The following is a 72,089-nucleotide window of genomic DNA, read 5'->3' on the forward strand; positions in this document are numbered from 1 at the left end:
ATACAATCATCCTTACATAGATTCGAGACGTTTAACCAAGCATTCAAAGAAGTGTAGATGTTAGAACTTCTCTCAAGTTTGTGGTGGTGGAGGTGCCCTCTCCATTGATATTGGATCTGATTCAATGCCCGCAAATGGCTTTTTTGCTTTCCTTCCTACCAACACTTGCAATCATGAGATCTACAAGCATGCTTACATAGATTTGAGGCCACTAATCAAAGCATTCAAAACAACGATGTTACGTTGCAAGGGACAAGGGCTCATGGGAGAACGATCACAACAATTTAAGAACTTATCCCTCGTTGTCGACGGCAAACCCTAGGTTAGCTAAGAATGTAGATGTTACCACCATTATGAAACAACCACTATGGCCCTGCTTTTGACGAAGTAACAATTTTGTTGAGTTACTACTTTAATGCTTAAAAATGATCAACAAAATATTCATTAACCACTTTTCCAGCATTTTCAATGTAATTCTTGCCTTTCTCTCACAAAAATGTTGCAGCAATACTCGCCAACACCCTTGCCACCACAAAACACTGCAAGCTCCTCTTTGTTGCATCACCTCAAAAACTGCATGCTTCCCTGCCATGAATCAAATGCATGATATTAGGCACTACATCCAATCTTTTGTCAGTATATCCCTATTCTGCATCTGCCTCCATCTCTTGGACTATATAGCTTCCTTGGTTCACCTAAAGAAAATTGAGGTGCATTATTATTATGCAAGTATGAGACAGAATAAGATCGATGAAATTTCTGTCGATGTTAATTTGTCACTAGAAGGGCATCAACAATGGAAAAGCCACCCCACTGATTTACCATCAGAATTGCCTCTATCAACACGTAGTCGTGTGCATTAGTGACCTTGCATTTCCCCTTTCTTGTACCATTGAGAGTTCCAAAGAGCTTGTCGAAGCCGCTCCCATAACTCCCGCTGCTCTGCATGTTGCATATGCTTGTTCTAGAACTCATTAGATGGGTAGTTAACATGGCAAAAGATAACCACTTGATATCTATGATGTTCAAGCTAGAAAGCACATGCAACTCTGCAATCGGCAATGACATCTTGGTGTTCACCTTTGTAAGCAATCTTTTGCCGACTCAGCCCCATCGTCATGGTCTTCTTGTTCATTTTCAACAACTTCAAAACCATCTGCATCGGGTTGTTGATTGCGGCTTGGTTGACAATTATTGCATGCCATATCAATTGCACCTCTTTCATTATCGCCACTGCACCTCTTGGTATGTTGTAGTATCATCTTCGGATCAAGGACTGGCTTTGCAACTGCACCTCTTTCATTATCGCTGCTTACATGAAGCACACCATCATCAACGGCTCTTGGACTTGAAAGCAGAGACTCAGTGCAGAGCTTCAATGCATCGAGACACAGAGTAGCACGCATCAACTTTGTAAAACTTCATCCCACATCACACCATAGGCCTTTGAAATAGAATACCGAAACCAATGAAACTACTCCCCGCAACCCCCCCGACTTCTGCACTAGACTAAACCTCTCCGTGTATCTACCTTTTCGCAACCGCAATGCATGACACCACAATAAATTCTGCCTCTTTGGGTCTAGTCCGCAGCTACAAAACCACATCCACAATTATGTCCACACGTTCACTCCCCCACAACCACAAGAGGCCTTGCTCTCTGATTTCCTTACGGCCACAACTAGGAGCTGCCATGAGTTTCAAAAGACCTCCATGCAGTCATATTGTCCTCAACTACCATTTGAGGCCTTGAATGCCCCATAGAGAGGGGCATCTCCTCTCTTCATCTTTGACTAGATCACCACAGGCCACTCGAGGGCCTCTCTTGATCATCACCAACTATGGTGTAGAGAAATCACTAAAACAATTCCTCTACCATGAAACTCTTGACGTCGATTCTGGGTGAGATCATCCACGGTAGCCTAGCACGTCCATAAGGATAGAAGATATATCCATTTCTTTGCAAGATAGAGTAGGTCCCTAGAAATCTTTGAGCTCATCATGTGCCACACAAGTTGTTCTTGATTGACCGATGTCATCTTCTTGTGAGTCATCAACTTGATCATCCGTTGCTACATAAGTTGCATCTACATGATCAGCATCTTGGTCTTGTTTAGCATCCTCATGTTGATCTCCTTTAGTACGGGTAGGTGCGTCGCGTTTCTATTTGAATCCAAAGCTATGGAAATCTGGTGAATCATGATTACAAAAGTGTAGGGGCCAAAGGCCACTACGGGGTAAGAGAACCACTACAGGGTAAGAGATGCATAGGAGACTCTCAAAATAGCAGATGCGAGACAAGAGTGGAGAAGGAAGAAGATGAATAACTGATTCGTCATTGTATTGCATGAATCACATGCATGAGTTCCACGTTGTTTATCTCCTTGTGGCATAACCACAATGATGAGGTAGCTCTAACAGTATGACAATGCATATTGAAAGTAATCACATGGCATTAATTTTATGCGAGATCACGCAAGCTTGTTCGAGTAGATTGTTGGAGAAGCACCATAAGATATGAGGCAGGTGCTTGGGTGGGAAATAAAAACAACAAATTTTCTAAGATCATGAAATAATGCTCACTCTTGTGGGATGGAAATAAAAACAATAATTTTTCTAGCCTCATGAAATAATCCTTACTCTTATGGGCCTACTATAAATATGATTGGTTTTTTTGCCCTGCTATGGGGTCTTGGAAAGTGCCTGGTTTTTTATCAAGGAGGCTGCCCTCTTTTCCTTTGGTTTTAGTCCCTGGGGATTCATAGGGGGAAACTTATGATATCACGTGAGTGTACAATAGGGGGTTTTTTTGAAATGGGGCATAAGCTTATACATTAGGGGTGGGGGCCCTTTTTCTTTTTTCCCAATATGGAATTTAAGTTAGGGGGCCATGCCATATTTAAGAGAGGGGGACTTAGTATAGGCTACCTTGCGTAACCAGCCCGAACAAGTTTGGTTTTGTTTATGGTTTTAAATAGTCATAGGGAAAGTAATCAAAATTTGCTTTTTGTGTACTCTAAATGCCTGAGAAATAACGTAGATTTAAGGAAAGGGGGGGACATAATAGAATTTTGGTGGTATCTTATAAGCTTAAATAGGGGTGTTTTATCATCCTACATGGATCTTAAATAGGGGGTTTTCTTGAAGTTCATGCACGCAGGTGACGCCCCCCTTTAATGAAGAGTGAATCCCCCGAGGTTTTAGTCAAGATGACCCACTTAGAAATTTCTTAATGAATATTGACTTGATCATTTTTAAGGATTAAAGTGGTAACTCAACGACACTAATTTTCATCAAAAGCAAGAGCATAGTGGTTGTTTCATAATGGTAACATCTATGTTCTTAGCTAACCTAAGGTTTGTCGAGAATGTGAGATAAGTTCTTGAATTGTTGTGGTCGTCCTCCTATGAGCTCTTCTCCCTTGCAAGATAACATTGTTGTTTTGAATGCTTTGATTAGTGGACTCAAATCTATGTAAGGATGCTTGTATATCTCATGATTGCAAGTGTTGGTAGGAAGGAAAGAAAAAAGCCATCTGCGGGCATTGAAACAGATCCAATAAATCTTATTTTCAAACAAAATTTTCAAACTCCAAATGCATACATACACATCAATAGAATCTCTCCAAATAAAATTGGCACCTCACACAAACATTCCACAGGTAGAAAGACTAGGTTTCTTGAATTATGTCAAGCATCTCAGATTCAGTTTTTCGCTTGCTGAGCTTGTACCTAGAATTGATGTGGTTTCAAAGACCCCTTATTGAGGTCAAAAGAGAGAAGGAGCATGGAGCTACATAGTCAAATGCTCCTTCTCTCTTATAACTCGAGGGCAGGTGAGATCTTGACAATTTGGGTGTGAGGAACATTGTGTTTGAGGGAGGGATACCTTCCACCCAAAGAGAAGCTCTTATTACTAATGGACATGAGTGTTGCAGTTTGAGCAAATGACTCTTTGGGGAGCTAGTGCCTCTAAGATGTTGGTTTGTCTACTTTTTAGCTATATCTTAGCAGTCGATGTACGCCATGAGTAGAGTGCCCACCTCCACTTGGCCTTCAAATTTTTTGTAATGTGTTCTTTTTTGGGGGGTGACAATCCCATAATACAACCCCATAATTTATTTTTTATTTTCAAAAAAGGATAATCTATCTGTCAACGTGATGTTTGAAGTCGCATCAAACAACTTACTTCTCATGTTAGCTCACTTTGTGCAAGAAATGGAATTGTGTTGTTAGGTTTGTAACTAAAAGGACCCTTTTTTTCTATACAAACTTAGATTCTTTCAGTACCCCAATGAAAAAAACCCATAAATAAATACCTAATCAAAAAACCCTATTTATAAATGTATAAGTATATTGTGAATTTTGCTATTTAAAACCCCCTTGTGCTGGTTATATTTTAACTTACATAGGACCCTGTTCCCACTTACCGTTAGCTTATGTTAGTTTGTTTAACATAACCAATGTTGTTAAGTTAAAGATAACATTCACAAGGGAATTGCATTCCCATTTGTAGCCACTATGTTATGCACTAAATGATCTTAAGGTTTTTTTCATACAAAATGGTTTATTTCATCAATCCAAAGTCTGTTCTTTAAAGTTAAGGTCATAACGTATTCGTCTTTTCGAGACCTTTTACAAATGAGTACCCTTGTTGTTGTATAGTTCTGAGCTGATCTTGACCATGAAATTTTGTCAATAAGAATCTTACTTAAAGTGGCATTCCCAGTGTTCACCCTTAATTTAACCATTATATTTATCAACCGCTACACCAATCACAAGGTGGTGAAATAATGCAGCAACTTGATGACTGCGAGCCCAGGTGGTGTGAACCACGAGACACGGAAGCGATGCTCTAATGTGTGAACCCTCCCTCTCTAAACATGTAAGGAAAGGAGAGACTCCATGAAGAGCTTTTAACTAGTGCTGGCTAACTACAAGTGGGAGGAGTAAGTAACAAATGTAAAGCTTGGGAACAGTGTGCCGTTAAACTACAAAGTTCAAAGCTTTCAAATGAAGGTGCCCGCCATCTCTCCGTCTTTGTCTCTCTCAGAGCTCTCGATGCCTATGGCTATGGCGATGGCTCCCTCCCTCCTCTTGCCTCTCCCCTCTCCCTCACTTTTTTCTCCTTAGTTACCCTCCCCCCTCTTCCCTCGCCCCCTCTCCTCCCTCATTCTTATTGCACCTGACAATGTTGCAGAAATGGCCTCTGCTTCACATCACAAGCCCCCCCCCTTCTTGCCGGAGCGATTCATGAGTGGCGTGCCTAAGTTCAAGATCGACTTCAATTCGCTCAACGTTGAGCGCAGCAACAGGGTGTTGCCTACAGGTAAAGCTTGCTGTGGATTCGTTGATTGCGGATTTTTCTTCTCACAAATTGAGCGCTGTAACGGGACAGAGCTTGGCGGAGAGAGAGAGAGAGAGAGAGAGAGAGAGAGAGAGAGGGCATGTAGTTGAGGTGCATTGCATGCTCACCTTTGCAGGGCTGTTGCCTCGGCGAGTTCTGCGTGTTCCTTCTGATGATCAGAATGAAAGCAGCACTCCATCGGACGACTCGTACAGCAAAAAGGATTCGCCTATCATCTCGGAACCTTGTTCCCCAACACCAAGTACAAACGGGTCCCGTGGCAGAAGCCACAGCGCATTTGCGAAGGACGGGGTCTCTGCCGTGGATTCTGGAGACGCCAGAAAGAGGAGAGCGCGAGAATGGATTCCCTCGGAGCAGTTGGAAGGCCGATCCAACCCTAATTCAAGAGACCACCTCGACCTTGCCCCTGACTTGAGTAAAAGGAAGATAATCGAATCGGCCAAGGAGGTTTTTGGCATCCAGGACAAGGAGAACGTTAATCCAGCCAAGGATTACCGCAAACGGGACACGAGGAAGCAGGCATTTGACCGGAGTTCTGGAGAGAAACGGCGACTGCAAGTATCAAACAAGCTGCAAAACGCGCCCCCAAGCGGGAAAATTGGGTCCGCTCTGGTGAAACAGATCGAAGGGTTCTCAAAACAAAGGATTTCGACGCCTTCAGATGACGCATGCCGGTTTCCTTTGCTTGCACCTGAGAGAAATTGGGGCGCAGAAGTCTTCAATGATCTTCCGGCAAAGGGAACTCTCCAAGAGATTGGCTGCATCGACTCGAAAGCATCCTTGAAGGTCGCCGAAATGAGCACAGCGCAGTCCTTATCGTTCAGCACAGCGTCGTCTATCCAACACGCCAATAATGATATATCAAACACGAGCAATTCGATGGATGTTTCGCAACCGCTACAACTTGCCGCATTACACTGTGGTTCTGAGCCAAGACAACAAAATTTTCCAGAAGTGCAGATGGAGGTCGGATTGAAACCATCTATACCATCCGGTTTCCCAAGTGTGCGGGGAAGCGCAGTTCGTGTTGAGGCAATCCAGGTTGTGTCTGCATCTGTCAGAGAGTTGTCTTGCTCCATGAGCTCTCTTGCAATATCTAACGGCCACTGCCACGAGGATTTACATCTACCTTCTGCTGGGATGAAGGGAGAAATGTTACATGCAAACGATCATGTCCATGGACCTCCTTTTCAAGATGCCAAAGACAGTCCAATAGATGCCAGAGCTCCAGCAGTTGAGGAGGCGAGGTGTGTACTTTCCATTTCTGGGCCCACAGGTGAGTTGTGTCAAAAGCAACGATTGCCAGGTGTATCGGATCCAAGTCCTGTTTTAGGCTCTCCTGAGCAGCAAATCAGACAAACAAGGTCCCCTCAACCATCTAACGTCAATGTGCTACCTGCATCATTTGTCCCAGCTACATCCAGTACTGCCTGCTCCATTACTGTGAGGACTGCTTCGGCACCCCTTGCAACAACCCAACATTTCATAGGAGAGAGTGACTTGCCTGTCAATAAACTTGCCCCTAGCTCCCCTAATCAGATTTTGAAGTCGTCCCAAGTTAATCATGTTCCTTCAGCATCTTCTAAGGCACAGGCATGCTCCTTATTGGAGGAAAAAAGACAGTCTCCATTGAAAGCAGCTATGATGGAAGGTGGACAGTTGAAAACAGGGTGTGACAAAGGTTCTCAAGGAGAGGTTCCAATTCCTGAAGGGCATGTTTCTAAGCTGACAGGGGATTCTCAGAATAATTTACCAGAGAAAAAGGTACTCAATGGAGTTGATGTCACTTTGCAGCAAAGGAAACAGGGAGAAAACGATAACTTTGTCTGGGTGAATGGAAAAAGGTATCAAAAGCTGAAAAAAATAGGAAGTGGTGGGAGCAGTGAGGTGTATAAGGTAATTGATCGTGATTGCACCATATATGCACTCAAGCGCATCAAACTACAGAATCGTGACTATACTACTGCTCGTGGGTTTTATCAAGAAATTGAGTATCTTAACAAGCTGCGTGGCAAAACCTATATCATACGACTGATTGATCATGAGGTACCATGAAGCATTACGGCCAAATTATAAGTGCCCTCTTTTCTCTTGGAAAGCTTGAGGAGCATTATGGCCAAGTGCCCTCTTTTCTCTTGGGAAGGTTGAATCGTTATTGTCTGTGGGCAATTGAATCAAGTTTGCTGTCTGGCAGGTCACAGATAAAAGAATATTTTGTGATGGAGTAGACTCTTCCTATGTCATCAGAGATGATGTGTACATCTATATGGTCCTTGAGTATGGAGAAATCGACTTGGCACATATGCTCGCGGATAAATGGAAAGAAAGAACTGCAGGCAGCAATGAATTGGATGAGACTTGGCTACGATTTTACTGGCGGGTGAGTAAAAGGAACTACGATTGTGGAATTCAGATCTACAGATACATGGATTTTCAAGCTCATAAAATAGTGAAGTCTCGTTTCTTTCTGATCATCTTTTTTCTTTTTTCTAAAAGGGGACGGTTATACTGTTTTATTTTTTAGGATAAATGCGTTTCAGGGGGCTTAAATCCACACATAAAATATTGGAAAGGCTACCTTAAACTGTGCATTGAGACAGGACATTCTCTCCAGCACACTCATAGACCAGTGAGAGGAAAATCTATAATACAGAAAAAAAGGAAAACGAAACTGGACCAGTTTCCTTCAAGCTGTTGCACTGCCCAACTCAATGGCAGCTTGCATCATCTGCTGAGCAGTTTTTCTATGAGCTGTTGCCAAACTACCTCTTCCACTAAGAAGTCTCTTCTCCAACGACAAACTTAAGGTGTAACCTCCCACTTCACTTGAGCCACCAAACAAATTGTTATTCTCGATACTAGAAGTACCTTTCCAAAACAGTCCCTAATGCCATTGTCAGCATCATCTAACATATGAGGATCGCAAAGCTGTGTTTTAGATGGTCATCTATGAGCCAAAATAGGCAAATAAATCGACAAGCATAATTTTGAGGCTTCTGTCATAATAGCCAAAGATTTCCAACATAGATGAGGCCTATATTCCTGTGTAACTAGGATCCCAGCTCGTGGTCTGCTCTCCTTATGTTTAAGACTCCAATGTTGAATGTTATCATTATAACCTTTGACCAAATATTTATTGACAATTCAACTCAATACCTTAAGAGTGAAAGCAGTCCACCGACCTGCTGACTCCCTCACATCCACCAGTGTCAATAATGTTGGGAGTAGTGGTGCAATGAGCACAGATAAGTGAAGGTATGAAGGCAAGAGCATGCTACCACATGGCAAGGAAGCATTACCCACATTTGAGCAAGCAATGCAAGCATGTATCCACAAGGAAGGTCAATTTCATGCAATAACATAGTGCAAGCATTCAAGTCTCTTTAAGTACAAGTCTCAATCTTATAACCTCATTGAACTCCAGTTGTGCTCAATTAGCTTAGCCTTCCATCATCATTGTGCACTTTGGTTGCATACACCTTAGATTAGAGTTGGTATTAGTATTGGATCAATGTCCTTTTAGGCACCCTTCTCATTAGTAGGAGAGAGGAGGTACCTCAATGACTACCCCAACTAAGTCTCCAATGGTGGAGAGGAGCGGGTGTTAATCAAAATGGTATTGACCACCTAATCAAATATTTATGTTTTGATAAATATAGGGGCTGATCGCCTCTGTTGCTGAAGTAGGCAAGCTAGGGAGAGAAGTTACCTCAGTGACCACTCCAAATAAGGCTCCAATGGTGGGGAGGAGCTACTAGTAATTTGAGTGGTATTGTCTACTTAATCAAATATTTATGATTTGCTAAATAGAGGGATTGAAAACCTTTATCTCTCACTTGAAGCATATATCAAAATTACCTTGTTACACATGGCATGACAAGTGATAAGTTACTGATGTGGCACATATGTACATACTGATGTGGCGTGTTGATATGGAAGCCATGCGGATGTGGCAATATGTTGACATTGTATTGTGAGAAGTGTAGTGGAAATGAACGGAAGAGAGAAAAAGCATGCCTCACACACACACCACACTTAGAAGGAGAGGAGAGAAAGGCATAGGAGAATTGTGATCTTGAGAAAACCTCGCTACAACTAGGGGAAAACCTCGGAACCAACAGGCTGCTTGAGAGCTCAGACAAACAGCTCAACAGTCACAAGAGAGTGGATGAACTGCTCCACTACCCTGCTCCTCAAGTGCTACTCTGGGTTGGCTCTGCTCCTCTGCTAGGCACCGCAATGAAGCTATGAAAACACATGTGGGGGGTCCCTATATATAGCCCCCCAACCTCCTAGTCGGCCAGCAAAGGGCAGGGCCGACCCCTACAACCTCCTATATAGGGCTGTCCAAGCCCTAAGAGAGGGTACCCCCCCCAAACAAAGGCTATATCCAACCAGGGTGGATGACTTGCAGGCTGGCCCACCCACGGCTCTACAGCCCACAAAAGGGGCCCATAGGAGGCACCTAAGGGCAGCAAGGTGAGACACACCTGCTCACACAGCCTTGCACCCCTCTTGTGAACCTCCGTGCAAGGCCCTCTCTCTCTAGGTGACATCAGGAGATGTTGACCTCTAACACCCCCTCTCAGCTCTTGGATGGAACAGAGACGTCAGGGAGCTGGGTGTGCCGTTGGAACAACTAGAGGAATCCATCGTGTGATACTCAACTGCTGAAGGCTGCCACAGGTACTGTCGAAGAAGCCCCCTCATGGCACGAACCGCTCCAACACGATCACTAGATACTTGGAACTGTCGATCCCAGTCCACTCGTGCTAGGAACACTCCTCTAGTTTGGTACTGATACACTGGGTCATTACTATCCAACTGCTGGTCTTGGTACATGACTCCAACAGAGTATCCTGGAACAATAAGCCGACTGATACTGCCACGGGTGCAAGGTCTGCTTCCGTGCATGGGCACCTGTATCGTAGGGCTAGATAGCCCCCTCTGAAGTCCCCTCTAAGTCCAAACTGGTACACTGTTGCCAGATCATTGAACTTAAATGCTCCAATGAAAAACGGGCATATAACAGCTCACAAGGATCAATCAACTGTGTTTGGATTCCTGCAGTGGCGATCTGTTGACCCATCCAGATCTCTAGCAGCATCAGACACTAGCTGCAGCAGAACACTAGGAGACCTATGCCCTTCTGATCAGCTGTCAAAGCCTCAGGCTGATTGTCATAAGTACGATTGACGAAGCCCTCCTCTTGGTCAAGCACCATGGGGACCACTTCCTCCCAGGTCAACTCATTCACCCTACCACTGGTGATCAAGGATGAATAGAAGGCCCCGTATTGAGAGGATAACTGGGATAGAAGAGTTATGGCCATGTCCTCTGATGAAATTTGCTTCCCTGCCTGGAGGATCTCTTGCTGAAGTCCCTCATTGATGGAGGCTTCTTGGGATCCAACCACCACATTTGGACCTCTAGTGAAACCCTCTTCATGTGGAGAGGTTCGATTATACATGGACGCCAAATGCTCCCATATACTTTTGGCCACTATCATGTGCTTCACGTGATTAATCACCCGAGGAGTACAGTTAAGAAATATAAATGATCTTACCTTGGCATTAACACGGTCCCAGAGCTGAGACAGGGTCTCGGCCTCCTTTTGCTCCAGGATGCCAAGGTCCTTCGCCAGGGGATCTGGTCGGGCAACACCTATCAAGATGAGGTCATATGACTGTAACAGACTCCATCATCACCCGCCAGACGCTGTAATTGAGCCCATCCAACCACCGGTTAACCGGGAACGTGGGCAACACTGGAATTCTAGTCTTGTTCTCTCCCATCTCGGACAAAGTCGCCATGTCAGAGTGAAGAGGAAGCTGAATATATAGAGAAGGTGGATGGGATAGAAGGGAATAGAGGGTTAAAGAAAGGAGAGGGCTGGGGAAGAGGATGAAGGGGCTAACAGCCCAATGTACCTTCACACCTCACCATTCGTCCCTTGGGAACACCTCCTCTCTGATCTGAAAACACCCTTCCAAGTCACCCTTTTCTGGACACCCGAACAGTCCACTCGTCGCACACGCGCCTCCTCAAAGACACCTCCGAACAGCACCCTAATCCTCTTTGTGTGTTGGCTCAACACTCCCTCTGCTCCTCGGGTCTCAAGCCAACCGTGGCTCTGATACCATGTGAGAAGTGCAGTGGAAATGAACGGAAGAGAGACAGAAAGAGCACGCCTCACACACACACCACACTAAGAAAGAGAGAAAGGAGAGAAAGGCACAAGAGAACTGCAAGAGATCTCTGGAGAAAAGCCTGCTACAACTGGGGGAAAACCTCGGTACCAACAGGCTGCTTGAGAGCTCAGACAAACAGCTCAACAAGCACAATAATGGGAGCACAAGGGAGTGGATGAACTGCTCCACTACCCTGCTCCTCAAGTGCTACTCTGGGCTGGCTCTGCTTCTTTGCCCGGCACGGCAATGAAGTGATGAAAGCACATGTGGGGGGGGGGGGCTATATATAGGCCCCAGCCTCCTAGTCAGCCAGCAAAGGGCAGGGCGACCAGCCTGCTCATGAGGGCCGACCCTCAGCCCTAGGTACAGCCTCCCATATAGGGCTGTCCAGGCCCTAAGAGAGGGCACCCCCCCCCCCCCCCCCCCCCCCCCCCCCCCCCTTCCCCAAAAAAAAAGAAAAAAAAAGAAAAAAAAACAGGGGCTATATCCAGCCAGGGTGGCCGACCTGCAGGTCGGCCCACCCACTGCTCTTTAGCCGACAAAAGGGGTCCCATAGGAGGTGCCTAAGGGCAGCAAGGTGAGACACACCTGCTCACACAACCCTGTACTGAACCTCCGTGGCCTACGTGGCTGCTGGCACCACAAAAAGGGCCCATAGGAGGCGCCTAAGGGCGGCAAGGTGAGACACACCTGCTCACACAACCCTGCACCCCACCTGGGAACCTCCGTGGCCTACGTGGCACCACATGAGGCACTGGAAACCACACTTACTCTCACGGGGGGCGGGCACACCCTCAACACAGGCCCTCACTCTCTACCCTAGCCTCACTAGTTGGGCAGGCACACCCACAAGAAGGCCCTCTCTCTCTAGGTGACATCAGGAGATGTTGACCTCTAACAGGTACGCCACATCAGCATGTTGATAAGGTAGTGGCAGCCATGCTGAGGTGGTAGTCCCTTGACACGTGGCAGCCAAGATATAGTGAGGACATTTGGCAAGGCCACTCATTGCACATGGCACCACTTGTCACTCCATGGACCCAGTCTCCATGCAGGCCGCCACTGTTCAGGGGAATCTACCACTGTCCTCCACAGTTGGAAAGGCAACTTTCCTTCAGCCATAGCCCCCAAGACCTAGTTTACCCTGCCACATTGAGCACATCTAGAATCCACACTTTCTTTGGGCCCATGCCTCTAGATTTGGGAGGGGGGAGACACAGCCCACTCCATGGCCTACAAAAGGAGGGGGAGACCATTCCTTCGCGATTTACCTCCCCACCTTTTGGAACTGCCCTATTCCTTGGAGACCTAAGCTTGTGCCCTCTCCTTCCCCGTGGAGCCACCTTTTGCACCCATCTCTTGAGCAACGTGCAGCCCTCATCTACCCTTCTCTCTCCTACTTCTTGAGCACCAAAAGCAGCCAACTACATTCAGCTACATGCAGCATTCCTTACTCTGCCCTACATTCAGCTACATGCAGCCTTTCCATGCTCTGCCCTACAGCATGTAAAAGGCCTACTGCAGTGAGCCAGTGCCAGCCCCTTTTGCCTAGCCCTGAATTCAGCTAACTCTTCCACTTTTGTCCAAGCTATAGGCTGCAATAGCCATCCATTTTGCAGTTGTAGAAACTCTGCTGTAATGTCTGCAAATAGTCTGGCAGACATGCAGCCTTTTCTAGCTCTGCCCTACATTCAGTTACATGCAGCCTTTCCATGCTTTGCCCTATACCATGTAAAAAGCCTACTGCAGTGAGCCAGTGCCAGCCCCTTTTGCTTAGCCCTGCAGTCAGCTAACTCTTTCACTTTTGTCCAAGCTTAGCATTTACTGCAGCAGCACGTCAGGAGCTGATTGGAGCAGCACAGCAGCAGTATTTGGGCCTACAGTCAGGACGTCTAAAGGGAGCGAGGAGCTGCAGACATAGTTCCAGAGAGGGCTGCATCTTTGGCTGTCTTCAAGGGCAAGCAAGGAGCAGGGATCAAAGCACGGACTCAATGTCTACTGAAGCTTGGAGAGAAGCTCACAAGCTCAAGAATCTAGAAGGGCTACGGAGATAGTAGGACAACATCCTTTTGGTAAGGACACCGGACCACGATTTGGTGGGACTTTGGACTCTTTTGTATTGTTTCCTTGGGATGGAAATATATTGTTGGTTATATAGCATTGTCTATTTACTAGCTTGCACATGTTTGATGAGCACACAAAGTAAAGAAGTTTGTGATTCCACCCCCAACCCCACTATGTGAGCTCCTGAGCTATTCTATCAGTCTGCTGTGTGTTTACCACTGTTGTCTTTTGTAACACTGTATATAGAGGAGGGGCAGGTCTGACCCCCGCTTTCAGATCTAGCTACAAACCCATATGGTCTACAAACTGCCAACCAGACATGAAACCTCTCAATGGTCTCTTAAAAAGGGAGATGGAGAGCTCAAATTTCAATTTTAAAATGCAAAAAGTATTGCTTGCTTGAAACTTGAGATTAAGAAAAGTAGAGATTCAGTTGTACAATATTGCTTGGATAACGAGCACACAGTTACGGCAGAAAGCCAGCCCGCCCGTCGTTCCCCCCTCCCCCCCATCTTGTCTCCATCCTTTATTATTCAAGCAAAAATTATTCCAAAAGTGAGGACTTAGTTGTACAATATTGCTTGAACAATGAACACAAGACTAAGGGCCAAGATAGAGCCCCCCCCCCTTTTCGGCGGCCCCTGGCCCTCCAAGCACGTAAGGACTTAATTGTACGATATTGCTTGGATAATGAACACAAGAGACTTGTTGACTTAAATTTCTCTTTGTTTGAAGAATCAAATGATGAAGTAAAGAGCATTGATTGATTGTGTCTAGAAATAGTGACAATGTCCAAAGCACCTTCCCTCAGGACTGGATTGCCTTTGGAGTCTTCTGCAACCCAAGAATAGCCCCTCTCTTTTGGATATATATGAAGCTTTTCGTGCTCCGTACAGTTGCTGCAGTCCTCCAAATGGCCACATGGCAGTTCCATATTGTCTGGGGCCTCCAAAGGTACTCCGCCTTGCCAAGTAGGACCTGAGGTGTGCTGCTCACATGGCAGCTTGTGTGCTGCCCATGTGGCAGCCCCCTCTCTTCTCTTTTCCCTCTGAGTTTGCTACCCACATGACAGCCAATAAGCTGCCCATGTGCTAGCCATAACCCTAAGTCTACCTCCCTTGGGGCTCTCCTCCTATGGGGGCTTACAGATGGGGAGGTGACTCTTCCAACAAATAGCCTGAGTGGGGGCAATGCTGAGGCAATCACAGATCCATAAAGGGAATGTGCATCCCAATTGAGTGCAAGTCATGTCGTCAAAGTGTGCTTATGCAAAAGCACAATTTCCAGTTAAATTACTTAATAAACTTAGAACTTAAACCAGCCATTGTTTTGCGATGAACATTCACACACGTATCATTCAAATTTCACAGAAAGGATAAAAAAGAGAAGGGAAAAGAGTCCGGCGCCCAATGGGGTGTGAATGAGGTACACCCTCTACCTGGGCTAATCCCGCTCAGCTTCAATTACAATACTAATGCAGACCCTTGGACAGCACTCGAGGTAACCTAGAAATCCTAGGACATGAATAACCAGTCCAACATATATACAATGATCTTATCGATGAATGAAAAACGGGAGAACTCAACACAAAACTGTAGGAAACTATAGAAAAAGTAACCACTGGTAGCCCCTGATAAAAACCACGTGAATACTTGCCAATCTCAGCAAAAGATCTATGAAATCATTGAATTGGCACCAACCTGTCTTTCAATCTTTTGAAGCTTGTCCTGAGTGTGGGGAGTTATAAAAATGCAAGCTGAAGGAGAATTCTAGCAAATTGTCAAGTTGGACAGCAAAAGGAGATCATGGAGCTGTAGAAGAGTGAAGTGAAGATGCTAGAGGATAAGAGAACAGCAAGGAAGAGGGATTTGCTAGGAGAGTAGTAGGGAGAGGGTGCAAATTTGCAAGAGAGAGCAATTAGGACTGCTTAGAACTGATCTCAAACTTCTTATAGACCTAGGGTGAAAGCAAAAACCTACAGAAAGTTGAGAAAGCACAAAAAGCAGGCTGAAAAAGTTGTAAAAAAGCTGGAAATGATTTCTAATAACTTACTTTTTAATTGTAGTATATGATTGGTTATTCTAGGTTAGAATGGTTTTAAGGAACTATTTTAATCCTTTGATTAGGTCTCTTAAAAGATTTGCTCCATGACCCGTTCACCCATGCACTTAATTAATTAAATTACTAGGCCTAGGACAAACATGTCCTAGGTTTGCTAGGTTTATAACTTGACCTAGACAACTCCTAGGTTTATAACTTGCTAGGATCTCGACATGGTCTATGTAATACCCATGTGAGTGATCAAGGTGCTAAACCTAACACTCAAACATTAGGGGTTCTGAAGAGCACATCCACCTCATTAAACACTACATGATCTTGATTTGCCCTCATTAATCTAAGCATCATCGTCCAACACACTAAGGCTCACGCCCAAAGCTAGTTTGAAGGTGTTAGGAATAAACCATGGATATTGACGATTTATCAAGTGTTAGAAAACCCTTGTGAGAAAATCCTTCTCGTACGGCATGTTGATAGCTTAGTAATAGATCTAGTAGGAAATAGTCAAATGACTTGTAACTTCGCTGGTGTGAAGTCCACTTCATGCACTGGCTTCCGGCATCCTGTCCATAGATGTGACTATCATGGATCCATTACCATATTGTAGAAGGTGTAAACACGATCGTATTGATAGCAAAAGTAAACCGTACTTAAGATCGAATAATCATACTGAGATGACAAATCACACTGAAGGTGATAGATCACTTTGAAGGTGATGGAGTCACACTGGAGGTGACTTAGACACGCTGAAGGAGTCACGGACACAGTAAGCTGTCATGTGCTAGCACTGTAAATAATGTGGTGTGGTGGTCATGTTGAAGGTGATAGAAGCTATACTCAAGATAGCATACATGGTGATCAGCCATGGTAAGAGCTTTGAACTATGAATAGCCATTTGTAGAAGATAACCAGCCGGGTGTGATGTCCTATCACAAGAAGTCACACAAAGAAAACTCATATGTGTGGTCATTAAACATGTGATCATAATAAATGAAAATATGATATATAATAACGATCCAAAAATGTAGTAAAGAAATGTGCAGATATGTCATATTCCCTATGTTGTCCTCAACTTGACAACAAATATTCAATTGCAAGGCCTCTTGATAAAGTTGCAAGAGAAGAGGATATTCAGCCAAGTAATGGTGATGCACCCACTTTGCATCAGTGTTGGGATAATTTAAAAACTTGAGTAGATACTTGCGCTCATAGTGCCCTCCACGTGTACACTTGTTCGGATGATAAAGAATATGCTTAGGTATGACTACTTCATCTTCATCAATAACCTTGTTGTTCTTTATTCATGGCTGCCTTCATGGCCCTAGATGGTACAAATCCCTCATAATGCTTGCCATGAAATTTTTACAACCTCCCTTCAAGATAAGATCAATGAGACCCTCTGTAAGTGAATCATGCATGTTACTAGAGCTCCGAACACTTTGCAGGAATGGTTTCCAATCATGTCCCATAAAGGTGTCAACCCATTTGGACCTAGGCATTTGCCTTGTGAAGGGCAAGAAGTGCATTTATGAATTCCAGATTGGTGAAATGTGCATTAAGTGAGACTCTCATGTGTGGTTTTACTAAAGTTGGAATACATTGCCAACTCTATGTATGGCATCATCTCTAGCAGGTGTGTCAAGATCGACTAAAAGAAGGGAGGCACAAAATCTGTAGCTACACACAAGACAGCATCAAGATCTGTCTGCAAAACTCCATGAGAGTCAATAAGATGACGATGATGAGACTGGCAGAGCAACCTGGAAATGCCTTTATAGCTGGGACAATAGTCACGTTTGCAAACACACCGATAAGAAATGCAATCCCAACACAAAGTCAAATCACTGTAAACTGGAAACACTGAGAAAACACTAGATTCTAATATCGGAAACACAAAGATCACGAAAGCATATAGAAATCACAACCTCCTAGAAATCATGGACTCATAAGTAGAACCCCCTGTAGTATCAAAGAGAAGAACTTTGCTTCCAATATGACTGATTGGATGTCAAGAGCTTTGAATGGAACTTTGGACCTTGTGCTGAATCCACCACTCCTTACTTGTACTTGCAATTTCACTCCATGACCTTGAAACCTTATATCTTGCCATGCATCGAACAAATGCCAAAACAATTAGTGATGTCCTTCTACCACCTATGAGCAGAGCTATCAGCTTTGTAACTGATTTATATGCAGCTATCAACCTTCACTAGCAGACCGAGATTGCCATGATCCTTTCCAATCAATTGGATTGGAGCCAAAAATAGCGACGACTCCTAGCTTTTGGCGTACCCACACCTTGTCAGACAAATTAAATAACTCCACACTTTAAAAACGACCTCTCATAACTCATCTGGCATAAGCAAGGGCTGGCGACCTCAATCTCCACCTACTGTGATCACTGACACAACCAAAAATTACCTGCCTGGTCTCCTCCCCTTCATCAACTAGGAGCCCTTCTCTCAGAGTCGTAAAACCATTGCTGTGTTGACTGCTGCTATATCAACATGCTGTTGTAAGTATCCACGAGCTCCCTCATACAATCAAGAACCTCTGGAACGAGCAAGAGAGGCTGATGGTGTTGCGTAAAAAGCTTCACGACCTTCTCTATATATCCGTGCCCACTAAGTTAACTGCCTGCAGCCACACGGAACTGCTTCGTTTGGACAATCACGACCAACTGCTGTTGAACATAGCCTTTCCCACAAACTTTGCCACCCCGAACTATAGATAATGCTCGAAGGAGGCGCCCACAATCTTCTGCAATATTGTGTCTTTCCTCAAAGAGCACTCGCCTTTGAACTGAAGTCTCCCACCCTATACCTCTTCAAATGAGCAAAAAGCTGCTCACGTACTAAGATTCGGCCACCTACAGAACTTCCAAGACTAAGCAATAACAAATTGAGAACAGCCGTCTTCTACAACTGATGGCTCATCCACAGCTTTTGAAGTTTCCAAAAGATTCAAGAAGGGTGAAATGGCTGCGGCGAGTAGTCTAAAGCTTCACAAAATCAGTTGGCCAGCCATGTTTTGCTGTGGACAGAGCCAAGAACTTCCCAAACTGAAAACCAGCCACCCTCAAGCAAGAAAAGGTCTCTAAAACAAATTCTACCACCCTTGTAATCATCTACGAAACACTCAAACAAGTAGGATTTTCCATGAATTGTAGACGGCCCTAGAGCGACAAAAGCCTGTGAATCACAACCTGTAGCTCCCTGTGCTCACAAGCTGCACTATAGCGATCCAAAGCTTTTGGCCTCCCTTCGACGAGCAAAAACTCTAAACAAGAATTGGCCAGCCTCTTGACCTGTGAACCCACGAAAACCTCCCACAATCCAAATGTAAGTCCCTAGAATTGATGGCGCTCCCACCATCCAGGTAACAAGCTGCAAACTGAATTCAATCACCGGTGATCAGTTGATAATGTCACTCACGATCATTCAACATGAACCACCAGATGTGATCTTGAATCAACTAATCACTAGAACCAAAACAAACTGAATTGAGCCAAAGCTCTTCTGGAATGAGCATAAGCTCATGAAACCTCCTGACACATCCCCGCACTCCTGAAACCTCTGATCTGCAAAACAAACACACACCACATGAGAACAGAGCAGGTTGCTCACCACCCAACCATGACATCTACGGGATGTGATCCCGAATCACGAGATGTCCCCTCCGAGCCACGAGCTGAGCTACTGGCACGAACTCCCAATCAGATCCAAACCAGCCTGGTGTCCCATACCACCAAGTGGCGTTGTGAAGCCCTGGATCTGCCACTGGGCCATGGGCTACGCTAAGATGCAGGCGTGCGTCCGCGACTCAATCCAGGATCAGACCTAGCATCTGGGAACGAAACTTGCTCCCAACTGCACACTGAGAACTGAACCCCCTGGGCCCCTTTTATAGACTCGGGCCCCGAGCGCCAAAAATAGCGAAGACCTATAAATAGTCCGTACCCTTGCCACTCAACCCGAGAATCAAGCCTGCCTAGCTCTAAGCCTCCCCAAGCTACCTGAGCTAGTACACACGTCAGATACCAATCCGTGCACATGACATACTCCCCCTCCTCTAAGAACTCACTCTTGAGTTCGCTAAAAAACCCAGAAATGTTCTTTGGAGGTTTTGTAATGTCTCCCATGTTGCATCCTCCTCAACACGATCCTTCCACTTTATCTTGTATTCCGTGATAGATCGATTGCGAATCTGTCTGTCACGAAATTCAAGAATACACTCAGGCTCGTGTGGAATAAAAGTTAAATCTGTAACTTCTATTATCTCGTGAGGAGAAACAAGTTGATCATCTGCACCCAAAACTTCTTTCAGTTTACTGACATGAAAGACTGGATGTACTTTAACATCTGGAGGCAATTCTAGTCGATATGCAACTGGTCCAATTCTTTTAATGACCTTGAAAGGACCACAGTATCTGGGGGATAATTTCGGAACCAAACCAGTACTTAGGCTCTTGGATTCCTTCGGAATTCGCAAATATACCATCGTTCCTTCAGAGAACTCTCTAGGTGAACGATGTCTATTAGCATAAAATCTATCCCGATCTTGGGCACTTCTAATAGACTCCTTGGCAAACTGCAACATTTCTTGCATATCTTGCAAGAAGTTCTTAGCAGCATCATTTTGAATTGCTTTTAACCCAACCATAACTAGTTACTTAGGTTGAAACCCGTACATAAGCATAAAAGGGCTGTAACCAGTACTAGAATGCTTTGCACTGTTGTAAGCAAATTCGATCATAGGTAGATAATCTTCCCATGAAGACTGTCTCTTAGATACATATGCCCAAAGCATGTCTTCAACCAACTGGTTGACCTTCTCTGTACTGCCATCGGATAGTGCATGATCCGAGGAACTCATACTTAGAGTAGTTTCTAACTTCTCAAATACAAGTGTCCAAAAGTTACTTGTAAACTTTGAGTCCTTGTCACTGATTATGTCAGATGGCAAACCATACAGCTTAAACAAGTGGTCCACAAACTCGTGAGCCAACTGAACAGCTGAAATAGTTGTTCTAGTAGGTAAGAATCTAGCCATTTTTGTCAAACGGTCGACTATGACCCAAATGTTCTCCAGGAAGAATCTTTCTTCTTTCTTAAGAGAATAGGTGCACCCCAAGGTGATTTACTTGGGCGGATATAGCCCATATTCAAGTAATCCTGTAGCTGGGTAGCTAACTCATCCTCCTCTACCTGGCTCATCCTATAAGGTGGTACACTAATAGGTTGAGCCCCTGGGACTAAATCTATGCGATGATCTACTGCCCGTTCTGGAGGTAAACCTTCCGGCAGTTGAGCAGGGAATACATCTTTAAAACTATCTAACAACAGTCTCAATTCACGGTGTTCAAACACACTTAATTCATTCTTGTTAATTACTGAAACAACAAATGAAGAAAGTGGAATCAAAACACACTGATAGACATCATAATGAGAAGTGTTTAATATATTCCGAAGCTGCATCGCAGATACAATAGGCCCCTGAGAAGAGGGGATTTTATCACACTGAATACAAAATTGGGTGTCCTTATCTACAAAAGAAAGCGTATGCTCCGTCCATCCAATCTGAATATTGTGGGTTTTAAACCACTCTATTCTGATCAACAAGTCTACATGCTCAAGATGCATAACATAACATGTAAGAGCTCCTGTGTAGTCTTGAATCCGGATGGGAAGCGCTTCAACCTTGCGATCCCAAAGTTATGAGAGCTGCCCGGATCAAAGAGAATGTAAACCTGTTGGTCCATAACTTCTCCATAAACTCGGAAAAGATCATGGGAACCAAACAACGAAGTATTGAAAGTGCAATTACAGGAAAGTGGGCAGGTAATGACATTTACATAAATACCTGTCATCGAGACTTGGTTCGCTCCCTTGGCTTTGGTACCTGTACCCGCCTGGAGCTTCGATCCAAGCACCAACTTTTGGTTCTTGCGCTTTGGACACTCATTCTTGGTGTGGCCCCGCTCCTCGCAATAGAAGCATCGTCCTTCTTTCTTGAGCCTCACAGTACGAAGGAAACGGGCTTTACCATTCTTTGCTGGAGTCAAGTTTTTCTTGGAGGCATTGTCCGTAGACTTCGTCTCCCCAGTACCAGTCGTAGGCTGAAAGAACTTACGTTTGTTCTTTCCACTCGTGTCGGAAACTGTAGTTGCTTTGGCACCGGCCATGGTATCATCATAAATGCGCGCATAATTCATGGCCTCCTGCAGCGTTGTGCATTTGTTGTTCTTTATTTGTAACTTGTATGAATCTGGCAAACCATCCACGAAGAAACCTAACAAGGTCACTGGATCTATCTTTGTGGCCCTGGTTTGCAGATCCCGAAATCTTTGAAGATAAACTTCAAAGGACAAGTTTAACTTTGACATATCGAGGGCTTTAAGCTTGCCAACGATATCATAATCATCCTCCTTCTTCAGGAACTCCTTCCTGAAGACTCCTTCGAAATCTGTCCATGTATCGGGCTTAGGCTGGAGTTCCTTCCACCATAGCAATGCTTTACCTGACATGAAACCGGCTGCAAGCTGGATTTTCTTCTCATCTGGGTATGGGTGGAACTGAAAGTGTACCTTCCACTTGTGTAACCAAGTGTCAACTACCTCCTTTGTTCGAGACTTTTGATCTCCTGGAAAAGGGTCTGGAGTTATATTCGGGCCTAGCACTGAAGCCATGGCATCCACATGCGTGAGTACCTGCACCGTGCTAGCCAGAAGAGTGAGAGTCGCCTAAATCCCTTGGAGTTGCTGTGTCAACCCCGTTTGATTTGCATTAACCTGCTCGAATTTTCCATCCAGAGCAGTGGTAAATTCACTAAAGGCCTTTTTTGTAATCAGGTCATCATAAAGACCCTGATCCTCCTCTCCCACAGGAGTGTAATCCAAATCCTGCTCTCCCATGGTGAACTCGGGATTTGCAGAATCAGACATATGAAATCTGATTTGAATATAAACTGAGCGAAATAACTGACTGAACCGAAGCGAAAAGGAGAATGGAGCAGAGGAATACCGTCCCAAGAGATGCTGTCGGAAGGAGATGCTGGAAACTGGCGAGCCGGAAGCACACGAATCCCGGAATCTGGCTGAACCCGCTGCCGGATGCAGCATACGGAATCCTGCAGCGTACGGACTGCTGACGTGGCTGTACGGCGGCTGACGCAGGCCGTACAGTGGCTGACGGAGGCCGTACGACGACTGATGATGCAGGTACGGATGCCTGGCGCAGGCGTTGTACGGATGGCTGGCGCAGGCATTGTACGGATGGCTGGCGCAGGTGCTGTACGGATGGATGGCGCAGGCTCTGTACGGATGGTTGGCGCAGGCGCTGTACGGATGGCTGGCGCAGTGAAGGCTCCTTGCAGGCTATGGCTGATGGTTGGAGCCCTGCCCATGATGGTGAGCCACATCATCAACATGCATGGTAAGTTATACATGCATGTGATTTGAGTGCGTGAGGCCCCTCATCGCAGGCTGGCTGCACCCTGTTCCTGCTCATCGCGCCTCTCCCTGCCCTGGCCGAATTTCCGTACCAGCCCTGGCGTCCAAACTCCGCCTTCCCTGCAGCCCCGTCAGTTACTACGCCTCTTTCTTCTCTGCTCTCTCTCTGCTTCCTACATCCTTCTCTCTCAGCCCCCTTCAGGAATTTCGAAACTCTCCCTCCTTTCTTCTACCTTTTCCCTACATCCTGCCCACCCCTGCTAACCCAGGAACCCTGCAGAATTTGCAGCAGCAAATTTTGAATTTTAGGGCATACCTGGAGGAAAAATTCGTCAAAAATTCTCGCATCAGAAGTTCCTACCTCAGGAGCTGGCTCTGATACCAACTGACACATCCCCGCACTCCTGAAACCTCTGATCTGCAAAACAAACACACACCACGTTGCTCACCACCCAACCATGACATCTACGGGATGTGATCCCGAATCAGGAGATGTCCCCTTCGAGCCACGAGCTGAGCTACTGGCACGAACTCCCAATTAGATCCAAACCAGCCTGGTGTCCCATACCACCAGGTGGCGCTGTGAAGCCGTGGATCTGCCACTGGGCCATGGGCTACGCTAAGATGCAGGCGCGTGTCCGCGACTCAATCCAGGATCAGACCTAGCCTCTGGGAACGAAACTTGCTCCCAACTGCACACTGAGAACTGAACCCCCTGGGTCCCTTTTATAGACTCGGGCCCCGAGCGCCAAAAATAGCGAAGACCTATAAATAGTCCGTACCCTTGCCACTCAACCCGAGAATCAAGCTTGCCTAGCTCTAAGCCTCCCCAGGCTACCTGAGCTAGTCCTGTGTAACTAGTACACGTCAGATACCAATCCGTGCACATGACACCTCCCACAATAGATGGCGCCCTGAACAAGAACTGAAAATGAGCCCAAAGCTCATGAAATCTTTGATCAACTGCCCTCTACCTCATGAGACGAGCAAGTAGATGATTGTGAACTGGCCTGGCTACCTCTACTTATAGGTGGCCAAGTGGTAATTGCTTTCCATGTGCTTTACTTTTCATCCCTTGCTTTTCCATGCAAAAATCCTTGGCCATCGATTGGCTCCTTTCATCCACCAATGAGAGCCATCCTTTCTTTTCTTTCCTTGTGGCCCACTCCCTTCACTACGAGTTCCTTTGACAACGCACAATCTTTACTTAGTTCACCATTAGTTCCATGTGCCAGTGCAAGATCCAAGGCCCACATCCAAGCTTCATGGGTCATCCAATCATCAATTTGGTCGCAAAGTTCTTGTCATCATTTCCTACAAAGAGGGCTCTCCATACAAGCGCATAGTTATTTCCAAAATATATACTCAATACAAAATATCATCTCAAAAAATAGAGGAGGCCATTGACATGCTATCCCCAAGATAAGTGTATCATGAAACTATCTCAACAGATGACCCCGCAAATGTAAACTGCTCCTGACGCATGATGGCTCGAGATGTATTGAAGATCATGACCTTGGTTTTACCCAGGTTGACCTTCAAATCATGAGACTCACAAAAGGACTGTAGCGCGTCTAGGTGTCTCTGAAGCCCCTCTACTGAGGAAGACAAGAGAGCCACGTCATCTGCATAGAGCAAAATCTGGATCAACGTGCCTGCAAGAGAGCAACCTACACCCCCTTGTGTCTGCATCACTGTCTCAAGCTCGTCAATGTAGAGGCCAAACAAGGTAGGCGACAAATGACATCCTTGTTTAACCCCGATGGTACTCATGATCTCGTCTGTCCACCCGGATCCTACCCGAACTCTGCCAGAAACTCTCTCGTAAAGTGCCATGACAGCCCAAATGATCCCCTGGTCATAACCCAAGTCCTGTAGGCGCTGTATGAGGCGGGCTCTCGGAACTGTGTCAAATGCCTTGCGAAAATCCACAAAGCAACAATAAACCCTCTGCTTCTGTGATCTCGCCTCCTCGATGATACATCTGAGCGTCAGAATGTGGTCCATGGTTCCATGATCACGCCGGAATCCGGCCTGTCCTGCTGCTCTGAGTCCTCGACACTCTGCAAGTCTGCTAACCTCGGAGTCAAGTACCGATGCATAAATCTTGGACATGACATGTCCAATCATAATGGTCCTGTAGTTCTCCGGGCTCATGGGATCCCCTGCCTTGTGGATGGGTGAGATAGTGTTAATGGTCCAAGTGTGTGGAAATCCCAAACAAACCGCTTCATTAAAAAGCTTTGCTAAGATCGGGGCTAGGAGGTTAATCCCATATGCAATGAACTCAGTACATAGTCCCTCATGATCCTTCGCTCGTCCATTATGAAGTTTCATTACAGCATCCTTTACCCCTCCTCTAGTGAAGAGGGTGCAGGATGTGGGACGAGGCATGTGTGAGAGGCTAGGGACTGGCTGATTTGGGATGTCATAAAGTATGCGTGCATAATCAAACCAGATCTGGGTGTCAGTGAGTGGCGGAGGGGACCGTCCTTCTAGAAATCTCTGCCAGAAGTCCTTAGAGTTGTTACTAAACAAAATGTTCAGTAGCTCCTCCTCGTTTCGACGAACGAAGTCTAGTTTCTTTCTTCGTACCAGTCTACAATATTCACGTAGCATATCTGGTGCGCTCGGAAGACTGTTTTTGGTTTCAAATCTGAGTTGACGGCGTAAGGCCTTACACTCATCATCGTACCAACTATTACAGGGTACGGTTCCAGGGGGTGGTGGGCGGGTGGAGCGGGTGGTGTGGGGAAAGGCGTGAATGGCAGCCTCATGTAGTGAGCGGGTGACAAGGGTAGCACGATCCTCTAAAAGGGGTATGAAGTCAATATAAGCGAGAAGTATGTACAGACGGCTAGAGTAAGAAGGTGAGTAATCCCGATCAAAGCGTATATTGTGGTAGGTGGAGTAAGCCCTGAGTGGGGTGGAAGGTGCTGTGCGAAGGGAGGTGGAGATGCGAAAGAAAAGGTATGTGTGATCAGCCCCTGGGGGGAGAGGTGCTACAGTGAAGTCAGTAATGCGAGATGTGAAGACAGGGGATCCCATGATGTAATCAACAACACTGAAGCCCCTCCCCATGTGGAAAGCATGTGAAACCACTTGAAGCGGACCATGTGTCAAGACCATTATAGATAATGAGATCATGTATTCTGCCCAGGTCTAATAGGACCTGCCCATAGGATGAAAGTGGACCTCGCCTGTCAGCCGAAACCCGTAGCATACCTGCCTCCTCAAGGTCAACATCTACCAGTAGAGTGGAATCATCTCTGAAATCAAGAAGTGGTACCTGACGGGTCCTTGTCCTCGCGTTGAAGTCCCCCACTAGAAGGACTTCTTCGCGGCTAGAAAAGTCAACGATGGACTGATAAAGGGCAGCAAATGGGGATGTCTCATCATCACCTCGAATATCTCTGGCAAAGTGGGAGGTCTCCGGGGGGAAGTAGCAAACTGCGACAAACAGATCCTGGCTATCCATGTGTCATATCCGGATCCAAAGAAATCTGGAATGTGTATCTCTCTGCTCTACTGAAATGATCCCCCGAAGTGTGGATTTGAAAAGGACTGCAACTCCACCTGAACCTCGAACTCCTCCTGTACCCCTGGTCTCATCTCTGTAGGCAGACTCCCATGTATATCCGCTGACTATTGGGAGATGGGGCTCTGGACTCTGATGTGTCTCTGTATAGAAGACTATGTCGTGGCCTGTACAGGATTCCGAGAGGTTCCCTAATTCTGACCATAAGGTACCATTACAGTTCCAAATGGTGCAGGACAGGGTCTCGGATATCTGAGTCTCATAGGCCCGCTTCCCTATGTAGGGGAGGGGACAGGTGTCCTACGGGGGCCTGTAAGAAGTCGTCCGTCTCGTACCACTGCCCACTTCCCCTCCTTTCGGGCCTGATCCCGCTTGAGTAATCTCTGGCACCCACTTAGTGTTCTCGAATAAAAAGAATGTCGATGGCTTCCGTACTAATACCTTAATGAAGCTGATTCTATAGTGGCGATGAGGCACATCACCAAGGCCTTGTATGTTCTAGCTAACAATCCTCATCGGCGGGAGGAAGTTACACCATACCCGACTTAGTGGTGAAAACAACTTCCTCCTGTGTAGAGGATCTCTTGGAGTAATGGAGAGGAGGGAAATCCACAAGGGAAAGAACCCCCACACTTGTGGAAGGGGATGTCCTGTCAATAGGAATATCAAGATTTGTCACCAAAAGTAGAGGGTATGAACTCCATCTCTCCAAGGTCAGCTAGGGGAGTGAGAAATGGCGCCGGAGTGCCTAAAATTCATGTTTGCAAGGAAGAAGAGATAAGAGCCTCAGATGAATGATGGGAGACTAAAGAGCTAAAGTGGAAGAGGGTTGCTTGGACAAAGGAAACATATTACCAGGGGTTGGAGGGAATATGAAGGAATTGCATCAATGGCCTTGTCTAAGGGTAGGTCTGGGGAATTGTTGGCCGTGACCTGAGCAGGCTCATGAGCACATCACTAGCCATGCCTAGAATTTGGATATCACTAGCCCCAATTGGTGTGAGTTCAAGACAAGAGAAGTACCTTCATTTGCACGTGGTTCTACCGCATCAAAACCCAAGGTGAAAGGAGCAATAAATATCCTCTTGGAACAAGTGCCAAAAGACCAAATTGTGAAAATGTACTTGTGGAGCTTGGAGAATCAAAAGCCACCTAGAAAAAGCCTCGTCCCAATAAACAAATACTAAAAGGCAGGGGATGAGGTTTGAAGGTAAATTTTCAAGCATCCAGCCCTTAGCCTGTGACCTAGAAGGGTGGGACCCATGGACACGTGCAAAGAGAGTAGTGGAGCTTTCAATCTCCACACTCCTCGAGGTGCAGCAGTCCGTCATTTGGATAAAATTTTCACGGCTAGTGGAAGCGGTCAAGGATTGCTTGAATAGGGATCCATCTAACAATCAAAGATGGGAGGCCAACTCAAACACAAAAGCTTTCTAGAGGCTAGAAAGAGGGGGAGAAGAAGGGGACAATGCAGTGGGGGAAGAGGGAGATGCTAAGAAGGAAGAGGGGCTGGGCTTACACTAGTTAGCCGTGAAAATTGGAGCTGATGAAGGCATGATTTGAAGTTGAAGGAGGCACAATCTTTGAGCTGAACCGTGCTGCTAGAAGCACGATTGAGGGATTGTAGTGGAGCTGAATCTTGCAGCTTCCCCTGGCTTTGAAATCTGTGCAGGTAGCAAGCAGATTTAAAGCAGAATGGTGCGACTTTGAGGGCAGCTGGGAGGCACAGGTTTGGAGCTGAATCTTGCCCTAACGTTGAAGCTTGATTACCTACATGCGGAAATGGAGCAGAAAGTTGTGATTCGAAGGAATCACAGCTATGTGATTTCCTGGCCTGATTTACAGCAGCTGATTTGACAAAATGGAGCAGCTAGTTGAAGCCGGGTTCTGAGGGAGGGAGAGAGGTGAGAGAGGGCTGAGCTGCTAGAGGGGAGGAGCTAGAGGAGCAGGGAGAGAGGGTGCTCGACAGGGAGCAGGCTGCAGCCGCTGTTCCTAGTTCCAAATACTTTTTTCTTGCAAATTTGAGCAGGAGATAGCAAAAATCTTCACCAAGATAGAGATTTTCAAATATCTCCTTGGAGTGCAATAAAACACCCATTGAGGAGTGTCGGAAATTGTAATTGTTATATCTCACACTGTCAAATGTTTTCTAAGAAGCCCTCCGTCCATTGTTTTGTCTCTGAAGCTCGGGTACATGCTTTGTTGCAGTAGAAGCTTTCATCTCTAAGATCTTCCATTTGAGTGAGTATAATACAATTTTGATTACGGAACAGTACAAAGCCAATTGATTGCAAAAGAAGCGCACAATTGTATGTTAAAGGTTAGGAAGGAACATATGCATGTAACCAGGATGGATTCAGTCCAGACTCAGAAAGCTACTTTGATTTGTATTAGCTTGATTTGAATGGTTACTTCGATAACCAGGTATATAAGCACCAATTGCAAGGTTGCATGGTGAAAGGACATGAAATGGAAGTGCAGAAAAGTCTCTATGGACTTAAACAAGCGTCATTTGCATCATTGATTGACAGTGAACTTGCGAAATGCTTTGGGAACTTGGGATAATAAAGTCCACTGTAATTCACTCTCTATATTACAAATCTAGGGAGGAGACATTGCACTCATTTGCATGTGATCATTTGATTACGACAGTATTGATAGCACAATTGAAGAAGCATCTATTTGCAAACTTAGATATGAAGCTATATACCTTCCCTTCTCTTGAAATGACAAACATCGCCACAATGGAAACAATTTCTATGGTATTCTAGTTACCTTTTTTGGCTCAAAATGATGATTAAACATTTCCTTTTCTTGAAATGAGGTTCTCAATGCTGCTTCTTCCCTCACATAAACACTCTTGAAGCTCTTTGCCCTTGGCAACATAGGCTTGCTTCACGTTTTGATGTTATTTTGAGCTTCTTCTAGACATGGCTGAACTTAAAAAATGGGTTTCCCCATTCCAAGCATGGGGATGTTTCGGTTTTTTGCTTTTTCTATGACCTATGGTGAGGGTTTGGGATTGAATTTTGTCTCCCAACCTCTTGAATAAGATTATGAGTGGTTCTGGATCATCTTTCAGCCTTTGTTTTTGGTTTTGTGTGGGCTTCAGATGGAGACTGCTCTTCCGCTTTTGCTGTAATGGTCTTGGTGTGAATCTAATATATTATTTCTTACTGTAAGAGTCCTATTTCTTGGAATGAAAAGGTTGATGAGGCTTTTCATACTCTCAAGCTTCAGGTGAAAGAATCACTTGTATTGGCTTTACCGGATCCTAGCCATCCTAGCCAACCATTCGTGGTTGAGGCTGATGCTAGTGATTGTGCGATACGCCCAGCTTTACATTCACTTGTAGCTTTTGTGAGTAAAGAGCCAGGTGATAGTCAGGGTGAGTGGAATACTTAGGAAAAGGAATTATATGTGGTTATTCACACATTTAATACTTGGCAACTTCATCTATACGAATCCAAGTTTGTTATATTGACAGACTATGAATTTATTAAATACATTTGTGATGGGCCTGAGTTGAGGGGACAGAAGGCATGGTGGGCTTGTTGATACAAGATTTTACATGGAAATTAGATATCAGAGGGTAACTTGAAATTTTACAGTTGATGTTTTGAGTCACATTGGTGAGATAAACCCTTTGAAATTTTATCGAGATTGGAGTTGACCTTTCTGATTCCTTTAGAGAGCTATGTAGGATTGACAGCAGTCATTTTGGACAGTATCAGGGAAAGCTCTCATCTACCCCTCTTCCTTATCCCTCTTGAGCAGCACCTGTAGCCAACGATAGTCTGAGCCAATACTTAAAGCTCCTTCTTCCTTTATAGCCCTTTGCAGATTTGGCTAAAATCTTATAAAAGATTCCTATAAGAGTGATGGGTCTCCATTGGGAAATGAAAATTTTACAACCTCCCTTTAAGATAAGATCAATGAGACCCTTTGTAAGTGAATCATGCATGTTACTAGAGTCCCAAACACCCTACAGGAATGGGTTTTCCAATCATGTCCCATCCCTTTCAGGTAAGATCAATGAGACCATCTGTAAGTGAATCAAGATCAATGAGGCCCTCTATAAGTGAATCATGCATGTTACTAGAGTCCCAAACACCCTTCGGGAATCAGGTTTCCAATCATTTCCCATAAAGGTATCAACCCATTTGGACCCGGGCATCTGCCTTGTGAAGGGCAAGACATGCATTTCTGAATTCCAGATTAGTGAAAGGGGCATCAAAGTGAGACTCTCATGTGTGGCTTCACTAATGTTGGAATACCCTGCCAACTTTGGGTATGGCATCATCTCTAGCAGATGTGTCAAGATCTGTTGAAAGAAGGGAGGCACAAAATTCTGTAGCTACACACAAGACGGCATCAATATCTGCCTGCAAAACTCCATTAGAGTCAATAAGTTGAGAGACATAGATATGAAGACAAAAGAACATAAATTCAATATTTGTTTGTTTGTTTGTTTTTAAAGAAGTCTGTCTCATAGTGTGGTGCGTAAAGGACGGTTTTTATTATTACAACGCTAATTTTAAACATTATGATTATGTTTTGTTTTGCTGTTTCTCTTATTTTTGCATGCAGCAAATTCTGGAAGCAGTTAATACCATTCATGAGGAGCGTATTGTGCATTCAGATTTGAAGCCTGCAAATTTCCTTCTGGTGAAGGGAGTGCTTAAGCTGATTGACTTCGGAATTGCTAAAGCTATTCAGAATGATACAACAAACATCCAGAGAGATTCACAGGTGTGCTGGACAATCATGAAGCCGAATCGACAACTTTTTGCTTATGGAATGATGAATTCGTTATTGTATTATTTAGCAGTCATTTCATTTGAGCTCAGCTTCATCTTTAGGATCAAACTAGGACACAAAGATCTGTAATGTCGTTGAAACTCAAGAAGTCACAATTTGCTGTCTCTTCTTGCAGGTGGGTACCATCAATTACATGTCTCCAGAGGCCTTCCTAATGAATGAAAAAGATGAACATGGTCGTGTTATAAAATGTGGCCGCTCATCTGACATTTGGTCGCTTGGGTGCATTCTATATCAAATGGTTTATGGAACAACACCTTTCTCACACATCACAAGGATGTGGCCCAAAATACAGGAAATAAGTAATCCCAATCATAAAATAAACTTTCCACCATTGCCAAATCCTCATCTTCTTGATATTATGAAAAAGTGTCTCGCTTGGAAACGCGAGGAACGATTGCGTATTCCAGAACTTCTGACTCATCCCTTTCTTCAGCCCCATTTGGCACATCCTGCATGCCTCAAGCAGAAGAAAGAAACCCTTTTACAAATTCAAAAAGAACATCGACAAGATAGAGAGGTCAGTACTCTGATTGACAAGCTACTTGAACGATTGAGGTTATCGGAACCATCAACAGAATCACCCATGGATGCTGGCTAATCCAGTACCATCTGCTTGAGTTATGTGAGTTGCAGGAGCTTCAGCCAAAGTCTTTGCTGTCATCTGTTGTGAAGAAATTTCAGGAAATAGAAGGTTCAGCCTCTGTTTGATGCCTATGACCTAGTTTTGAAGTTCAGAAAAGGAAAAAATCTTGAAGGGTCTTGTAACAGATGAGTCTGAAACATGATGTGTGTCTGCTTTTTGCCAGTTACCTCAACTGGGTGCATCTTTCAACAGATTATCAAGTTTTTTAATAGATATCAAGTTGGTCTTGAATAGTCTCAATTCTTCTCAGGTCGTTGATGTTTCACCTTGGTCAATTCCCTGCCAAGGAATTGATCTTTAGATATATATTCCTCGCTGTTTTGCTGATATGGTACATTCCGTCTGAGTGCCATAACCATTTGAAAGTGTGCATTGCAGATACAGTTTATATGTATAACCTGTAAGATCAAGAGCTAGGGAAATATGATTGTCCCTTGTCAAATTTAACTAAACTTTTGGAGTTCCATTTTCTATCTTGTTTTGAGACGTAGTGGATTGTGTGGCGTTGTGTAAGAACATTCGCAGTGATGCTTTTGCACATCAGGGCTTGTAGTTTAGTTTTGCTGTTTAACTATTATTCATGAGGAGTGTGTGATATGTACAAATTTGAAGCCCTCAAATTTTCTTCTTGTAGAGCAAGTGCCTGTATTAGTTAACTTTGGATGTGCTAAAGCGATTCAGAGTGATGCAACAAACATCGAGGGAGTCACTTGTGTACTAGTCAATTGGAATGCTGGATTAAGAACCTTTTGCTTGCAATAAGTCAGTTCATTGATGTTAGTTTCATATGCCAGATCAAATTAGAAGAGGAATTTCAGTACACCCAGGATGAAATGAGTGTAACTTAACGTTTTTGGATTTCACAATCTACAGATAGGTACTAGTAATTATGTGTATTGAAGGAAAATATGAACATGGTCATGTTGTAAAATGTGCCGACTCGTTTGAGTTTGGTCTCTTGGGCACATTTTATCTAGAATGTCTGTGGAAAACAGTTGTCTCACAACTCACAAGAATGTGGAGCAAAATAAAGGAAATAGCCAATCCTAATTCCAATGATGAAAAAACCTTTCCACTATTGGCAATCCTTAAAATGTCAATTGATATCACTTGGATTTCGCAAACGTGAGAAACTACATATTTTTCTTCCTTAACAAAAGGATAAAGAAGATAAGTTTGTCCACCATTCAGCATACAGTTACAAGGTGTTGACTATGCACCTTGTAACTATGCTTAATGTGACCCCTCATCTTGGTTTAGAGTTGGCATGGATGTAATTCAACCGTGTCTTTAGATTAGCATATTGTTGTAACGTTGGGTTTAATCCCCTTATAGGACAATGTGTTCACGAGAGATAGGTGGGTATGAAAGGAGTGTATCATAGTAAAAAAGAGGTGCATACAATTTTGGAGAGGGTCTACACCAATTATATGATTCATTACATACCCAAATGTGATTATATATGGTCGTTTTTAGACCATAGTATATTATGCGCATAGAGAGCAAATTTACAAGCTCCATCATTGACCCCACTGCCTTATCACTTTTGAATCACACTTTATTAAAATAAGTAGAAGGTGAATTGCAATATACATTTGGATGAATCTAGCAACATGCCCAAACTCATCTTTACAATACATCAATTTCACAATAGCCACTCATAAGATTTAAAACCATCACACATACAAATTCACACCCACATAATTAAGCATCCATTTTATAAGTAGAAGGTGGATTGCAATGTTGGTTTTTGTTTTTTTTGTTTTTTGCAAAAAGAGACTTTTATTAAGTATTAAAGAAAACCGTTAGAGCAAGCTTCATACAGGATTGAAATGCTCGAAAGCCAAAAAGAAAGGATTGTGGTTTATAGTGCCATCTCAATCCTGTAGAACCCTCCAAGAAAAAGGGAGAACCCCTCCAAACTTATAGGAATACAGTCCTCCTAGAAGAGGTTGCCTGTGAAGGACCCTGCATGCTAGCCCAAATAGCTATCAAAGTATGAACTGTGTGAGTCCAAATACCCGCGAACACCTGTGAAGGGTGTATCTAGGTGTCATCCAGGGCCTCTGTACATCTGGCTCTCCAGATGTGCCAAGAGGAAATGCTAGCCAGAATCTCCCAAGAAGTGTCCACTGAAGCATGAGAAGCTCTGAAGGGAGTAAATGGTACGGCCTGAAGAGAGCAGGTCTCTATCACCTCCCTGCGGACTGAGAGTGCCCAAGAAGAAGGCTCACCCTCATAAAACATCTGGGGCCCAGTAAGGGATAAACAGGCGACCAAGCCCCAAGTCATGAAGAAAGGGAAGGTATGAAAAATGCTGAGTATCCGAGCAACCCTTTTCCAAACAGTCCTCGCCTGACTGCAGTCCCAAAGGCAATGTCGCACTGACTCCTCTGCAGAATGACAACGAGGGCAAGTAGGGTCAGCCCCAAATTGTGATCTCCACAGGTCACTACAATCCTTCCATGAATAGAAAGCCAAAAGAAAAGAGTGATCTTTCTATTTCTGAGGGATTTCCAAAGCCTCCTCCAGAGGTTCCTACGCAAATCTGCGGTGATGGAGTTGTCCCAACGAGGGGCTCTAGAGGGAATTCAACCCCTACTGTTGAACTAAAATCTCCAGGTATTACCAACCGTGAAACGAAAGAAGGAAATCCCCCTCTTTCGGTGCCCATGATCTATCCACTCCCACTCTCCTGGGTCCCATTGTAAGCACCTGATAGGTGCACCTCCATATAACCAAAGTCTCAAGGATCCCAGGGCCAAGAGCAGAGGGTCGGGGTCTAAATACCACTGCAAGCCCGCTCCATGATCCACAAAGCCAGCAATCCTGATAGGCTGAAAGGCAACCTCTAGAAGAATATGATCTGTGGATCTAGAAAGTATACCCCCATCATCAACATCAAAGACAAGTGCATCCTCCCCAACACCTCGAAGAGCGATCACCTGAAGAGGAACTGCTGTCCTCGAGAAAGCTCCCATCCAAGTGGCAGAAGTAATAGGCATATTGATTGTCCAGTCCACCGGGATGGCTGCCTCTATTTGCTGAATCCTGCGTGCTACCCCTCTGAGGTGACTCACGGACTGCAGTCTCTAATCCTTAGGTAGCCTGATAAATGCTTTCCAAGTGCCTACTGTGAAGGTGGAGCCTCTCTCCCATCTAGACCACTGCATGTAATGCGAAGTACCCAGTGGTCTACCATGCTCATCAAGAATACTGTCATTTCAAATGACCGGCTGCCTATCAATCTCTTCGAGGGTAGAGGGTGGAACCCTGCGAAGTGTATTCCTGAAGCTGGGGGGTTCCACCTGCAAAGTGTATTCGTAAAGCTGCCCCAAGCTTTCAGGATGGCAACCATGAGAGGAGATGCAGGAGATCTGAGAGGGACGGAAGAAAAAATTTAGCGAGGGCTGTCCACCCAATCATCTCCCAAGGTAGGTGTGCAAGCCTAAATGTGTCCAAAAAAGAAGTCCTTCCAAGGTTCCTGCCCAAGCATGAGACCCCTCACCACCACCTTACAAAGCAATGCCCTGCATTGCAGGTCCAGGTCAATGATATGAAGGCCCCCTTTACATGTAGGGAGAATAATGGTCTCCTCGCTACAACATCTACCATGCCATCGAGTCCACTCCATAAAAAAATTTTGATTGGTCTAATGAGCTGAGTGATGCACTCTCTAGACCTGCACCAGCATGAACACACAAACCAAGCCACTAGTGGCCAAGAGAACCTGGTTCACTACCACAACTGTAGATGCAAGGTCAAGTTTGGTTGGTTTTTGTTTTTGATACGAGAACTTGGGAAATTTGCCAGTATGCTTTCTTAATTTTGGACCTTTAATAGGGTATTATAGGATATTCATGATGTTTGAGGAAGGGTTCTAGAATCTTTAGAAACTACTTTCAAACTCTTGGCTAGTGTGGCAGGTACAATCATCTCTTCAGTTGCTAGACTTTCCTATGCTCAGTCACTTACTGGCGCAAGTGTTACGAGGGTCAGACTCATTTCAGATTTCCCCCCTCCTCGACCTTTGCCTACTTTGATTTTGTACTCCACTGGAGATGGGGTCCAGATGCAGCAGAGGGTTTTGTACGACGGTCTTCCTGATCAGTGTCTTTTCTGTCGGAAGAGAGGTCACTTTATTAGGGATTGCCCCAGTCGTCAGCATCGATCAGAGACTCCGGATACATCTCATCCTCCGAGTGACCCAAAACCTACAGCTCAGCCTCCAGGGGTCTCTAAGCTTGCTCCGACTCATTCAGCAGAGCGAGAGGAGATTCCTTTGGGGGAGCCTCCAGTGAACTCAGAGGATTTGGAGGTGCCTCCAGCGAAACAGATTTCAAGGAGAGCTCGGAGGAGACGGAGACAGAGGGAGAGTCAGCAGAGTACGAGCAGCCTCCTCCAGGGGTCTCTGAGCCTACTTCGACTCATTCAGTAGAGCGAGAGGAGACTTTTTTGGGGGAGCCTCCACTGAACTTAGAGGACTTGGAGATGCCTCCAGCACGGAGAGCTCGAAGGAGATAGAGACAGAGGGAGAGTCAGTAGTATGAGTAGCCCCAGGTACGAGCTCACAGTTGGTAGAGAGTTCAGACACATGTGCAGGAGACCCCGGAAAGGGGAGATACAGAGGACCATCCGCAGGCAGGTTTAACACTGTGCAGGAGATGGTAGCTCAGGGAGTTGAGACACACGTGCAGGAGACCCCGGAAAGGGGAGATCCAAGGGACCATCCACGGTCTTGACACTGTACAGGAGATGGTAGCTCAGGGAGTTGAGACAGGAAAGGGGAGATGCAGAGGACCATCTGCAGGCAGGGCCTCACACAGTGCAGAAGACAGCAGCTCAGGATTTGATGACTCTTGACACTTCTACCCCGGAGGTTCATTTATTGGTTTCTGAGACAATTATCCAGCTGGAGGCTGCTCAGGTGCTACGGACACGGTGATGGATGCCTCTTCACAGCAATCCAGTGAGAGAGAGGTATTTCATGACATAGGTCAGAGCCAGAGCCCGTCCCAGGATTTCATGCGCCTGTATGAGGTTCCCTCGAGACCTCTCTCTCTTCCCTGTCGCACAGTACCTTCTTTTGTTGCTATGCGGAGCGTCCTCTCAGACACACCTCCCAGTACAGCCTCGTCCTCGCAGCTTTTCACTCCTGGCTTATCCAGATCTTTTACGAGTGCGGTCACAGATTCCGCTCAGTACCCAGACAGGCGTGAGGGTTGGGAGATCCTAGCAGATGAGATTGAGCGAGATTTTCAGTCACCCTTGCGTACAGGCACCTCGTTGCAGTTTCTTCCTCTCCCTCTCACCTATTCTAGGTGTAGAGTCAGGACGGCTCAGCCTTTTTCAGCTCTTCTGACTCCTAGACCTGACCCCAGGATGGTTGACAAAGATCTGCCCGTTGAGTTTTGGTCCTTTTTGGCTCGAGGGGTCTCCACAGACTCCCTCACTAGATTGGAACCTCTCCTAGTATTTTGTTGACGGTCAGAGGAGGTAGAGGAATACTTGGGATCTGTTACTCTATCCAGAGAGGGGCACATTCTTCGTTTCTCCGCAGGCAGCTTTCGTTCTCGGGGGAGCGAAAGCTGGTCAGCTGAGTTACTCGACAGCGAGATTGATAGACAGCTTTTGAGCATGACTCAGTTCTCATCGGTTCACCGTATTGTCGGCTCGCAGATTCATTCTTGCCCTAGGACTCTTCGACCTGGCTTCGGTGGCAGGGCCTTTCTGTTTCTATTCTTTGAGGTTCAGGGAGACTTCGATTTGCCCAGGAGTGCTAGATGGTTTGACTTTCAGCTCCTCAGTTCGAGACAGAGTATTATTCCATTGGATGGAGCCATTTTATATGAGTTGGGGCAGATTTGGAGCTTGATCAGAGATCGACTTTGGATAGTGCCGTCAGAGAGAGTCATTTGTGCCGCTGCCACTGGCATCCCATCACTTCCATCCGATGTCTAGGCTGTCCATTGTTTCTTGGAATGTGAGAGGACTAAACGGCCGCAGATTTATTTCAGATGCAGATGGTCGTAGATCCGGAGTTCCTAGATTGCAGTTGCTTAGGGACTCCCTTCGTTTTATTTCCTCAGGGTCCCCTCCAGACATTGTACTTATCCAAGAGCATAAGCTCTCCCAGGACAGGATTGACAGATGCAGATCCTTACTCAGAGGACAGCAGAGCCGGACTTATTGGAGCCCAGCGGATGATACAAGGGGTGGAGTTTGCATTTCAGTTTTAGCAAGGTGGGCCCCAGAGATCACCCAAGAGGGTACACTAGTGGAGAGCAGGGCTTGCTTTGTTATTCTACAGATTGAGAGCACAGCAGTTGGTGTTCTCAATGTGTACGCTCCCACGGATCCAGCCTGTAGACGTGCATTTTGGAGACAGCTCAGAGAGTCCCTTCCTCAGGCAGACACTTGGATTGTTGGAGGAGATTTCAACATGGTTGAATTCTCTGAAGACAAGTCGGGCCAAACAGAGAGTGGGCTTTCTAATAGGGAGAGAGTGGGGTGGGATAGTTTTGTTTTGCATGCTGGACTTCATGATGCAGCTCGATTGGACGACTTTCGCCACTTGGCTGATAGTCTTCAGTTCTCTTGGTCTGGGGTTTGCCATAGCTCCCTCTCTTTGGCTAGGCTTGACAGGTTTTATATTGGCCATTGGGGCCAGGCCAGAGGAGGACAGATTGGGATCTGCCCGGGTTATGTTTTATCTGACCATGCCCTAGTCCTATTACAGATTCTCCCTACCTCTCGATTGGAGAGCACAGGCTTTGTGAGAGTTCCAAACTTTGTTTTTCAGGACACAGAGTTCGTGGAACAGTTGAGAGAGGCTTGGTTGACAGAGGACACTCCTGAGGATCAGGGCTGGTTGATGTGGGTAGAAGGGGCTTTGGCTAGAGTCAGCATGGCCTGCCAGTTGAGGGCAAAAGAGGAGAAGGAAAAGCTCAGAATCAGAGATCGGAACGCTAGAGCGGAGGTATCCAGACTTCAGAGATTGATTCAGAGCTTTCCTCATTCTCTTTTCATCAAAGGGCAGTTTTCAGAGGCTCAGGAAAGACTAGAGGAGATTCAGGGCAGGAGGGCCCAGTTCAGGTTTTACTCCCAGCAGACCTTCTAGATCCAGAAGGGGGATAGATGCTCTAGGGAGTTCTTCAGGGCAGTGGGTCAGAGATACTCTTCGGACAGCCTTCGCAGACTTGTGGATGAGGCCGGGTATCTTCAAACGGATCCTCATCGTCTTGTTGAGATCACTTCTGGTTTCTATTCCACTCTTTACACCGCCGATCCAGTCACCGAGGAGATGATCAGAGCCACAGAGGAGATTTGGAGTCATGTCCCCCAGATGGTCTCAAACAGGATGAGTCATGTTTTGGATAGCCCGCTATCACTCATGGAGATCACAGATGCGTTACATGAGCTGCCCAGAGACAGATGCCCGGGGGAGGATGGTCTGTCGCCTCTTCTTTTTAGAGCTCTCTGGGATACGATTGGGCCTCATCTACTTTCTGCCTTTTCAGAGGCTCTTGATACAGGATCTTTGGGCGAGGCTTTATGCACAGGTATGATTTGTCTCATCCCGAAAGGGGGAGACAAGACAGTCCTACGAAATTGGAGACCCATTACACTTTTAGGGACAGCCTATAAGATCCTAGCAAAGACCTTGGCCCTTCGCTTATTTCGAGACGGATTCCTCTCACAGTTTGTATCCCACTCAGCCATTGGATCGACAGGAGCTCCTTTGGCAGAGAGTCAGGGTCATTGGCTGCCTGGGTAAGGAATGGGCCATAGATCCGTCCAGGTTCACCATTGCAGAGGATCCTAGATGGAGACTTTGGATTTTTCAGGGTCGACCTCTTGCGGAGCTCGACTGGGACCCAGATGAGTGGGCGTGGCTTGCTCCAGTGGCAGGCGCTCGTCCTCTTCCTTTTTTCCAGTACTTGACGAGGGCAAGTTACAAGCTTCAGCAGAGAGACTCACATCACCTACCATCTGCCTTACAGCATTGGCACGCACAGGGACTTACTGCAGAGCTCTTGCAGAGCTACTGGACCCACTTTTGGGGCATCAGTAGAGCCAAGAAAGTCTCCTACTTCCTTTGGCTCACTATTCATAGGGGTATACCTGTGGGTACTTGGCTTCAGCAGATGGGTAGACCCTCCTTGTGTATGCGTTGTCAGCTTGCAGAGGCATCTAGTAAGCATTGTTTGTGGAGCTGCCCCAGCTCTAGAGTGGTATGGACAGGTATCTTCAGGTTGCTCTCATATGTTGCATTCGAGTCCTTTCTGATGACATGGGGTGCTGCCCTTTCGGGGAGAGGATCTGGAGCCTTTGCACTCTCTGAGTCAGAGCCAAGAGACCACGGTTTCTTCATGCAGTGTCGCTAGAGACGGGGCCCCATTGATGTTAGCATCATGGAGCCACAGGACTTACTTTTGATACCAGTACCAGCTCAAGATTCCATGCCTACTTCACCTGCAGGTTCAGTATGGGAGGTGATTTCTAGCATTACCCTATGGCGGATATGGTGTTCGCGATGTTCTTTTGTCCTTGGGGATCATTTATGCACAGAGGCTGACATTCTTGCTTCCTTTTGGGCGAAGATTATCTTCACTCTCAAGAGTCAGTGGGAGCGGTATACAGGCACCTTTTTAGCAGCTCGTGGGAGGCATTTATCATTCATGAGGACATGGGACTTTTATCATTCATGAGGACATGGGACTGCTCACTATTTTTTCATTTGACCCCTGTTGTATGATTCATTTTGAATGGAATATGACTTTTTTATTTAATCTCGATCAATACAATGTTGGAATTTATTTACAGAAAGCATTACGGTAATCTCGAGCAAATCAATGTTGGAATTTAATCAAATAGGAGTAATCTCGATCAATACAATGTTGGAATTCATTAAAAAGCATTACGATAATCTCGATCAAATCAATTTTGGAATTCAATCTTATACACAGAAGTTGCTAATTTCAACAAGCATCATTACGATAGGCAACCTAAAGTCGAAATTTTGTAAAAAAGCACACTAAGGCACCTGGCTCAAGGAGATATGAGAAAAAATAGGCGGGTTATCCCCCACCTTTATATTTCAATGCAAGCTCACTCTCTCTCCCTCTCCCCCCCTCAAGTACTCTCTCTCTCTCTCCCCCCCTCTTTTCTCCTCGTGCGTATTTCAATTATATCAATGCAAGCACACTCTTCTCCCTCCCTCTATTCTACTTGGTGAGACTTGGACAATCTCTCTCCCTCCCTTTTCCTTACGGTAGGCCTACAGCATAGTTCATTTCGAGGCACACCCAGGAGGCAAGGCCTAGGCCCACCTTCTTCAAATGCAACTCGGAAAGAAAGACGATACTTAAGAAAATCATTATTCGTAGACGATATTTAAGGACTTAAAATCATTACTCGTAGACGATATTCCCTTCAACTTGGGGACTTAATCGTTCGTTATACATTCGTCAGGCATAATCGTTTGTTATACATTCGTCATTCATATCACCAACTTCTTACAAACGACAACCAAATCGATTATTCGTAAGAAAGACGATACTTGGAGACTTAAATCGTTTTCGTAGACGATATTCCCTTTGACTAGGGAACTTAATCGTTCGTTATTCATATTACCAACTCCTTACAAACGCCAACCAAATCGATTATTCGTTGACGATATTACCTTTGTCTTTGACTTGGGAACTTAATCGTTCGTTATTCATTCGTCATTCATATCACCAACTCTTAAACTAAAACGATTTACATACCGGGAAGGGAAATTATCGGGGCCAATTTTTATCTTAGGGTAGGGTAGATGCAGGTCTGTTGAGCTGCAAGGTGTTTTTAACTTACTCTTGCCTCTTGCGAAGCAAGGAACAAGAAGGACAACATTGCTAGAACTGAGGTGACCTAAATCTATTATAAGCTTAGGACAATAATATTTCCAAGTAAAATCGCTGATGAATTGAATTTGTTAAAGATGAATGACGGACCTACTGTGTGGAACGCGAGTAAAATAGTTGACTTTGAAAAGCACGACTTCTAACAGTATGAACTCTCAATGAAACAGGAACGTTTGCTTATGTAGCACACAACGCTCATGCGCTTAAGCCTATTGATCAAGCACTAGCCACAAGATGTACTAGTGCGAACTCAGATCATGAGGTAGGGGAAAAAAGGATTACCCATAAATGGCATGATAAGATAATTGCAGAAAAAGAAAAGAGTTGTCCACAGATGGCTACAGCAATGGCAGTGTTCAAAGCAGGCCTAAGCATCAAAACGGGCCATCGAAGTGAGGTTCAAGAGAACCACGTATCATTTAATCAACTTCCTCAATCTTGGGGCCAGGACCACCTCCCGCTGGGATATCATCAGGTTCACCTCCACCATAGGCAGCACCTCCAGGCGCACCAGCACCTCCCTGATACATCCTAGCAATAATAGGATTGCAAATGCTCTCCAGTTCCTTCATTTTGTCATCAAACTCATCGGACTCAGCCAGCTGGTTGTGGTCCAACCACTCGATCGCCGCATCAACAGCATCTTGTATCTTCTTCTTGTCTGCAGGATCCAAACTTCCTGCAATTTTCTCGTCCTTGATAGTATTCCTCATGTTGTAGGCATAGTTCTCCAGACTGTTCTTGGACTCGATCTTCTTCTTGTGGTCCTCATCTTCCGACTTGTACTTCTCAGCGTCCTGCACCATCTTCTCAATCTCCTCCTTGCTTAGACGTCCCTTGTCGTTGGTGATTGTGATCTTGTTCTTCTGCCCCGTGGTCTTATCTTCTGCAGAGACGTTGAGAATACCATTCGCATCAATGTCAAAACAGACAGTGATTTGAGGTACTCCTCGAGGAGCGGGAGGAATTCCTGACAACTCAAACTTTCCTAGCAAGTTGTTGTCTCTTGTCCTTGCCCGCTCTCCTTCGTACACCTGAATGAGCACACCAGGCTGATTGTCTGAGTAGGTAGAGAAAACCTGCTCTTTCTTCGTGGGAATAGTTGTATTCCTAGGTATCAAAACAGTCATGACACCTCCTGCAGTCTCCAATCCCAAACTTAGAGGCGTGACATCAAGCAGCAACAAATCTTGCACCTTCTCATTACCTTCTCCACTCAGAATAGCGGCTTGAACAGCAGCACCGTATGCAACAGCTTCATCTGGGTTGATGCTCTTGCACAGCTCCTTGCCGTTAAAAAAATCCTGCAGGAGCTGTTGAACTTTGGGAATCCTTGTGGAACCCCCTACAAGCACAACATCGTGGATGCTGCTCTTGTCCATCTTAGCATCTCTAAGACATTTCTCGACAGGCTCCATACACTTTCTGAACAGATCCATGTTCAGTTCTTCGAACCTAGCCCTAGTGATAGTGGAATAAAAATCAATACCTTCATACAGAGAATCAATTTCAATAGTCGTCTGGGCAGTGGATGAGAGGGTTCGTTTCGCCCGCTCAGAGGCAGTCCTCAAGCGCCTCAATGCTCTGGGACTGTTACTAATATCTTTCTTGTACTTCCTCTTGAACTCCTGAACGAAATGATTGACCATCCGATTATCAAAATCCTCTCCTCCCAGATGGGTGTCTCCAGCGGTAGCCTTCACCTCGAAAATACCTTCCTCAATTGTGAGGAGGGAAACATCGAAGGTACCACCGCCAAGATCGAAAATGAGCACGTTCTTCTCTCCGACACTGGTCGCCTTCTTGTCCAAGCCATAAGCAATAGCTGCAGCCGTAGGCTCATTGATGATTCTCATCACATTCAAACCAGCAATGACCCCAGCATCTTTAGTTGCTTGCCTTTGAGAATCGTTGAAATATGCAGGAACAGTTACGACTGCATTTTTCACGATACCCCCCAGATAAGCTTCGGCGATCTCTTTCATCTTGATCAACACCATGGAAGAAATCTCTTCTGCAGCAAACTGCTTGTCTTCACCTTTGTACTGGACCGTGATCATGGGCTTATCGCCAGGTCCGGGGGAGACCTTGAACGGCCACAGCTTGACGTCGCTCTGCACAGTCGGATCGGTGTAGCGCCTGCCAATCAAACGCTTCGCATCTGCAGAAAAGAAAGAACGGGCCGGATCAAACACAGATCTATAACGTATACGACAGATCCGTCCCCAACGATCGAGAGAAACTTCACTTATACCACTGTCCGTACCCAACCTCAAAAACTTTAATTTTTACAACGCCGCTTTGACCGAGCTGTTTCAACATTATTCAGAATTGAAAAGCTGCCCTAGCAATACTTCCATGAGCACTTACCGAAGACGGTGTTGGTAGGATTCATCGCGACCTGGTTCTTGGCCGCATCACCGATGAGCCGCTCTGTGTCGGTGAAACCAACGTAAGAGGGGGTGGTGCGGTTGCCCTGGTCATTGGCGATGATCTCGACACGGTCATGCTGCCAGACACCGACGCAGCTGTAGGTAGTGCCGAGGTCGATACCGATGGCAGGGCCTTCAGACTTGCCGGCCATGGCGGCAAGGAGAAGGAGGACGGAAGGGGAGGAAAAAGCGAAAGATGAGCGAGGAGGACAGAAACGACGAAATCAAGGGAGGCGAGCTCGAATTCGAGCTCAGTAACAATCGAAGGGAGCTAGAAATGCAAGAAAATCAAGCTAGGAAGAATCGAAGCGATCGAAGAGGGACTAACGTAAAGAAGCCCTAACGACAATGAAGAAACACGTTATGGGAGGCCAACCCTAAATATGGAGAAGACGATTCTCCGATCTTTCTAGAAGGTAACCTCTTTCACCGGTCTTAACCGCTTCAGCCAGTCTCTTCCCCATGGTTTTCTTCCACGCGCCTTGGCCGCTGTCACCGGCACCTCCGGTCCAGCGCCTGGGATTCCTCCACGTCGCTTTTTTGACTCCACCGCCCTTGACCCTTTCCATTTTAGGGTTTTGCCCAGGAAAACTTGCTCTCGCCCCCATTCACACCATGTTTTTGCTCCTGAGTCCTTAGGGTTTTTTGTAGTTTCTTGCCTTGGAACTTACTTTGCTCCTTAGGGTTTTTTTTTTTTTTTTGGGTAGCTGCTGCTCGCCTCCCCCTCCCCCCACAAGTGCCTACCCCCTTTCATGTCTCTTTCTTCTGGGATAACTAGAAGCGCCTACCTCCTTTCCTGTCAATTTCTTCTGGGAAAACTTACACACACCACCAATTTTTCTACCATGTTTTGCTCCTTACGATTTTTGCTTGCTACTACTGCCTGGATCTTGCTTGCACCTTGGAAAGTTGCCCCCCCTTCGTGCCCCCCTCGTTTCTTGGCTCTTTCTTCTTGGAAAACCTATGCACACACACAAATATCTCACCATTTTCATACCATGTTTTGCTCCCGACAGTTTTTACCAGTTGTTGGCGGATCTTGCTTGCACCTTGGAAAGTTGCCCACCTCCTTTCCTGGCTCTTTCTTCTACTGTGGCCCCCCACACATAAATATCCCACCATTTTTCATACCATGTTTTGCATTAGGGTTTTGCCCGTTGCTGCTTGGAACTTGCTTGCACCTTAGAAAGTCATTAGGAAAAAAGGGAGCTCATTTTGGGGCCTTTTAGAAGAGAGAGAAAATAGGCTCTCAACCAATTAGGAGTGGGCCAACGTAACGTTGAAAATTCAACAAAAGAAGATGAAAATAAGAAAAAGAAATAGTACTACATGTTCGTAGAAGCATGTCACATTAATGAGGTGATCTGATTTGAATCTTTAAAAAATTTATGTTCTGTGCAGAATTTGGTGATTCTGACACCGCAGACGCGTCCGGAACGGCCCAAAACCCCAAGAACGGCACTGGAAACGCTGGAATCGGACATCCGGAGGCCCGGAAACAGCCAAAAAAGGCCGAAAAACGCGATTTGCAGCAAAATGCGATATGGCACTTTTGAAGAATCAGACGCGTCCGGAACGGCCCAAAACCCCAAGAATTCAAAAGTGCCATATCGCATTTTGCTGCAAATCGCGTTTTTCGGCCTTTTTTGGCTGTTTCCGGGCCTCCGGATGTCCGATTCCAGCGTTTCCAGTGCCGTTCTTGGGGTTTTGGGCCGTTCCGGACGCGTCTGCGGTGTCAGAATCACCAAATTCTGCACAGAAAAGTGTTGCTCTTATATGAACATTGAATGTAAAGCATGTGAAAGAATATATTTATTCCTTTTCACACTGACATTTCTCACGCAAGTATCCATATTTTCTTGCTTTTGTAGAGAGAGAAAAGAGAAAATAGTGAATTTCTTACAGGGCCCCAAAATGAGCTCCCTTTTTTCCTAATGTGCCTCTAGTGAAGAACATGCAAAAGAATGAGACATGGGGTGTTGGAGCATTCCCATAGTGCCTTCCCACCTCCTTTCCTAGCTCTTTCTTCTGGGTTGGCCCCACACACTCATAAATATCCCACCATTTTTAATACCTTGTTTTCATGCTCTCCCCCCTCACCAGCTTTAGTCCATTCTAGCACCACACCGTCCATTTTTGCTTAACACCTCACAAGTTGCTTACATGCACGGCTCTCAAGGTCTTCACCATGTGTGAATCTAATTGCACGCTTGCCCGTGCACCTTGCACTCTCCACACAGATGCATGAACACATACATACCTATGCATACGACTTTTTAAAAACCACTAATTACTTACTTGAATTTACAACCACGACCATGATAGCGGGGCAACTAATCTAAGAGATGCAAAGAAATGCCACCTACATGATAGGCATCATATATAGGGATGTATGCAAGGAATGCTTGAAAAATGCATACGTATGCATGGGAGTTTTCTTGTATATAATGAAAGACAGCATGTGTTAAAAGAAAAGGGGGGAGCATGGGAGGATATACCTATTCATACACACACTTTTTGGTGACTTATGCATACACACACATCCACAAACATGCATGCACATGCACTTACATAACTCACAATTGCATGCAATCTTGCACTTGTGTCCGTAGCACACAACAAGGTGCCCACGTTCCCTCTAGCTTGACACATAGGCTTTGCACATATTCTATAAACCATGTTTTGTCATTTTTAAAGAAAAAATGATTGTAGTGACATTTAAGAGGCAAACCTCAACAAATAAAACAATATGAGCCACTTCAAAAAAGTTTTGCTATCTTCTAAACAATGGCAAGGCACTATCAATGAACAATCAAAAGGTGCATGTTCTATCTACCTTTAGTACAAAAAGACTTGCATAAGAAGAGATTGAAGTGTTTGAACAATAATGCATGTTACTTCCACCTTACTCAAAATTTAAATTATGAAGGATGCTCCTTGTGGATAAGCCTACCAAAATCTTTTGTTCGTTATAATTGGATGATTAGCTGAGTTGATGGGCAAGAAGCACACGCTCTGGGACTAGCAATCTATTCTTCAAAACACAAACCACCTCCATTTACCATGCGCTTTCATGTGATCATTTCAATTATGCTATTTTGTTAAAAATTGAGTCAACCTAATGCATAATGGAGCCTTATCATCTTTCCAAACATGAAGTGTGTGATGCAATTGTGTCACGAGGGATCCACCAACAAAAATGCTCCCTTGAAGAGGGTCTCTTAAATCTATTCCCCTAATATACTTCCATTTGTACATGGGATTATCTTTTGGCAAGTGGCACTCACATGCCCACCAACAACCACCAGCAAAGACAAAAGTACAAAAAACAATACCTTACAACTTATTCCCCCGCCCCCTGCCTTTGTTTTCGAGTATGTCCCCCATGACATTGAAAAAATGGGAAATTGCTATTAATTAGTTGTGGGGTTAGACTAAGCGATAAAGGGGGAGGGGAGGAGTTTCAATTAAAGAATAATGGAGCGTAGGGGGCATTAAAGAAGGAGCTATGTGAGATTAGAGAGGAGGGGAGGGACCACTTATGAAGAAAAAGGGACATGCCAAAGGAGAGACCATTTAGAATATTAATTCACCTATTATTTAATTGCGTCTCACTCTCCTATTAGCCTCCTTTACAAAGAGTAACCTAAGAACACTCACTCTGGCCCTCTGCCTCCCTCGCTGTCGCTCACTCACTTTGGCCCTCTACCTCCCTCATTGTCGTTCGCTCGCGCTAGCCTACAAGCTAAATCGCTCAGACCCTCTGCCTTCCTTGTTGTCGCTCACTCTAGCCTCGCTCTCTAGCAAGGTATTAGAAAGCTTTTGGAATATGAGCGATGGCTTCTGGGCCTCTTTCCTATCCCTCCTAATTTGGCCATTAAGCTTAACTTATATCCTTATCTGTGTCCCCACTCCCCCCCATCATCTTTTACTAATGACCATTAAAACTCATCATGGGCACCTATTATAGTTATACTTGGAGCTATTATTCTACTCTATAGCTTAGTGGTAGAGCTCAGTGTGAAATCCAAGATTATGGGTTCGACTCCCTTCTTGAATTTCACATACAATGTGCACTCCTTTTAGACATAGGCTTAAAAGATTAATGTATGCATAAAATAAATTAACCCATGAATAAACGTAGTTAATTAGCCTCATGGGCCAAAACAAATACAAAACAAATAGGAATAAAGTCGAGTGGAGTAATTCATGGATTTTGATTTTGAATGGATACATTCACTTTGTGATTTTTAATTTTCCTCATGGCTCTCACCTAATCCCACAATTATTTTGGTCACTAGCATTGCCTTCTAAGCAATTTCAAAGCCCAAGTTTTTAACCAAAATCCATTCCTCCAACTTATCCTAAGGCAAGATTTTGCTCTGACTGAATTATTCAATTGGTTCGGGTTGGCTAGTGGCTTACTTATGGGTTAGGGGAGATCCTAAAGGGTAGGATTAGTGGGTTACGATGGTTAATCCTAGGCCAAGAATGCAAGAGTCTAAATTTGAAGTTTAGGTGGGCTAGAATAAAATGGAGTGAGACACAAGATTGCTCCTAGAAGAAGTGAGTGTATCCATGTATCATATATATAATTGAGGACAACCATGTGCTATATTAAGCCACAATTCAAGGCAATGATAACTACTTGTACAATGGATCCTTGTGGCACAGCACTAGTAAGCCAACTAATTGAATGCTTTCTGCTAGATAGGTTGTGGTGTGGGATGCAGAGGTCTAATGAGCAAGGACCTTTCCTTGGTCTCTTGTGCTTGAGTTTACACTTTATGCTTTGGTTCCTAGTCTTTGGTTTGGTGAAGATAATCACAGTTAGCACGCTCAAGTTGGAGTCACTTTGTGGTATCAATATAGCATATCTTTGCCAAGGGAATTGAAGTGGAACAAAGTTGTCACGTAAGTGGTGATTGAGAAGATATCATCATGATAATTCTTTAATAGAGAGGTCCCAAGGAGAATAAAGCAAATAGCTCCCCCAATTGAAAAGAATTTGAAAATGTATTAATTAGTGGAAAAAGGGGGGGGGGGAGGGGTGGAAAGGCAAGGTGAGGGGTAAATATTGTCAAGCCTAATGGCCAAGTTTTATGTGGGTGCCAACTGGTGCCTGATTCCCATAGGTGATGCATCTCGCCTTCCCTCCACGTTGGCACCTTGCTGGTAGTATATCCAGGCCGTTGTCATGCTCGCCATCTAGGAGGTCCACAATTTATTGGCATTTTGTACTATGGCAGGGGACCCAAGCAAGGAAACCTTGATCATAGCCCTAGTCAAAAACGGCCCGAGAGATCTCAAATGGGTCTTGAGCATAGCCCTAGTCAAAAACCTTGATCATAGCCCTAGTCAAAAGCGGCCCAAGAGATCTCAGATGGGTCTTGAGCGACTTGGACCCAGTCGTCAATAGGACCTTGCTAGTTACTAGGAGTTGTATGGATATGTAGCCAACTTTTGCTGCTTGCAGTGTTGGCCGAGGGCAGTTGGCCCCTTTTTTTAGCCAGTTTTTGTAGATGGTCTTTTTAGGGCCTAACCAGCCCCTATAATATATTCGGCATTTAATGTTTTTTTCCTAAAGTGGAGGGGTAAAGAGGAGAGTGAGCAATGAGAAAGTCCATCTATCTATGAGAAAGGGGTCCCCCTCCCCTTATATCATACTGTGCATGAAGTTTTGAAGCTATCCTTTTGACCATGGATTAATTGAGATACTCCACATTTTCACCTAAGGAATCAATTAAATTTCTCTACTTAAAAAACAAAGGCCTTTTCAATTACCTTTCTCTAGGGTTAAGTTGTATATGTGGAATAATTTGTTGAGGTTAAGGGCCTTTAGAATAGTTAGATGGAAATTATTGATGAGCAACCTAAAGGAGGAATTAGGTGAGAGCCATTAGGCAATTAAACGTAGACAGAGATTAGAGAGAGTAAGAGAAAGCTCAATTCTTGAAAAAGCTTCAAAGCTTTGGATAATGACTTTTTGAAATGCAAAGTACGCTTTTCATATTCCCACACATCATTAAAGTGAAGGAGAAATGTCCTTGGAAAATTTTAGTCCCCCAGACCTCAATTGCTACTTTCGACAATGCAATTTCTATAGCCTACCTAAAAGCTGATAGTTATCTTGAATGAAATGACAATAGTTCACAGCTTCAAATAGGTGGGTTTGCTTTGGAAGCCTTTAAAGCTCAACCAAAGTACTAATCAAGTGTATAGCTAGAAGTTTGTGTTATCGCCTATGAACTTTGGATATCTTAGTGAGCGACCATAGGAGTTGTCAATTGCTTTTTAGGCTTCTAAACCACATGTATTATTCAATCCATTGGTACATCAACATTTCCAATCTCCTAACTATGGATCATCCAAAAAAAAAATAAACATTTCCAATCTAACTATGGATGATCAAGATCTCCAAATTTTCCTAGTACTTAAATCTTTCTTGAGGAGACTTGCCTTTGAATACCACTTCTAAATTTATCCTCATTGTTGCTCATCACAATAAACAAATGTGCTACTTGTGCATCTTTGTTGGAAATTGTCCAAGACTTAGAAATCATGTCCAAAACTTAGAAATCATTTCCACCTTTTGAGTAGAATGCGGCCAAAGTGCCAATTGTATCTTGATTGCCAATTTGGCAAAGCAATAGAAGCTCATTTCTAATTCATAGTAGTGTATACACTCTTCTCATTCTTTGCACTTTATTTCTAAGTTGTGCACTTTCTAGTGGCCCCTATACTTTTTTCATAAATTGAATTCCCTTACACTCCTTTGCTATGAAGCAATCATCACCTGGCCATTGGGGCATGGCACTGTACCCTACATACCTCGAGTGAAAGTGAAGGGTGAAGCATGATGAGATGAACCAAAGCACCAAGTGATACTTAGGCATACTTGACAAGAAAAGAGTTATGAAGGATTGTGTTGACACCAGCTCTTGGGCATTGACAACATCATCTCTATTTCCAAGGATAAAAGCCTTTATTGTGGCTGAAATAATATCAAGTGGATTGATGATTTTTGCATTAGTGTGATTATGGAAGCATTGATGTAAGAAAGAATTTTCATAAGATGTAGCATTGGCAACCATGTTTTGCCCAAATCTTCCCATCCACCCAACCAACTGTTTCAACCTTTTCATACTCTTTCAATAACTATATGGTGTGTATCGGAAAGCATTCTTCAACAAAGTATTTCACTTCTATTTGGAGCAAAATGATTCGCATAAGTTTTGCGATCTGCTCAAGCTCTCATACTTCCACTTTTGGATTACAATTTAACATGGGATGTGTTTATTTTGGTCCCTTTTTTAGGCAAAAAGGCGAAGTCTATTGTTTTGGGCACGAGCTGATCCATAAATTAGTGTACCTAAATAATAGTAACTAGAAGAATAAGACATTTAGAGAATGGGAAAGATTCTAGCTTTTTGTCTTTGCATGAGTTTAGAAGGGCATGCATTGGAAATATTGATACCAAGTGGGAGATAGGTTTGATCTGTCATTTTCCATCCCCAATAGTCCCTATTCCAATACCATATAATTAATAATAGTTCTCTTCCTTTCTCTTCATGTTGAGGATGGGAGAGAGACACTACAAGGGATCAAAGATGATTGACATGACAAGAGAAAGATCGACCAAAACAAGTAGATACATTTCCATTCGAGAAGGCCTCTATAAATAGGCTCAAGTACATGATCAATGCATCTATCTAGATGCTTCCAACCAGTCATTGCTTGTCACAATCCACATCCAATCGTAATTTTTTCACTCCATACCCCTCTATGACCACTCTACTATCACTCACTATCACCCTTATAATGTTCCTCTAGCACCATACAATATGCCTTTAGCATCACAAACTCAACACCCCCTTGATGCTAACTTGACCTATACCCAAGTCATGTCATCGAGAAATAGGGAGCCCCCCCTTAATGCCTGCCTAGCCTCTAGCATTGGCAGTGTCATAGGGTGGAGGCTAGTTATTTCTCTAGGCAACACACATACAGCTCAATACATTGTTTTTAGGCTAATGCCGAGGCAGAGAAACTAAACACATATTTAAAATAAATTTCCATTGGAGCCCTTAGGCTCAACGTCTTTATCTTCCTTTTTTGCAAAGTTTGCCTCATCATTTTAGCAATTTCTTTCTGTGTGTCCAAACTTGTTACAATTCTTGCACTTTGGCTTTCGCTTGTTCTAGCAATTCTTTTCTTCATGACCCATCTTTCCACATCATTTGGTTCTTTTGTTGTAGAAGACCCACTCTAATGCTCTTGTATGCTCTGTTTCTATCTTTTCGTTCACCTTACCCTCTTGTTCCAATAGTGCTGCTTCAATCTTATGTACTTTCAACTTAGGGACATTTTAAAAGGTAATTACTACCTGCTCATAGCCACTATCTTGCAGATCCACAATATTTAGAAGCACTGCACAGGCTTCCTCCTCATCAATATCTTTTCCCCCACTTGCAAGTTGGGTTTTGAAGCGTTTAAACCGGCTCACCAATGCAGTCATGCTCTCACTCTTTTTCAACTCTAGCTTGTAAAATTACATTAAAAGATTAATTTTTGAGTTCATTGCTTGTCATCCAAACAACCGGTCCAACTTACCCCAAGCCTATTTTGTAGCCCCTATACCCTTGATATGATGCAATACATCATCATGCAATTAGTTTGTAGTTATCCCCAATGCTTTGTGATTCTTCTTCTTCCACTCCACATCCTTCTCTTTTTCTTTTTCTTCTTCTTCTTCACTTGATGTGCCCTCCTCAAATAAGTCCCATGAGACTTTTCTCATTAAGTGGTACATTGTTTTCATTCTCCACATGTGAAACCCTTTCCCAATAAACTTGGAAATATTCTCAACCACAACATCAATCATTTTGATGGGAAGATCCTTCCTATGCAAAGTGCAAACTATGATTCACAAGGGGTCATTGTGTGCCATGTGTCAACAGGAGATACTATCTTCAACCTTAGCAAAAAATTTAGAATAGTCAAACTCTATCATGACATCATGTGAAGAGATCACAAGATGAAGGAATTGAGATGAGCATAGGGATAACGGGCCCAATAAATCATTGTAAACAACAGAACCATATACGTGCAATTGATGAAGAACAGCAATAAACTCTTAGCAACCAGAAGCTAAAAGCGAATGGTATGCCCTTTGGAGAGAGATCTAAAGAAAACAGTGGTAAACAATATTATGGCAAGGAAAAACCAGGACTTTTTAGCTCTTATTCACAAAGGAAAAACCATGACTGTTTAGCTCTTATTCACGAAGCTCTTTATCTTGATGACATTTAAAGGTTGCCGTTGAATGTTGAAATATAACTCCCTCTATGTGTCAACTGCAAAGAAGCAAGGGATGGAGGAATCCTTGCAATGATGCGCTAGTCGTGAATCGATAGCAAAGGATGCAAAGAGCAGAGGTAGGAAGGGCAAGGGAAGATCAGTGAAGGTGATATTTTCCAGCGAGAAGAAAGCCTCCTGGTTAGTGGATTTGATGACAAACAACAAGCAAGATGGAAATGATGATTGTTAGCACCGAACTAACTACAAGCGTCTCTGCATAGAACCGCTTTGTGGCTTTACTGCTATTGTGCTGCTCTGCTCCAGCTTGGTGTTGATGCTACTTTATGTTTCTCTAATAGTGTGAAGAAATCATAATATGTAGAATTGGTTCAAGGTAATGGCACAACGGTTGCATTTGTAGAGGGCTACTGTAGAGCAATATGGGGATAGAATAGAATGGGTAGGCGGCTAGTAGCTAGATGGAGACAACAAAGCGCCGTGGACTTCACCTATGAACACTATGAATAGAGTTTGCAAGATAAAAGTAGGGCTCACAAAAGGCTAAAGGAGAGTACAAATGGCAAAGAGGAGGAGAAAGAACCACCATGGCCATGATACCACCTGTTGAGGATGGGAGAGAGACACTACAGGGTATCAAAGATGATTAACATGACAAGAGAAGGGTCGACCAAAACAAGGAGATACATTTCCATTAGAGAAGACCTTTATAAATAGGGTCAAGTACATGATCAATCCATCCTTCTAGATGGTTCTAGCCAATCATTGCTTGTCACAATCCATCACATCCAATCATATATTTTTAACTCCATACCTCTCTAGGACCACACTATTATCACTCACTATTACCCATACAATGTGCCTCTAGCACCATACAATATGCCTTTAGCATCACAAACTCAACATTTCTCACCCATAAACAAACATAGTAATTATTTGAAATATCCCTTAGAATTCACAATCTTTCTCTCTCTCTCTCTCTCTCTGTCTCTCTCTCTCTCTCTCTCTCTCTCTCTCTCTCTCTCTCTCTCTCTCTCTCTCTCTCTCTCTCTCTCTCTCTCTCTCTCTCTCTCTCTCTCTCTCTCTCTCTCTCCCCCCCCCCCCGCCTTCAAGCTAGCCCTTCAAACAAATAAGCAAAAAATTATTTCGTTCACGATATGATCTTTCTCCCTTCCTCTCGTTTTCCCCCTACCCCCTCACACAAACAAACAAGACATAATTTTGAAATTCTCTCTCTCTCTCTCTCTCTCCCTTCAAACTAGCCCCTCAAACAAACAAACAAAAAATTATGTTTACCCTTTGCAAACCAATGCCCAAACAAATGGAATAGGGATATTGATTGACCATAAGAGAAACCAAAATCATGTACACCCAAGTGCCATCTTCTTTCTCTTATTCATAGATTTCTATTTTTTGCTTCATAATATGAGTTTTTAAAGGATTGTCTTCTTCATTGTCTTTCTCCTTTCTTCTTCTGTTTTAGGATAGCACATGCATCCACAACACTTTTTCTTTCTCATCATTCTCTTTAGTTTTTACATCAATAATATCCATAAGTTTAGATGGAGCATACTTCCTCTTTGGACAATCGCTTTAGAAATAATGCTCTTCTTGACAACCATAACAAGATATGCATGAAACATTAGGATGTCCATAATTCCTTACCAAATTCCTTTGGTCTCCATTAGTTGATAATTGCCTCCTTTCACAACCTTGTAGATGATCTAACCTCAATTGGGCCATCTTTGTAGTAAGATATGACACCACTCCATTAAGAGCCTTAGGATTTGTCCTACTTACTTGTGGAAGATCAAATGTAACCTACTTGCGAGGTTTCGGTATATGGAGCAATACTTGGCATAGGCAAAAGGGGAGACACGTGTTGCACTGCTCATGATCCAAAATCACCTTCAAGGCAAGATTCTTGGTGAATGGCTACCTTCAAGCAATCATCCAAGCTTTTAACTCCTTCATACTACAACATTTGTTGAATCTTCAAAAATGTGCTACATCAACCATCAATATCCATCATGACTATTGTAGAATCTTTGATCGCACTCCTTTGCAAATGGTGTTGAATTCCCTCATTTCATTGTCCTTCCTCCATACCATTTCACCTTCTCATATTTCCCTTGAATAAGACATAAGACATTAAGCAAGTGTTGGATCACACTTCTCTTCAAGAAGAAACTCATCCAACAATGCATGACCTAAATTTTTCCAATTCTTAATAACCTTTGTCTTCTACCTATTATATCATTTTAGTCGCTCACAATGTATTTTACAATCTATTGCACTGAAGAATATCAAGGATGAGCATGAGAAATTGATTCCCCAACTTTACATGAAATATTCCTAGATCACAATGCAACCCACTAATCATGGGTGTTATAAAGTTACATGCGAGGATGCGGGGCCCTCTTCAAACATTGGAAGGGGAGAATCTTGGATTTAAAAATTTCTTCCAACAACAAGATAGTCAATTGTTTATATATTCAACATGTCTTCACCCACATAGATATATATGTGCATTGGGTTGTAGGCCTTTCATATTGTAGGCCCAATCATAAGTACTTCATAGTGTACTTGGGTCATGCTTAAATGTATTTGCATTTAGTTGGGGACACTGACACAACTTAATATGCCTTGCATTTATTTTGAAAGATTTTATCCCTCCAATTATGTAGAGTGGGAGACTATAGCATGCATAACTGGGATGTTGCTTTTTTTTTTGGGTAGTTGTTCTCCATTTTGAGATTGGTAGTCTTCAATATGAGATCACACGCCATTAAGTTGTAGAAGGATGGGACCTCTTTTTATGACTAAAAGTTCATTGTTTTGGATCAAGAAGGCCAATACAAAAGATTAGAATCTCTTTCCTTGCCTTCATTTGACAACAAAGAGTGGCCGCTTCCAAGCACAAAGATCAATAAATCATATAGAATGAGAAATGCTTAAAGGCAACTACTGGTGGAAGAAATGTTAGGTTGAGTTTGTTGGCACCAGGATGTATGAAGGACAGACGAGCTGGCTATGGAGGGTAGAAGTGAGCCATTGCAAGGATGCATGGGTGACACAAACAATTGGGAGATTGATTCTTAATCGATAGTAAAAGATACATGCCACATATAAAGGCTGGCCTCTCATCACCTCACACATGAGGTCATGCTAGAGAATCTAGCCACACCTACCTCATAGGTGGCACACCTAGCTCACCTAACTCTAGCACGCTCCTAGCATAGGACCCCTAGCCCTTAGGCACACACGCCCATACATCAATTTGACTCTACATACCCCCTCACAAATTGATGACCTCATCCCTCGGCAATAGTACATGGGATGCTCCATGATGGCCCCTACCAATATCTCACTCCTCTCTCGGCAGTAGTGTGACATGAAGTTGGGGGTAATAAACTTCACGCACCTCTTCACTTCCTACTGCTTTCGAATTGAGTGATAGAGATATTCATTACTAGGAAAGGGACATTAAAAGAAGCTTTTATACCAAGAGACCACACCATACTATCCTCCCTTAGATGAGAATGAAGATGGTAACATCCCAAGCGATGTTGTACTCAAGCATAGGGAGAAGGAAAGGATCAGTGGAGGCCATAATCTCAGCAAGCCGGTCTGTGCCAAAGAGAAGAGCGATACATTGTTGAAAGAATGTGCAAACTGTCATTAGACACAGAGAACCATAACTTTTAGCAGAGACATGATATCAAATATTCAAACACATATTGAGATGCGCCTTGAAATGGGCTTCGCTCTGATATAAGTTTTGTAAGAAACAGAGAAGCGGTTGGAAAGATATGGGCAGTTTACTGGATGGGGATAAAAACTGTCTGAAAAAGAAACAGTCACACACAGAGAGTCATAGACTTTTGGTCTGAAATCTAATACAATAATTGAAGACATAAGATGATGCTCCTTGAAGAGAGCTTCGTGCTGATATAAGTTTTGTCCAAATCGGACCATCGAGCGAAAAGTTATGAGCAAAATACTGACAGAGGGTCAAATTGTCATGAAAAACACCTACTCCTTCTACTAGTGCCGACTTGGGAGAATACTGCTTCCATGCTTAGACTTCATCAACGATCCAAGTCCCATAGAGGTTGCCTAGGAGGGAAGAAAGAGCTCCCTTTGTGACTTGGGAAATAGATAAACCATGTATGAGTAATGAGCGGCCGAATAGACAACACTTTTGAGCACTTTGGAAGAGAAAACAATGGAAAAAGGGAAGAGACACTCAAGAGAGAGAACCTGAAGTGACCTTCATTACCAATAGAGTGAGACTCCACTCCAATGCAACTCAAAATACTACAAACACAAGGGAGGAGAAGAGGTTTCATACGTACAAGAGGGAGCGAAAACTCCAAGACTACTCATAGAGAGAGAATGAACTAGAGAGAGATGGACTCAAGAGTCTACATAAGACAATATCTACAAGAGGGAGAGAAGGTCCTTCACATGCCTTTTAGACGCTTGGCATGTGATCTCTCTTATATTATTGGAACATATGGACATGAGCCCACCTCTTTATATGACTCACTCTTCCTATTTTCTAAAAACCCCATAATATCCCATACACAAATAACTCTCACCCCATACCAAGGTATTTATCATTCATACACATGGTATTTACAATGATCCATTCCACTCATTCTCTCAGTCCCATACAATATCTTAGAAAATAGAAATAAGTGAGAGCCGCTAGGCTATCACTTGATACTCAAACTCTTATCAAACATAGAAGAAAACAATATCAATGCTAAATAAAAAATATCAATTTTTGGCATCACATCTTTCCCCCCCCAGCAGATCCTCTCTAGTGACAGAGACGGTCTGCTGGCCCTCAAGGTGGTTGATCATAGAAGAATTTAAGGTGATACTCATTGGTGCATCCGGGTATCACCATGCCGTCAACATCCTCAACCTGATAGGTTCCATTGGTGAACTTCTTGAATCGATATGGTCCCTCCCATCGGCTGATAAACTTTTTGTCTAGCTGCTTGTCCAAATGGCTATCAAATCTCATGACCAAATATCCTTCTGCAATATCTTTCTTCTTGCATAATTTGGTGTCAAAACGGGCCTTGCGCCTTTTTTGAGAAGCTTCCAAGTTTTGTAAGGCCTATAATCTGCATTCATCCAAGGCTTCTAGCTGTACCAAGCATTGAGCATAGGCATCCTTCTATCCTTCTATTCTTGCAACAGCAGTGCGAAGACTATGTATCTCCAATTCAATGGGCAAAATGGCTTATATTCCATACACTAGTTGGAATGGTGTAAACCCAATAGCTAGCTTGTGTGTGGTTTTGTACGCCCATAAAACTTCTGCCAAGTGCCTATCCCAATGCCTTTTCTTGGTGTCTACAAGCTTTCCCATTGAATTGCACAATAATCCATTTGTTTTCTTAGCCAAGCCATTACATTGGGGATAGTATGGTGTGGACATGCTATGATTTATCTTTAGCTTATGCACCACATCTTCAATTAGTTCATTTCTAAAAGATGTTCCTCCATCAGTGAGAATCTCCAAAGGACAACCAAAGCATGAACAAATTTGATCAAACAGAAATTTTGCAACTGTGCTTGCCTTGCTATTGATTGTGGCCTTGGCCTGTGCCCACCGAGTCACATAATCTGTGGCTATCAATAAATAATGCTTGCCCTGAGATGAGCAAGGGAGTGGTCCCACAAAGTCCAACCCCCACCTCTCAAATGGTCCATATGCTGGAATAGGCTTCAAGGGCCCAAGAATCAACTATTTCCTTCCAAACTTTTGGCATACTTTTCAACTTCGACACCATTCATATACATCCTTATGGAGGTGTGGCCAAAAGTAACCTGCATTAAGAATTCTCCTAGCTATGCTCGCTGAAGCAAAATGACCGGAGCATTCATGACACATTTCTAGGATTCTCCTAGTCTCCATGGGATGGACCACCCAATGGAGCATCTTATCTTTTTCCAATTTATAAAGAATGCCATCAATAATAGTATAGGGACAAGCCTTCCTTACCAATATCTGCTTCTGTTGTGGGGTTAATCCTCGAGGAAACATGCCTTCTTCCACATATTGCTGAACATCTTGCAATTCTGGCCATCTAGCATCTACCAAAGAAACCTCCCCCCGGTCTTGTACTACAATGGCTTGAGTAGCTAACTCATCTGCCCTTTGATTTTCTTTTTTGTTTATATGAACAAACTTGCAAAAGTCAAATTGACTACATAGTGCCATAGCCTTTTGATTAAGCTCCTTCAAATGAGGACTTCTTGTCTTGTAATGCCCTTGCATTTGCTTTATAATAAGCTAAGAACCTCCTCTTACTTCCAATTCTTTAACTTGACTTTGAAGACAACCCTCCAAACCAAGAATCAAAGCATTATCCTCAGCTGCATTGTTAGTTGTGATACCTGGAAGCTCTTGTCCTCTTGCCCATACTTCTTGACCTTCAGAATTCATCAAGACTATCCCCCTGGCTCCTTGATTGGCGTGGACTAAAAGCCCCATCAAAATACAAGACAAAAGCTATTGGTGGTGTCTCCCTTTCATCATTAATGTCCTCCTTATATTTCTTTTCTTCTCTTAGATCCTGCTAGCCTATGAACAAACCTGCCATAGTGGACCTAATGGTATTTTCAGTGACAAAAGAGAAAGAGAACTCTAGAAGCTCTGACAACCATTTTGCAAATCTCCCCCCAAGATTAGGCTTGCGAACAAGATATGCTAATACAGACTGAGAGGTAAGGAAGAAAAATGGCCGAGGTAATAATAAATAGGAGCAAAACTTTGTGACTGAAAACACCAAAGAGAGGGCTTGCTGCTCCCTTTCTTCATACCTTGTTTCCACCTCTGTAAGCTATCGGCTGGCATAATAGATGGGTTGCATTCTACTTGCCTCTCCTTTTTGTAAGAAATACAACACCATCTGAATGCAAAGATACACTTGGATTTACATAAAAGTCTTGAGACCAATCAGGGGGCTTCAATATTGGGCCCTTACTCATGGCCTCCTTAAGTTGGTGAAAAGACTCTTGTTGCTCCACACCCCATTGGAAAGAAACTCCTTTTCTTGTCAACAAGTTCATGGGATGCACTATCTCTGTGAAATCATCACAAAAGCGTTGATAATACTTGCTCTTTCCTAGAATTCTACGAACACCAGTGACACTCTCAGGACTTGGCAATGCCATGATTGCTTGAACCTTGTCAGGAACCATTTGTAGGCCTTCTTCAGCCACAATATCCAACAAGTCTACTTTTGTTTGAGCCAAATGACACTTGCTAGGATTTAGACACCCTTTTGCTTCATCAATTCTAGCTAAGGCCATCTTTAACTTCTCCATGTGATCTATGCGCCGAGAATAGATGCAAAAATCATCCAAAAACACCCTTATGAACTTTCCCATGTAAGGCTCGAGCACTTGACTCATGAACCTTTGAAATGTAGCTGGTGCATTGGTCAACCCAAAAGGCATCACTCTATAAGCAAAAACTCCCCAAGGTGTGACAAATGATGTTTTCTTTTGATCTTCCTCCTGAATACGAATTTGAAAGTACCCAGAATACCCATCACATACAGAATACATCTCATGCCCTGCTACTTGGTTTAGTATTTCATCTTGGAATGGCAAAGTAAAATGATCCCTCTTAGTGCATGCATTCAAAGGACAAAAGTCCACACAAACCCGCCACTTATTTCCTTTCTTTGGTGTGACAACTACAAGAGATATCCATTCTGAATCATCAATAGAAAAGATGAACCCCGCCTCAAGTAGTTGTGTTACCTCTTTCTTTAGTGCCTCAGCTTGGATCACCCCCAATCGCCTTAAGCATTGCACAATTGGCTTACTTTCTGGTTTCCACTCAATCTTGTGCTCCACAAGAGAGACTGGTCAAAATACTGACAGAGGGTCAAACTGCCATGAAAAACACCTACTCCTTCTACAGGTGCTGACTTGGGAGAATACTACTTCCATGCTTAGACTTCATCAATGATCCAAGTCCCATAGAGGTCGCCTACGAGTGAAGGAAGAGCTCCCTTTGTGACTTGGGAAATACAGAGAACTTTTGCCCCCAAAACGGGCCTCAAAACGGCCTCCAAAACGAGCCCCAAAATGGCCCTGCAGTATATACTGCCCTCTCGCCACACCACGAAGGGCATCTCAATCTGAGGCAATGCACTCTTGCACTTTCCGGTTGTGCTACTTGTAGAGATTTGCTCCCAAACTCGAAAAAGGAAAGCAACACTGGTCCTCTTACTAGGACACCGCAAACTTGGTTTGCTTTTTTGAGCTACTTACCATGAACCAGGCTCTGATACCATGTGAAGATAGGGGGAGAGAAGGAAGGAGTCTCACTTGCGGCTTTCTCACATACACAATGGGGGAATACACACAAAGGTGGAGGCTGAAAACAGTTTTCCTCTTCTTAGTTTTGAAAGCCAAAAGAACTCTACTACAAAGAAATAGAAGAACCCTATATGTGGGTCTCAAACCAAACTTAGCTAACTAAGGTGGCATACTAACTGAGCCACGAACTGGAGTACATAAGGATAGCTGTCATCCAGCTATTATTCATGGGCGGTGTACCAACCGCATCTGCAGCTAACAAGTCGGTGACATAAATGCACAACGGTCACCCTGGCATATCACGAGTGGAGCTCGATATCTCAACACATTTTCTCTAAGAGGAACAAACATAGATTGACGGGTGTATGTCTATTCAATTTCAATTATGATAAGCTCCAAGTGGGGAACATTGTTGGCCCTTGGATTAAGGCCAACACAAGAGCACGGTTCTAGATGGTACCAAGTGTTACATTGCTTGAAATGTTGGTACAAATTTCTAAATTGAGCACCACTTGTAGTATGAGGTAAAGCAAGTGACTTTGGGTAGCCCAACGAATGGCAAGCAGTAGTGTCGTGCATCGAGCACACTATCTTTGAGAAGGCAGTTTGCTTAGTCTAAATAAAAGGATTTGTAACCAGGAGAAGGACAGAGTGGTGTTGATACAACCACTCTCCCTCTCACTTGAGATTTCTAGGTTAGGAAGCTAATACTAAGTGTTCATTGCAAGACCAAGTGACTTGGTTGTACAAAGCTTTCATCAGTACAAGTTACTTTGTTTATCTATTTCAATAGCATTGTCCATTCAATATTGACAATTCCTAAGTGTTGTTAACTCGATTCTCCCATCACCATATGGTTTTTCCTTTAGCAACAACTATCCTTGAACTCTAGGTGTGTAATGTTGGTATTTGTTTCATCACCCCAAGCATGTTGCACTAAGGATTGCAAGAACAAGCATCTTCACCCGAGCACTGCACAGGGTTGGGTTATTATTGAGTATCGAGCACCTTAAAGTTAGTCTATCAAGGGTGGGTAAATCAAAGCTCAACATTTTGGTGATCCTTGAGTTGCGAGTTGATGAGTTGTTAGTGGGGAAAATCTAGAGGACTAAGGTAGCAAACCTAGAATTGAGAGGTCAATGAAAGGTTCATGTTGAGCAGTGATGAAGTGAAACAGTTTGTTGGGAAGTGTGTGATAGCAAAAGTGAGAGAGGGGGAGAGAGGAGTGCACATGATATAGCTACCTGCACACTTAGTTGTATTAAACAAGAACATGAATATATACATGTGTGTGAACCCTTTAGGGTTAGGATTTGCCCCTATGCCCTAGAGGGATGGTGCAATTTACACCATCCTCAACACCCTCTCTTAAATGCATGTATAAGACATTTTTGTGTTTTGTTTGGTGCATATGATAGCTTCCAAAACTAAAGAGAAAACTAAAAAGAAATCAGAGTAGTATGTGCATGTGTGAGCATAGTGACTATGTAGTGAAAGCATGTACAATGAGTACAACTTACGATCCTGTACATAATGTGGATTTCCCCCTCTTAAGTTGTGGATCATCCTTCACCTTTGGGAATAAAACCCAAAATATAGGCCGAAAGGAAGAGGAAGGAAGTATGCCAAAAGTAAAGTCCACCTGGATCAAAGATTGGTCGGTTGAAAGATGACTGCATGAACTATGGTGTGCATGGCTGCGTGCTGAATGTGTCATAAGTTGCGATGGACTCTACAACTGCTTTGAAGAAGAGGCATCTGGATGTGAAGCTAGTTGATGTGATACCAAGCCAACCCGCATTACGTACTAATAGTAGATAGTCATATTGTTTGAAAGTACTAAATAGAACTCCATAAATGGGTGAAGTAATAGTTGCATTATCCGATAGGTTGTGACATATAAGAGTGTCACCAACCCAAAAGAACTGACAACAATGTGCATTCTGAGATCATTGTGTATGCAGATGTTGTGCGAGCTATTGCTTCAAAATACAATGTTCTTTAGCGTTCTATCTCTTGCATATATGTCTTCCATTCTGTATTCCGTTCTTGTGATGTTGTGCGTATCATTTGTCTATTGCTTTCTGTAGCATCTGCACGCATTTATGACGCTACAATTATGGTAGTCATAAGAGCATAATTGGTGGTTTTAGCCTGAATTGCTTTGCCTTTTTGAGCATATGTCAATCTAGCTAGTCGTCTGCTTTCCCTAGTAGACCGTCTAAGCTGCTGTGGCTCTGCTTGGGGTTTTTTTGGCAATTCTTGATATTTTTCATCAACCATTTCTGTAGATGACTGTGAAATCAATACGTCTATCTCTTGTGTGTTTGAGGTTTTCCATTTTGATTCCTCATCAAAGATTACATGTTTGGAGATAATGACCTTGCGATTGATGAGATCATACACCTTGTATGCTTTGCTTTCTTCTTTAACAAGATCTACCTGCATCATTACACTGCCAATCACTCAGTCGGAGGCATCCATGAACTCATGGAGCATCTTCTCCCAATTCGGAGGAAGTAACACCAATGCCTAGGAAATTGGATCTTGAGCTACTAATATGCCCAATCACACTATGTCCATACAAAAGCCTTTGGTTCCACATGAGCCAACAAATCGCCATTTGGGCCAAAAACTATAAGTGCCTACCACCATGCCACTTGATTTGATCCAGAAATCGCAAACATTCCTTTGGGCCCATTGGTGCAAGATCCTGCATGATCACTGCCATCTTGTCTAGATCCATCGTAATGCCACATCTGCCAAAATGATGTGTCTCAGCAAATGGCCACTACAAATCGCAAACACACACGTCATTGGATTCAAACTGAAGGAAACTTCTCGGCAACATAGGAAACACAACTACTAAGTGTTCCAAGTGGTTGGTCCATGCTCCAAACATGCTAAGGTTCTCCAAAAAAGATCCTCATGAAATCCATCAAATAAGGCCCAAAATCCTCCTACATGGCTCTCTCAAACATTAAAGGTGCATTTCGCAACCTAAACCACATGACAGTACAAACATAGATGCCCCATAATATGATGAATGCCATCTTTGATTGATCCTTCGATGCAATGTGGATCTGATTGTAGCCACTATACCCATCTAGGAGTGAATATACTTCATGTCTTACAACCTCATCCAAGATGGAATCCATGTATGGCAATGGGAATGGGTTCGACATAGTAGTTGCATTCATAGATCCTGAGCTTTTTATTCTTATCCACTTTAGATTTTTGATTGATGCTATGAACCCCACTTGCAAGCCAACATTGGGTGCCGCTTGCCCCATCTAGCAAGCATGTTGCCCAACCTCCTTCTTCCCTATCTGCAGTAAGAGGGTATTCAACTCCTAATTCTACTTCACTTGCGCTTGCTACAACTAAGGTCTCTACACAAGAATATTATGGACTAGGGGCCTCAATATTTAGCAGTATGAACCATACCATGAATGAAATCTCTGCAACGTCGAGGACTACCGCCTTAAGGATTGCGAGGGGCTACACTCACCTCTAATCTGCCATAAGTACTAAGAAGGGAACTGGCTTCCAATCCTTCCACCCCATATCCTAGCAGGTCTTGAGGGTGACAATGTTTACTCCTAAACCGCCATCAATCACCACTTGAGAAAATTTCTAGCCTTGTACCTTGGCTAAGATGACTAGAACTCTCATGTCAGTGAGTGGAACTATGGGAACTACTCTTGATGCTGCCTAGAATACATCAACTCTGGAACTGTCGGTGCCATTGTCAAAGATTGGAAAGGCTACTTGTGAAATTGTGGTACCAATGATAAAAACCGACCATGGGAAATCTGAATGGGTGCATCCAGGAGAGACTCCACTCCAGGATTCGTAACCTTGTCCACGTCCATAGCTAGTTTTTCTTTGACTACTATTTTGGCTACTTCAAGCAGTCTTGGATTGTCTTGTGGAGGTTGAACACTGCTCCCACTCTAGACTCATTCCGCTTGAATTAACATGGGAGGCTTTGTAAACTGCAGTCTCTACTAGCTCGGCACTTATTGCTGCACTTCAACTTGAACATGTCATTTGAGAAAGGTGCTCTATGAAGCAGAAGGGCCACACACCTTCTTCCCCAATTTGGTGATTACATTAACTCCTGGGTCAACTTCTAGATCATCATTCACAATTTGCACCATAGATGTACTCGGCATCTTATCGGCCATCTTCTGCCTCCGTGTCCTTGCAATCATCCTCCTGGGCTTTTGCACACTCATTCCTCCAATGCCCCTCTCCTTAACAAAACAAGTAGCACCACGGCCTCCGTGCCCATGCCCACGTCCTCCTCCTCCTCCACCACACGCTCTGGACAAAGATGGCTTCTACGGCTTTGAGTCACTTTGTGCATACACATATGGCACTACTGGATCTGTGAGGGTTGGCCATTGTGTTTTCCCTTGTGCATGATGAACCTAGATATCGTAATGGCAAATGGTGGCAATGTGAGTGTTTGACAGGCAAATTGGTCACCATTTCTCATTTAAGGCACAATCATTTGTTGGATGCCCTGGATTGTGGTAGTTGATGCATCATAGCTCCATCCTCACTTTTCTAGGTGAGGGACCTCAGGATGCCACCGAGCCACATTCTTAACTCCTTGAAGTTTTCTTTGGCTTTCCAATTCCTCCCCACTTTCTTCATCAGAGCTATCTCATCAAAACTATCCTCTTTCGATTCCTCAGCACTATCCTTCATTGGCAGCCCTACTTCTTTTCTTTTCCCTTGGAAGACTTGCAATGCTTCGCCATCGAACTTTGCAATAACTCGCTCGCCGCTGGAGTCGCTTGATTGATCACTACATCCAGTGCGATGGTGACTTTGTCCTCTGTTCCCACAGTCGTCTACAAATCCTATGAAAGTTTGAAAAAGAAGTACTAGTTTAGCACCTCCACATCCAATTGTTGAGCTTGTGGTACCCACGGTACCAGGATTCAAAATTGTGCCACATAGTCCTCCACTTTTTGATATCCTTACTTCAAGAGCCACAGTCCCTCTAGAGTTTATGGAATCATTTTCTCCAAAAAAAAAAACCACCTGAGAAATTCGATTATGATAGCATCAAAGGTCAGAAATTGATTAAAGGGGTACTCTACCAACCATGTGGATGCTTTGCCCCTATTGTGGATTCTAACGTCACTAGGTTGTTGCCTACAGGTGGTTGCATGAACCTTCACCATCACCGATGACATTTTATTGGACTACTTTGTGAGGATTTGCAGAATGGCCAAGGCATGCAAGCAGATGTTACAACATTATATCAGGATATGTGATGCCTCCACACTCAGTTTTGGTAGAGTGACAAGGTCTACTCGCAGACATGGGTCCTCATAACATCCCATCTCAGTTGCCTCAAAATGGGTGTAGCCATGGCTCGGAATTTTTAATCATTGAAACCCACAGACAGGTGGGTGTTCCATTCAAGCTTAGCATCCTTCTTTGTCAACTCATATAATGGACATGCAATCTTGGCAAAGTCTTTAATAAAGCATTTATAGAAGCTGATAAAGCCCACAAAAGAATGTAGTTGAGTTAAATTCTTAGGATCTTGCATCTTGTTGGATACCAAAAATTTTACCTGGCTCACTGCGTATACCATCTTGTGAAATAACATAATGTTCCCACTCAAACACAAAATACACTTTTAGCCAGGTTGAGTGAAATAGCTTCTTGCATGCATCTCTAAAATGCCATTTCCAAATAACCAAGATGATCTTTGTGTGAGGAATAAACAAAGAAATCATCTAAGTAAATGGCAATGAACTCAATAAGGTAGTCCCAAAAAGTTTCTACCATAAACTTTTGGAAGGTTGATGATTCTTTTTAATAAAGGTGGTTTTAGATGGATCCTCTGGAGCTATAGAAATCTAATTATAACCACTATTACCATCCATAAATGAGTACATCTCATGCCCAAGTCATGCCCTACAAGTTGATCCAAGATTCCATTAATGAAAGGTATTGGAAACAAGTCAGGAGCAGTTTGTGCATTGAGTTTCCGATAACCCATGCAAACTCGGAGTTTGCCATTCTTCTTAGGTACTACCACAATGGGAAATAACGAATCACTTTGATCAATAGCATAAATGAAGCCAGCATGCAAAATTTGGTCCAAGTTGGCTTTTACTTGTTTGGCATAATTTGGATTCATCCTATACCTTCATTGGCACATATGTTTAGCATCTGGCACCAAAGCATTCTATGTTGACATAACTAGGGAGGAGCTCCTCATACTTCAATTTAATTCCAAGAAAAAACATCCTTGTACCTAATGAATAGTTGTTTAATAGGCTTTAGTCTCATGAAAGAGAGGTTGGCACTTACCACCACCATTGTAAGTTTTTCTTTTGTTTTGAGATTAAGTTGTTGTGTTGGTTTTGGCACCAATTGTTCAGGACCAAGTCATGTAATGTGGTTACTAATATCTCAACTAGCTCTCGTTCCCTTCAATCTCTTTAGTGAAATTACTTAGGAATAGGTCTTTTTGCCTGACAATCTACTCGGCCTTTGATTTCTACTTCATGTCTGCAGTAGCCACTTGGAAAATATCAATTTCACCCACATGAAGGATTTGTAGTTCCATCACTCATGACTTGACATCTTGAGAAAATGGATCTATGACTTTCAAATCCTTAGGCCAAAAAATGCTCAAAATCTTTCAAGGATTTGTAGGAATGCCAAAATCTTGGTTGTCTATTTTAATAATCATTTCTTCTAAACCCCAACGATGGAGTACTTTTTCACTTTTAAGCGAAGGTAGTCTCATAGTATTGGATAGGCATGTTGCTCCAAACTAGTATTGGATAGTTTGGGCACGATGATTTTTCCCATTGAACTAGCATTCTAAATCATCATGCCCAAACTTAGTGCAGGTATTCCAATACTTTTTTTTGCATTCTTCTTCCAGGTGTCACTTCTAGAGCAATTCTTACACCATTTTTCATTATTACCTAGCTTCTTGCCACGAATACCCAACTCCTTCAAGGCCTTTTTTAGCTTGGTCTTAAGCTTATCTTTCTTTGATGGTGTCTCCTCGGTGACACTATCAACATCTTTCTTCTTTGTTTTTCTATTTATCTCTTCACTCTTTTCTAGTCGGTCTAGCAACTCTTCATAAGTCTTAGTCAGGTTGACTATCTCTGGCTTATACCAGTCTACCTGAGTCAATCGTGTGATTAGCTAGGCTCTCATAGACTTATCATCCAACACAATACTCAACTGATTGTTGATAAGAGCTCACATCCTAAGCACAAAGTCTTGGAAGGATTCTCCTTTGTTCTACTTCAACTCACTTAGCTTTGTGCCAACATCTACTTCATTAATCTCATGTCGTCTAAACCTCTGCGACAATGCTTTGAACATCATATACTAGTCAGGGAAATACCCATTTGGGATCTAGTTGTCAGCATTTTTTACTAAAGTATAAGAATAATTATCCACGTATACTTCAACTGTCATGGCACCATTAATATGTCAAACTCACAAGAAACTTTGTAGATGACTATATGGGCCTTTGTCATCAGTACCTTTGACGTTTTGAAAATTTACCTTGATATTGGTACTAGATTTGGACTTCTCTACTTGTTCCCGCTCCTATTGGACAGTTGACACTTCTGCCAATCTCCTTCGAGCATTGAACTCCGGCTCTGAGACCGCACTAATTCTCATGGTAGGATGTAGCCAATTCCTTTATCTCAGGAACTCTTCATGCTTTGCTACATATCTTTGTCTTCTTTTTGAGTGCATGTCACCATTGACTAAGGCAAAAAGTATCTTAGTAACTATCTGAATACTTTGTGTATCCCACACATCGGTCTTCAAGCACACCACTAGACTACACCACTCATCCAAAGTTACTTGTAGAAATTATTATAATAGCCCACACTATTGAGGATGTTGTAAATTGCACCATACCTCTAGGGCATAGGGGTAGACCTAACCCTAACCCTAAGGGGTCCACACACATATATATGTTCATGTTCTTGTTCAATACAACTAAATGTACAGGTAGCTATATTGTGTGCACTCCTCTCTCACTCCCTCTCTCACTTCCACTATCAAAGTATCAGGTGCTCCCACTCCCTTCATGAGTGTTAAGCCCTCCTTGTGAGGCATCCTCCATTGAGAGAGATTTTTGTCAGAGAGAGTGAAATCCCTTGCTCCATCAAGCCACAAGCCCTCTCTTTAGGCACCTTCATCACATCTTTTGCTGAGGCAAAAAGCTTTCAATTCCGCTTCATGGAGCTTCAGTTATGTTCATTTTAGTGATGTCATCTTCTTCTTCATTTCTTGAGAGGTTTAATCTCATGTTCTTCAAGGGTGTGAGATTTTGAGAGTTTGTGTTCTGTATATGGTGTTTTTAGATAGGAGAGAAGTTTAGCTCCTTTCTCTATTAATTTCCTCAGAGTCTTTGGTTTCTTTTATCTAAGAAAAAATAGAGGAAAGAGACATCTTGTTCAAGTAAGGTTCTCTCAGAGGAGTTTCAAGGCTTTATGCCTAACTAAGCACTAAGGCTACAGCTCGACGGACTGATCACACAAGATTACAAGCGTCTCCATCTCTAGTTGGCTTCCACACAAGCTCCAAAAGCTCCAGCTTCCCTAACAAACACACTACGCAGCCACTCCTCTAACAGCAAAGCGCCTACGAGGCTCCAATGTATCTACTACCAACCAACACCCCAGCGATGACGACAAGATGACATGGGGACTAGTAGGTGCCATGACTTCTAACGAGAGTAAGTAGCTCTAGGGTGGCTCATAGCAGAAACCGAAGGTCTTTCATCAACGTCAACAATCCATCGACGGACGATGCTCCATTCCTTGAGCATAACTCTGGCGGCTCAGCCTTCAATGACCTAGCGCTCATGTCCAAGGGACCTCCAACAACGAGGTCTAATGCTCATCCACGGGCCTCACATCCTTTGATGGCTCCATACATCTGTAGCCTGTACGTTAAGGCACGCCTTCCCAGTAAGCTCCTCACCAATAACAAAGCAAACGACTCCCAAACCATGCAACTCTGACCTCAACAACCCTCCAAGATCTTCGACATGGCCAAAAGGATCAGCAGACTGACTCCCTCCTTCAGCACAGTGAACTCCTCCTCGACGCCCATACAACAATACAACACCTCAAGCCACAGTCACCCACATCACCAAAAGCTCCTACAACGGCTTTCCCAGCTTCTCCAACTCGACCGAATGCACAAACTCTAGCTCTCAGCACCTCCTATGAGCTCCATGACCGGCTCCGAAATCCGGGCGGCATGCGATGGAATTGTGGCCACTAATGGAATCCATGAGATTTCATGGAATCTTCAGAAGATTTTGTCGATGTTTGGCATATTCAGGCGCACCTACAGAGCAACACGTGGCAGATAACCTTGCCACATCACCCACAATTTGCTTGGGTTGACACGTGTTCTTATCCATCCATGTCATCCTGCCAGATAGGCTGACTAGACATGTCACATCTACAGGTCCACATAATCACATAGGCCACGTAGGCCATGCCACTTCAATAGAATAGCCACATCAGCAGCCTCTGTTAACTACCACATCATCAAGCTAGTCTCGTAAGCATCATCACCCTGCAACAATGACCCTAGTAGGACACGTAGCACTACCACATTAGCACTTTTTGACACTTCATCAATAGCCACATGTCATATGACACCTCAGCAAGCCCAATCAACATCCACATCATCTGCCACCTCAGCTTGGCCAGGTGGCTCTGCACAATCATTAGAGCCAGCTAGGCACCATTGCCTCTTTATAGGCACAATTGTAAGCTGCATGTGACCTCTCATTGCCATGTCATCATATGTGCCACCTCATCAATTTTGACCCTTCTTTGGACAGTGTGGTGAAACTTTTAAATGCCCATAACTTTTGATGTAGAAGGAATTTTGCAAAGCTG

At 43.9% G+C, this 72,089-nt stretch overlaps 2 protein-coding genes across 2 annotated transcripts; one reads left to right on the forward strand and one right to left on the reverse strand.

Annotated features, from left to right (window-relative positions):
- Nucleotides 1-4,973: 4,973 nt before the first annotated feature.
- On the forward strand, nt 4,974-32,558 carry LOC147899967 (uncharacterized). The gene is made up of 5 exons (XM_087377445.1): nt 4,974-5,328; nt 5,483-7,413; nt 7,562-7,747; nt 31,259-31,420; nt 31,605-32,558. Exons 1-5 carry the CDS (start codon nt 5,202-5,204, stop codon nt 32,088-32,090), a joined length of 2,892 nt encoding a protein of 963 aa, XP_087233571.1. The 5' UTR covers nt 4,974-5,201; the 3' UTR covers nt 32,091-32,558.
- A 9,747-nt stretch (nt 32,559-42,305) lies between these two features.
- LOC147899968 (heat shock cognate 70 kDa protein 2-like) lies at nt 42,306-44,822 on the reverse strand. The gene is made up of 2 exons (XM_087376693.1): nt 44,411-44,822; nt 42,306-44,201 (listed from the first exon to the last, which is right to left on the reverse strand). Exons 1-2 carry the CDS (start codon nt 44,622-44,624, stop codon nt 42,460-42,462), a joined length of 1,956 nt encoding a protein of 651 aa, XP_087232819.1. The 5' UTR covers nt 44,625-44,822; the 3' UTR covers nt 42,306-42,459.
- Between the last annotated feature and the right edge of the window lie 27,267 nt (nt 44,823-72,089).

This window comes from Dipteris shenzhenensis, chromosome 7, assembly GCF_047967505.1.
Source record: "Dipteris shenzhenensis isolate YYH24624 ecotype China chromosome 7, Dip_SZ_1.0, whole genome shotgun sequence".
NCBI lineage: Eukaryota > Viridiplantae > Streptophyta > Polypodiopsida > Gleicheniales > Dipteridaceae > Dipteris > Dipteris shenzhenensis.

Bases quoted from the DNA above. Each gene is read 5' to 3' on its own strand.
- LOC147899967 (XM_087377445.1), top strand. From the start codon at position 5,202: ATGGCCTCTGCTTCACATCACAAGCCCCCCCCCTTCTTGCCGGAGCGA. The intron at 5,329-5,482 runs GTAAAGCTTGCT...TCACCTTTGCAG, and splicing joins CAACAGGGTGTTGCCTACAG to GGCTGTTGCCTCGGCGAGTT. The intron at 31,421-31,604 runs GTGTGCTGGACA...CTCTTCTTGCAG, and splicing joins ACATCCAGAGAGATTCACAG to GTGGGTACCATCAATTACAT.
- LOC147899968 (XM_087376693.1), bottom strand. From the start codon at position 44,624: ATGGCCGGCAAGTCTGAAGGCCCTGCCATCGGTATCGACCTCGGCACT. The intron at 44,202-44,410 runs GTAAGTGCTCAT...TCTTTTCTGCAG, and splicing joins TCCTACCAACACCGTCTTCG to ATGCGAAGCGTTTGATTGGC.